The sequence below is a fragment of the Dermacentor silvarum genome, unplaced genomic scaffold, assembly GCF_013339745.2.
Source record: "Dermacentor silvarum isolate Dsil-2018 unplaced genomic scaffold, BIME_Dsil_1.4 Seq761, whole genome shotgun sequence".
Classification (NCBI taxonomy): domain Eukaryota; kingdom Metazoa; phylum Arthropoda; class Arachnida; order Ixodida; family Ixodidae; genus Dermacentor; species Dermacentor silvarum.
The window spans coordinates 1-60,001 of record NW_023606737.1 but is presented as its reverse complement, the minus strand read 5'-3'; the positions used below and the strand labels follow the sequence as shown (position 1 = coordinate 60,001).

Sequence of the window (60,001 nt, the reverse complement as noted above, 5' to 3'; positions counted from 1 at the left end):
TGATCGGCCGCAGTACGACACAGGCGTGTTCGTTTATTCGATATATGTCGGGAGCGGCCAACGACACCGTGCCGTCAAAATGACGTCACCTAAAGGGCGCGATTTATTTTCCGGTTTTGCTCAACCAGCCAATCAGCGCGCACCTGAAGGCGAAATTGTCACCTAGGTAAACTATCGCCAATGCGGAATGTTTCAGAATACGGCCCCTGGTGTTTTTCTGTGACCTTTTACATAACGGTTTACTTCTTTCCCAGTAATAGGCATGTTGTGCTGGTGTGTTTTACCTATGGCAAGTTGTTACTTTTACCTGAGGCACTGCGTAGTCATGGCGCCTAAATAAAACTAGCCAACGGTCACTGAGTTCATAAGACCTTAGCAATATGCACAAAAAGTAGAGGAGAATTTAGGAAGATTTAGAAGTAACCACGTTTGTGAGTTAAAACAGAATGTTCTAAAATAAATCTGACCTATATTTCTGACCTTTTCTATTTTAATGGAAAATTATGAAGCCTAACCATAAGTATTCTTCTTGTTCCAAAATTATATATCTCTAGCTCACATTATTTCATTGTGGTTAATATAGTCCATCCTTTCACTGCCTGAAAGCAAGCATTAGAGATAGTATGTATTGAGGGAAGGATTCTTGTCTAGAACATTTGAGCTGCATGCTCTGGACTGTGCGGTCAACATCTAGCGATAACACCTGGCTCAAGACCGACTGGATATGAGAATGCATGGCTATATTTTCGAGATTCCTCATCTTCTCTTGTCTTGCTGGTTGCTGCATGCTTTGACAGCTGCTTTTGCTATCAGGAGTGCTGTCTGCAGTGCCATTTTGTGCAGGAATCTTGCGGCTTGGTGCAAGTGATACACATGTAGAGCAATGCATGTAGATACGCATCCATATGCATGTAAGCACAATGATGCAACTATAGCTAATTTCCAAACCCTATGCACATGAAATATTCAGAGCATGCACTAAATTGTGTAATTTATGGTTTTGTTCAATGGCGCAACACCATAGACGCGGTGGCAAAAGCAGCTGCCAAAGCATGCAGCAGCCAACATTGCAAGAGAAGTTCAGGCATCCCATGAATGTAGGTGTGCATACTCGCATCCAGCCAGTCTCAAAAGAGGTTTCATCACTAGATGCACCAGGCATGCAGTTCAAGCATTCTAGACAAGCGTCTTGCCCTTTATTTCTGGTTCACATGCCTTTTTCATGGGTTTATCAGTACTTTCACTTCCTGAATGTAAATGTTGAACACACGGCGTGCAGTGTGTCCAAAAAATAGTGCTGGTACTAAGCAGTAAGGCAGGCCAGCAAGATTTTGTCAGTTCTTTCTCCAGAAGTAAAAATCACATGAAAATAAGGACATCATCGGCATGCTATGTTTATAATAATGAGGCACACATGCCTTTAAAAGGGAGGAGAAAAACGTTGAATTGCCAAACTTATTTGGCCATGCATGCTGCTATGAGGAAGGGCTACTGGTAGTCATGAATATACGCACGGATCTGTGGACCGTAAGAAGACATGCTCCATGGAGTGTGTTGCATCATTGGACGAGGTGCAGCCTCTGAAGAGTGCCAGCAGGAAGTAATTTCCATAGCCTTGGCCAAGCTTTCGAACCAATCGCTGGTGAAGCACTTGCTCCCGCAGGGATGTCTGCAGGCTTGTGTTGCGCCTGAAGCGGTACCACCCAACCACCTCCTAGGAAGGAAAACATCCACTAGGCATGTCACACACAGGTGCACTACGGGAACAAAATGGAACTAACAAAATAATGCATTCTCACATCTGTGGGCCTCACATACGTTCTTGATGCCATGACACTCTTAAATATCACACAGGTGTCCCTCCCCTCCACAACATTTAGTGTCACATGCGAATTTCAACAGGCAATAAAGGAAGGCTTCTCTAAATGCTGGTCAAAGGTTGTTGGATAAAGTACGGCATGCGTTCTGTGACAGGGTCAAGCGTCGTGAAGTTAGCTCTTTCAGGTCTTTAAAGACAGCAACGAAGGTCTGTGTGAAATTGGTGTTGGTGTGTATGCTCAAAGAGAAGCAAAAATATTAACACCTGCTTTGCAGCTACATTCCTCTCGACGCATATTCATAATAGTACGAAAAAGCTATAACTACCTCCCTAATAAAATGCCTATTGAATTAATTCACTAATAAGGGTCAGTATATCGTACCTTTTGCTTGTCTCGTAGCAGTGCCGATAATTTGTCCGCAACCAGATGACACTTTTTGTCGTAGAATTCGAATAGGTCACACGAAATAATAGAACATATTTCTGAAACGAAGAAAACCAAACCGTAATGCAATCGCCGTACCACATATGATACAGTGCTTCCAATAAACTGCAAGTGAAGTAATCAGCTTACTGAGGTTAGTCTCCTCTTTTTCGCCGTGCAGCTGCGCGTCACTGATCGTATCCGTTATACGGCTTGATATTTCTCCCAAGAGAAAACCCTCCTAAAAGATAACATGTAAATGAGTGATGTCCTGCATGCAACAATGCAGTGCCTACCTGGTCGCCAGGACTGTTGCAATGCTCATATATGAGCGTAGCCAGCAAGGGACCACTGATGGTAACCGTAACTGTAGCCATGAGCTAAGTTGCTGAAAAATATTACAGGAATTTCACATGAGTTTACCTGGTTAGAACGCTGACCCGTTAGCAAAATACGCAGCGACGCGAGTGTTTAGTGTATAGCTTTGTATCTGCACCAAGCACCAAGAAACCGTTCTCAGCGCGCGGTTAGATAATACGCTGGTACATTTACTTGATTGTATGATTGTACTATCGACCAAAAAAGTTTGCGGACCACGGGATCTCAGAAAACGCGAAATATCCGAGCAGCCTTTAAAAGAAGCCAGTAAAACCGTACATCACAATGTTCCAGTAGACGCTAGAAATGGGAATGCCAGCTGCAGGCTGCATTTTGAGGCTGCTGAGATATTCAGCCTTTTGTCAGATCCCTTGGTCCGTAAACTTTTTTGGTCGATAGTACATACAGACGGTACATGTGAGCTTGTTCGTTGGTTTAGAAGTATGATACAAGATTGCATACCTTTGCATGAATTCGGCCGTGAGTTTTATTTCACCCCACCGAGCTTCTAAGCGTCTTACGAATTGCCGATCATTAGTGGGGCGGAAACTTCGTCAGTTTCCAATCACAATACCTACAACGCCCCACACGGCTCCACACTCCACGATAGCTGCTGATCTGCGGCTACTCGCTCGTAGCCAGCAGCAGAACATAACGAAAAAATATTCAATGCCTGCTTGCGCGCTTCTTGGAAAACCGGAAAAACGTCACTTGAGGGCGTGCAAGCACTATCCAATAAGAGGCTACTAACGTGACGTAAAGGCGCACGCCCTCGGTCGTCATCATTCGCGTAGCCGAGGGAGCTAGTGAACCGGCCGTGCTCCTTGGGGTCGCAGTCTGAAAGGAAGGCTTCGTGCTCGGGCTGTCGCAAATTCGGCAAAAACAGCTAAAAGGCCTCCAGTTTCTTCAGTTTCTAGTGCGACCTACATCCAGTAGAGCCAGACAAGATGATGTCCGAAAAGAGAAAGAAGGTAAGCCTTTCCCGCTGGCGGTTGTACAGCTGTTTGATGGAATATAGCGCGTTCCAGGAGATGCTTAATTTGTCTGAGTGATTGCAAACGGCTGGTTTTTGTTTCGTGCTTTTGTATTCCTATATGATTTCACTCGTTGCCTTAAATATAATTTTCCTTTAACGCATCATGTTCTAATCGTAGGCCATGGCTGGATTCATTTTTGTATGTTTTACCATTCATTGGTGATGCCGTTGCAGAGATCGTGCCGTTCGTTATCGCTTTAACGTTGCTGGATCAGCATGTGTGCCATCTGAAAACACTCAGCGCTGTACTTTCGAGCAGCATGAAGTCTACTGGCAGCCACTTGCATTAGGGTCACCTTCAGAGTTCGTAGCCGCCGCGCGTTATTGACCTCCCTTGCGCGCTTGCTGTGTTTTGCAATCGTGTTACTTTCCGAAACTTCACAAGTTTCATTCTTTCGAGATGGAAGTCCAGGGCGACTGATATTGTCACTACCGTCAATGTTCCGCGCGTTAACTGTGCGGAGTTGCCTCATTTAGCTTTCTTGATGCATTGACAGTTAACTCTGGGGATCTGCATTGGCGCGTGATAAGCGGTGCTTCGCAGGTCGATTTTTCGTCGTAGCTTTCCGTGTATCACTGTTGTGTAAGCGTTTGTGTTCCTGTGTGATGCTGCTGAGACGGTCTTCGCTTATGTGTGATTATCAATCAACCCCGTAGCACGGCCTTGTCGTCAGTCGCCCTGTTCGAGGAAAACTAGTAGCAAGCGGTGTAGGCCAGGCAATGCATATTTATCGCTCTCGCGCCGCTGATTTCTGCGAATCTCTCGACTTGCAAGTTGCAACGCGCGCGCGTGTATGAACGGACATGTGACCGGCCGCATGAACGCACGTTTGCGCCTTTCTCGCCCTTTCAGCCCATGAAAAGGCGACTGGGGAAAAGGTATCGCGTGCACGTTTTTGCGGCCCGCAGCTCCTGGTTGGCGCAGCTGCTTAAGTCTGCAACTTTCCGTGTGAACATGAGTGTTGTTTCCCCTAAAGGTGCACCCATTTTTCTTTTGAAGTTACTGCCTGCGTCTGCGTCTTTGCACTGAGGCCATCGTAGGTGCGTGTGTGGTGATTGCTGGTGTGCAAACCGGTCCACCTTGAGATCACTAGCGCCTCCAGTCCCTCGCCCCCATTTGCGACTCTCTTCCTTCTGTTTCTTTCTTTTATTTTTTCCTCGCTGGAATGTGGCCTTGCCATTTTTACTCGGCGAACGTTTTCTTGTAGCAACCATTAGGCTCTTGCGCCTTTTACGCCGTGTTTACATGGTCCGTCGACAACCACTCAGGGACGCGACCATCGGAAAATTACGCCGACTACCCACACGGCAGGCGTAAACATAATTTAAGATTGATGTAAGTCATGTTTTTGTCCGATTTACCATGCTCCCCTTGGTAGCTTTTTTTCCAGCTGCGGTCACTTTTCTTCATACCGTGAACACAAGTTCTTTGCTCCCTAAATCATATGTAATGTTTCCCACTCTCATTCTGCCTACAAGTAGTTCTCAGTACTGCCGTGACAACAGCGTAGGTGGCAAGGGGCGACAATATTTACAAACACGGCAGTTAAAAAAAAGGGGGGGGGGAGCCGACAAAATTAATTATGGAACTCCGTTACCATTACTTGCATTTTAATAGATTACCAAGTGTAATATTGTCAACCGAATGCACTACCTAACTCCTCATGCAATCGACATTGATCCTGGTTGAGGGGATCGTACTTTAAAAAAAATGTCGCAGTTTCGCCCGAAAGCCGAAGCATCAATTGCGATAGCAAATTAGTAGAGAGATATTCGGCTGCATAAACTTGGACACATTCGCTTACTGACTGAATTAACAAGCGTGGTGTCAGCGCGCACAAGCAAACATGAATAGATAACACTCAATGACCGCAGACAACGACTGTCAAAACGCTGGCAGCAAGCGCAGCCGCCGCAGCGAGCGAAGGTTCGTAGGTCTATCGCTTCAACGGAAACTGCACAGCGCATACAAAGGTCAGAGCCGTGTGGAGACCGCTTTTAAGAGACGAGACGGTGCGGGCGACCGCCACAGCCGGGCAAAAGTACAAGCGCGGTTGTTGGCAGAGTAGAAGCTGCCCCCCCCCCCTCCCTCCCGTGCTGCCTTCCCGCTTTCTTGCTTTCGCGTGAGAGATTGAGTGGCCAGTTCAGTTCCCCTTGCGCGGTTGCAAGATACGCATTTGGTGCCGCAGCACAGCGTCACCCCGCCTCCCTCCCTCCCATACCCCCACGGCCTTTCGCGCGACGGATGTCGCGTTTGCTTTCCGCCGTGCGTTCGCTCACCGTGATAGCGCGCTTCCCCCGCGCGCTTTCACTCGCGCATACGGCGCGCGGCGACGAGTTTGTAGCCCTTGGACTTTATACGGAACCTCACGGCGACGCCGACAGCAGACATCCGGTTGAAGTGTCCATATAATTGCTATCGCAATAAAAAAAGTTAGTCTGAAGGGTTAAAAGGAAACGCTTATACGGCCCATTCAATAAACGTCCCGATCGCGTTCGTCTTACCCACACCTGCAAGGCGTGGCCGCCCAAAGTTTTCATTAAAGTTAGCCGAGCCGCGTGTGTGGTGTGTTTTCCTAATGATTGCCAAATGGCAGCGCAAAAGCGGACCAGTCTGTCAACAGGCATGCTGACATTTTCTTTATCATGACTGAGCATGGCCCAGCTAAATGAAATGCGTTCATGTTGCTGAAAGGCAGGCGTGCTAACACGAACACAAGCAGGGCTGTTGTTATTTTCGTTCCCATACTTCTGTCCGTGTTAGCACGCCTTTCACAACATGAATACCTACCAACTTGCTTAGTGGTTCTAAATGAAGGGCGCTTCATCCACTGCGTTTCAATGGCGAAGTATTGCAGCCATGCACTGGCATACCGCAACGGCCTCATGAGGTACATAGGTGTCCTTGAGGCGGGCGGTTTTTATTGCGATAGCAATTATATGGACACTCCAAGCGGATTTTTGCCGTCGCCGTGAGGTTCCGTGTAGAGTCCAGCGGCGATTCGTCGCCGCGCGCCGTGTGCTGTATGTGCGCGAGGGACGCGCGCTTTCACGGGGAGGGAACGCAGAGCGGAGAGCAAATGCGGCTTCTTCCGTCGCGCGAAAGGCCGTGAGGAGGAGACGGGAGGGAGGGAAGGCGACATTTAGCTGAGGCACCAAATGCGTATTTGTATAAAAACGTTGCGAGGCGAGAAGGTGGTAAAGACTTCCGACGCTGCTCGACGAGTGTCCCGTTCTGATCTCATCGAAAACCTCCTAGCCGCCCCCAGAGGCACCGGATGGATGGATGAGGCTGAACCCTTTAAATCGGGCTGTGGCACACGCCGCCTAGCCTTGACTATTAGCATATTTTGTACTTCGTGGAGGGTGAAATTTCACCCCTGCCTTGATTTTAGCCACCAATCAGATAACCTCCGTTTGGTTATTTCTACCCGCTGAAAGTCTATTTTGCCTTCACTGTCCCTAAACCCCAATGCTTTGAAAAAACCGGCCCCGTTGCTTTGCACTGTAGGGTTAAGCCCTTTACAGAAAAGTATGAGGTGTTCAGCCGTTTCCTCTTTTTCTCCACATGCACCGCACAACGTGTTTGGTACTTGGTACTTGGTACCTTGGTACTTGACTTGGTACATCTTAGTCAATACTCCCGTCCTGGCTTCAAACAGCAAAGAGCTTCCCCTAGAATTATCATAGTAGATATTTTCTTTGGCAATTTCTTGTTTGAAAGTGAAAGTTCTGTATCTTCCCAGTGCTGATTTCGTCTGCATCCCTGTTTTCCACAGACCCCTCTCTGTTTCTTTAACCTTTTTCTTAACCGCTGTTTCCTGGTTTGCACCCCTCCTGCAGTCCAAATATTTCATTGACAATTCTCTGGTCAGCTTCCTCCATTTTGTGTCAACATTCCTCATGTACAAATAACTGAAAACTCTCCTTGCCAACCGCTTTTCTGCCATTTCTCTCAATCGCTTCTCAAATTCTATCTTGCTGCTGGCTTCCCTGCTCTCAAATGATGTCCATCCCATGTCACCCTGTACCCCCTGATTTGGTGTATTTCCGTGTGCTCCCAGAGCCAGTCTACCTACCCCTCACTGCTTAACTTCCAACCTTGGTCGAACCTCTGATCCTCATGCACAGGACCGCATTACCGAAAGTCAAACTAGGGACCATCACCCCTTTCCAAATCCCTCTCACCACTTCGTACCTAATTGTAATTCCACAGTGCCCTATTTTTCATCACAGCTGCATTCCTGCTACCTTTAGTCGTTACATATTTTTCATGTTCCGTTAGGTACTCGGCCCCATTGTTTATCCACACTCCAAGATATTTGTACTTATCCACTACCACCGGCAACAGTCACCAACGCCGTGCACGTTCGGTGCGAACGCGGGCAAAACGCCAACGGCGTCGACAACAGTTCTGCGCGTTGCTGGTGCTGCTGCTTGTCCAAGTTTATACAGCTGATAAAACTGCTATATCCTTACTCTGTATAGATCTCAACTAATTTGCTATCGCAATTGGTGCTTCGCCTTTCGGGTGAAACTGCGACATTTTTATGAACACCTGACATTGACGATGTCATGGTACCTAAATCTAGCACCCCTGCCAGACTAAATGTCCAAGACTGTGTCAAATTCGCGCAGGCAGCTGCTAAGCGTGGATATTCTGGGAGAGCATTTTTTTTTTTTTTTTGGTCGGTGCTCGGTGATCGCTTTGGCTGAGGAAACTCTGCAAGCAAAGTTCCTTTGACAGAGAGCTGTTCAAACTGTATTACCTTGCCTAAATTTCAAGGGAGACGTGGTTTCGACTAACAGGCGTTAATCGAAACCACGCTATTTCGACACCGTAATATTTCGTTGTCATAATTAATATAAGAAGTGAAACCGATGCTCTTAATTCGGAGCATGCTTCTTATGATCCTAGTCCCAGGGAGCGGAGACGTTGAGCGTCGCTGTGAGTCGCAGTTGCATCGAACAAGAAGTGAAAGTGCGTAGAATTTTCTAACAGTTTCTCCTCACTGACATCTGGGGCTCCAGGTTTCGTGTTTAGTTTTATCACTGGCGGTCGGTCACTTCCGAGCGCTCTGCAGAGGCGGCTTGCCGATAAGCACGGAAAAACCCTACAACTGTCGCGAGGCTGGTGAAATGCAGCTGCCGTTGTATATTTTAAAAGCAGCGTAGAGTGGAAAACCGGTTGCTTTTCCCAGTACGTTCAGGCCCTGCGCGTGAATGTGGAGCGTGCAGCAGCGTTTTCAACGCTTGTTTTCCGTTTCTTGTTCTTCGCTCGTCGAATCCGCGGCGAGCCGTTCAATGTATCGTTGTGTGTTACTGGTAGTTGAGGTTTCCGTGAACGAGGTTGGGGGGGGGGGGGGGGGGGGGATAGTTCATGTCAATGTTATTTCTGCATTTCGCACATATTAAATCCAGGAACCAGGGGCTGAAAAGCTGCGTATGACAGATTGAAGGTTGTCCGTCTGAGCTTTCTTTTTTCCATATAAATTAACATAACCGTCCGCCATCTTTCTCGGTGACTGCGTTGTCGCACGATTTCTTTTGTCCATATGGCAAGAGTAATCACTGCTTATCTATTTAATTTTTAATTACTCGCCGCGGTGGCTGAGTAGCTATCGCGTTTGCTGCTGAGCACGAGGTCGCGGATTTGATTACAGGCCGCATTGATGGCGGCGTAACGCGCTCGTTTACTTAGGCCCGCATCAAAGGACCCTGGGTCGCCAAAATTGATCCGGGGCCCTCCGTTACGCCGTCTCTCATAGCCTCACTACTGACTTGGTATTGTAGGCCCCATGAACCAATTAAATTGTATGTATTTTAGGGCGCACGCAGCAGTTGCGGGAACTAGCAGCAGTATTATCGAGAGATTCTTCAGCCCAACTTGCGGGGAAATGCCATTGGCGTGCCACTGCCGCCTGCGATTTCTCCGGGCAGAAAGCCCTTCTCTGCTTTCACATCAATATGTGAAATATTTAAGTTACAAATACGATATTTGTAACTGGATACAAATCCTGGGTTTTGAGATATCCGTGGGTGACGAATATCTCAAAACTGGTGGGGATCTCGGGGTTCCTAAGGGGACTTTCTTTAAGAGCTGACCGGCTTGAATTCTGCGATTTAAAACTAAGTAACTAACTTAGAAACTTTGATTAGTGAAATTGGATTGTGATTGCCACATAATGTCAGATGTCAGTCGGCGCACATAACGGGCCATTGACAAAATATTTTTCATCTGGGGCGCCTGCCCGAAGCATTTTGCCCGTGGGTAAAATGTTCCCATGGTTAAATAGTTCCGAAAAAGCCACGGTAAGCTTCCGCGCAATAAATTGTTGAGCGACCGAGGTTTCGCGCTATACTGCGACTTTATTGTTACTCGACAACTTCCTGTGCGGTATATACCAACTCCCATTTGCGCCCAACTTTCTATAAACGCGGGTAATTTTAACCCATGGATGGGTAAAGCTCAAAACTGCAATGCCCTTGTTTTGACCAGTTTTGGGGCTCGCATGTAGTATTTTCTCTTAACGAATTGAATAAAATTCATTAGCCATTATAGCTCGCACTTGGACTGTTAAACCGCGGCGGCCGCATTTCGATGGGGGCGAAATGTACCATACATTTGGTGCACGTTAAAGAACCTCAGGTGGTCAAAATCAATCCGCAGCTCTCTTAATTCACTACGGCGTACCTCATAATCAGGTCGTGGTTCTGGCACGTAAAACCCTGGAATTTAATTAATTTAATTTGTACTGTCGTATCTCCCCTCCGTCTTCCGTTTGGCCCAGCACGGTATAGCGCCAAGCTCACCTCAAGAAAGGGCGTGTGCAGGGTGCGGCAGAACGTTTCCGGCACGCGCTATGAAAACGTCGGTTAATTTATCTTCCGTTTTTGTTTCGTCGAATGCGCTTGTGGGATGCATGTTGCGCGCGTGGTGGCGCTTTTTGTGAAAGACCTTGCAGCGTTTAAACACAGCGTTCCTGTCGTTCCGTGCGGCCGGGGTCAGCGCTACGAGAGTCGTTGAACCAGTGTGCGATCGAGGCTGGTGAAGCAATCTTTCAGAACTGTCATTTTCATTTCTTCGGCGCAGAGGTGTTGATTAGAGGAAATGAGTCCCAACTTCCATCTCTTGAATTTCGTGCCTAGGTTACAGTACCCTACGGTATACGTCGGTGCGACGTCGCAGATTTAATGCATGCTTTTTATTGCTGGGTCGTTCTAGCGCAAATTCTCCGAACTACCCAGGTGAAGTCTTTTTTTTTTAATTTAGCACGCAAAATAATCGTTCTTTATCGATAAACGATTAACTAAACCGAAGGAGAGGTCATTCTATGACGTCACATGAAGCTAGGGTGGGATCTTCAAGGGGGCTTGCGTACTGTGTGGCTTCAAAGGGCTTGTGTAGCCGGATAGTACGCAAAAGCGAGATGGTCACCGGCCATTCGCTTTTGCGTACTGTCTGACTTACCAAACCTCCGCTCGCAGTAAGAGTTAGCTTTTCGGCATTTTAAAAACGCAATAATTTACTGATACAGCTGAACTCAATATTCCTCTTTAGTGTCCCTTTAAAGCGGTTCGGTGAGACACATGTCGATGTATGTATGGGAGGAGGGCAGAATGGGTCTACGCGGGACAGTCAGGCGTTACCCGTTGAAGTATAGATTGCTTTTAGTTGAAACATCTGAATAATCGTTAACGCTTCAACGAGATACGGAACACAAGGATACTAGCAGTGTAAAGAATGTTTTTCTTTTTTTTTTTTTTCAGTCTGCAATGCGGACTGACGTAATACATTACAGCCTCGCGTGTGTGGCTATCGAACGCATGAATGAGGCAACGCAGTAATAGTCCACCGTCAGGCCGTTTCACTGAATCGTGCGCATGTGCAGACCTGTTCGCGCGGCGCCGTGCACCAAAACGAGTGACAAGTCAGAATCTCGACAGCGGTAGATGGAGGTAGCGGGGCACAAGTCTTCAGCACAGTGCCCGAAGAATCAACACCTTGACTACCGTGAAAAATTCCGCAAAAAAACTTTCACGCGCAAAAAAACAATTGGTGAAAGTAATTGTGTATTATTTTCTTGTCGAAATTACAAGAAACTGAACACATACGTGTACATGTGCAAAAATTGCCAGATATTCACGACGGGTTAGACGCGCTCGCGATGGCGAGTTATCTCGTCATCGGGTTCAGTGTCAGGAGCTGACTCCTCCTGTTTCGAGTGCTGTAAGCGGGCAACCGGATGGCAACACAGATACGAGCGTCCAGCGCCGTCTGCACATTCCTGCACTGCGATCCCAGCGGGGAGAAACTCTACGGTATACCCCCGGTGGGATCGCTTCCCTGTCTGGCTGCCTCGGATTGCACGAGGTGCGGACAGAGGCGGCCCTTTGCGCCGCTGAGCTGTCGCTTTCTCGTCTATGTGCCGCTTGTTGAAGGGCACGTCTTCCGCCGCTCCTGGTGAGACGTGGCCATAGGACTACAGCCGGTTTGAAAGTTTATTTAACATAAGCCATACAATTGCAAAGTACACACTTTTGGCACCCAACAAATTTGTTAAAGGGTCCCTACCCTTGAGAAACGTTTCGAGAACATAGTTGTGTTGTGTGCATTATTTCGCAAGTGTTAGTGTACGCGCACATCATCTATTTATAAAGTAGATGTTTGCGAAGATTAGTGACCTGCACGTACAAGAAAAAAAAAAAAAAAAAAAAAGGGACCGTGCTCCTCATGGTTGCAGTTGGTGGCACCGCTCTGTTAGCTCGCTATGTAACGGTGAAAGGCAGGTATTCGGTAGTTTGCATGGCGGTAGTTTGACAGTGTTGTAACTTTCACACCATTACTACTACTGCCAACTTTCTTGTCCTTCTTTGGCTGCTCGACAAGCGGCGCACGACTGCGCCAGTCCCCCAGCAACAAGCATGCAGTCTCAAGCGCGGTTGTGCTAGCGCACGTGCGATCATCTCGTGGTCCGACGAGCGCACGTCGCTTGTCGTACCCACTGCGAGCAACGAGCACGCTTGTTTGAATGGCATAACGCCTGCAGACATATCGTAGGGGACGTTAAATGCGGCAAGTCTTTAACTAGCGGCCTGGCGTTTGCGTCCGGCGGTGGCTGCTGCATGCCTGTCTAAACAGGGGCCTAGCGTTGGTGAAATTTGGCGATTGACGTTGCTGACTTCTGCCTGGCCACTCCTTAGACGGACAGTGTTGCTCTTTGATGCTCGTTGACGTCAGGACCACTGGCTGTTAATGTAAATTTGGCGTTATTTATTGATCGGGCACATTGTGGTGCGCGCTGCGCGCGTCAAACTCAAGCAATTGGATTATGGCTAGTTAGATTGCGGCAGAAATATCGACCTTGTTTGCTTCGCTCTAAGAAGCACATTAAATGGTCTGTTAATAGGGATAGTTATAAAACAAGTATCTGGTGCACTCGTCGGCGGCACGCATGACATCTGAAATCCACAATACGCCGGGCTGTCACTAGAGCGTGTGTCGGTGTGCATGAATTTCTCTAATGGTGCAGTCAGTGCTTCCGCGCCTTTGACTCGTGGGGATAGGCCAAGTCGTTGTGTATTCATTCACAATCATTGTGTCATCTGCATTTTGTATTGGCTTCGACGGAGTTTCCATGCAGAAGCCCCGCCGTGCGTGATATTGGTTTCAGCGGTCGTCTCGAGCTATCCTGGTCCATGCTCGTCGTTGGAAGGGAAAAATAGTAAACTATCAGCACTGCGGATGGCGTTCCTTTCGTCAGCCCTTGTCCACGGTATTCTTGGTTTGGACGGCGTCGTGGGGTCTGCACGCGTTTCGGGTACAGAAAGCGTTCTGTTGCGCACACTCATTTTATGACTAGTCTGAATAATGGCCTGAACGAGGCTCACGCTTCGCGCAACTGTCGTAACTTTTCTAAAAGTGACGTCACCTTGCGTGTTGGTCGATAGCGGCAGTAAGCCGGCGTTCATTGCGACAGTCGCGTTCGCTTTAAACATGCTGTGCGCCGTTGTCGTTTTACAACTTTTACGACCTGTGCAGCGCCTTTCACCTCCGTGCTTTTGTGCTTTTCGCCGTTTTAGGTTGGCGCTTGACGTCAGATTGCACGTTTTGTCACAACGTGGAAGTTCTTGGCAGTGGCGGCTATAGCACAGCGTTTCAAACGCTTGTCTGTGCACGCACTTAGCGTTTGAACCGTGTTAAAACTGGCAGCGCCGTTAGCGGTCGTTCGCCAATTACCGCCTTGAAGGCTGAGTTCAGTGTTGGCAAGGCTATTTCAAACTTCGCGTTCTTAACATTGTCTCCAGTCACGAGTATCTAAATAAAGAATCGGGAAGCAAGGCGACGCCCGAACGGAAGGGACTCATTATTGCCAACATTCGAATTCGCGCCCTTGAAACCGTGTACCGCAGCCTCGGTGCGCACTCTCGTACCACGTGTCCCGTACCCAGCTCTCGACAGGGCTTGCGCTTGCCAGAGCAGGTGTCCGTGGATCCGGGTTTCGCGCGTGGCTCGTTGAGAAAAACCCACCCGATGAGCGGGACGAATGAACGCAGAGGCCTGGGCGGCAGACCGCACCGTAATTTGTCAGCGAATACCTATATAACGCTTGCATGACGGCCATTCAGTACGTCTTTTAATGTCAAAATCTTTTTTTTTTTTTTCGATGCAATGATTTCGTTGCAGGCAAGCTGCACATGGTCATACAGCGGTAGCCTTTTGCTCGCTAGAAAATGGTGGTCTTGTGTGCATTTATGTAAGCATGCATATGTAACAAGAGGACAGGAAGAAAAAAAAAATAAACACGTAATGTTTCCACACTTTTATTCAAAGTTGTGTTCGTGAATTGTGAAAGGTGGAAACGGCAAAATATATGCGCAGATTGCGCGTACTGACGAGTGGCTTTCGTCATACACTTAGAAGCACGGCGTGCATTCCGTTCAGCGCGCATATGCTTGCCGATGTTCTTAACGATAATTTGCCGAATTTGGTCGGTGTGTCGTCATCTTCCACGATATTTCGCATTCGGTCTCTGTGACATAACTGTCTGCAACTACGTGGGCCTTGCGGCTTTTGTGTGGCACGGCGTCGCGTGACAATCCTTGAGAAAATCGTAAGTAGGTAGTGATCAAAACGACCTCCCATTTATCGGACTTTGCAGAATCTGACGTGAAACGTGACAGGCAGTTCTGGTGAACCTTGCGTATGCAGTGCAAGATTCCTAGGTTTCTTCTTAGTCCGTTTTACTGTTGTCTTGCATGCTGGCATGACACGTCGCCTTCGTTGTCACGCTTGCAGTTAACTATGGCTCTGTCATTGTTGTTAGTCATGTCTGAAATTAGTGTCGTGTGTGCTTTCAACGGCGTATCACCTTCAGCCCTGCATCGGAGGGTTGAAAAATCTACCCGAGCCTCGCATCTATACGGCAAGGCATCGTTGTAGTCCCTGTCAAAACTTTGTGGGGCCTTGCGCCACCACCTTCAGAGTACAGAACAGTCAACGTCTGAGCCAAGTTAGCGCTCTGTTCGGTGCGCACGCCGAGTGCTAAGAGATCGACAGTTGTCACTCAGCATCCCAAGAAGCGTGCGCCTCCCTCGCCATGTTTCGATCAGGCAATATGAGACGGGAATGCGAACGTAGGCCACCGCAGGCCGCACAATCCATGGTTGACGTTGGATCGACGAACGAAATATGGGGCTGTTTTGACTGCTTCACGAAACAAAATACCGAAAATAACTTCCTACGTAGTGCGTAATGTGGCTCTGCGAGTTGTGGCACCTGATTTCTTTGTGCGTATATCGATACAGGAGATTCAGAACTCACGGAGTGGCCTCAACACTTTTCACACAGGCAGTGTACTACGTGTAGAGCACACGCGATGCGGCGAAGTGCGTCTATTTTTTTCTAGTCTGGAGTCGTGGCTGGGACTGTGGGGAACTGCCGAGACGGAGTTCTGCATTTTGCTCTGCATTTTGTATCGTAGTCAAGATGGGGAAAGCGCACCGCCACTATCTCCGTTAGAGTTACTGCATATCAGTGGCTCTAATCTCCGCTTCTCTGTTTAACGGGATCGGATGGTGCGTCGCGCACTGGCGCCGTGTGGTCTTGTTTCGAGCCTGTCTGCCGTGCCCCTTTTTCGGTTCTGGCTGCTTGTGAGACCATCCTTTTCTGTCCTCACTTTACCGGTCATGTATGCGCGGGCCCAAGAGTGCCCAGGTCAAATAGAACCGCATAAGGATAACAAAAATAAAGTTTGAATTATGCCGTGCTCGTCTGCTCACCGTAGTGAAACAGGCTCGCTTCAGATGCTGAATGTCGCAGGCATTTCGGGTGCATAAATTGTCCTCATCACGATTGAGACGCGGGCAGTGAGCGGAAAAAAGACGGTTAGTTATTTTTACTCCCCCCCCCCCCTTTTTTTTTTGTTTTTGTTCAGTTTAATACTTCCTAGAAACTGCTCATTTGGCAATATTTGTAGTTCTCCCGCTGGTTTTGTTTTGTTCGATTCCGGCCCGGACCCCGTCAAGTTGGGCGCCGCTGGCGTTAAACGACCCCAACCGGTCTGCGGAGAGCGAGGCTATGCAAACCGTGCTGTCGGCAGCCCTCGGGGCCCAATTTCTTTTCTGGTCGGCAGGTCTGCCCGGTCGACATAACTGGGCACGCTTCCAGCGACCACCTGTGCTGGCCACTCGACAAGGCGCTGCCTCTGCCCCGCGCCCTTGAGCGCTGCTGCAGTGCACGGGAGGCGCCATCGCCTGGACGGCGCCATCGTCGCCTCTCGATCTCGCGTTTCCACGCACCGCCACACGTTTCCACGCTGCTGCTCCCAACGCTCCTTCGGTCTCGCGGGACACGTCGGCCTCTACTGATTCCGAGTCTGGACTGGGCGGCCGCTTTGCGTCTCTTCACGCCGGTCATGCTGCACCGTACGCGTAGCTGAGGCTCGACGTGTTGCGCCATCTAGATGACCACCAAAACTGGCATAATAATTAACTTAACGTGAAGACAGAAAGCGCGTGGCGACAGACCGGAGCCGTGGCGCACGACACCCATGGTCGCTTCGCTCCTTGGATGAGTCTGAAACCTGTGACGGCATTCTTCTCAGCGGCCATCTCGTAGTCACGACTTCCAAGCTGTCCCATTTGATATGATCGATATGGTCCCGGAACTTATAAAGCCTACAGTCATCTGTAACACTTTCTTGTTAGCGATGTTTGCCCGATGTTTGTCTATAGGTTACCACTAAAAAGAGGATATGCGTGTTTCTTTCGTTTATTGTATGCCATCAATCGCGACGTGTCGAAATCTGTCGTGCGACGTCCGTACGTGTTTCAGTTGTATTGTCCGAGAGAGCGGAGCACGCATTTGTCATCGTCTATTATTTGGAGAGCGTCTCAGCGCTTGAGGAGGGGCAGAGAAGTGATTAGTGACGTCGTTATAGCCTTGCCCATGGCATTTCCTTATGCACCCAAAAGGAAAGTAATATTGCCACGTAGTGGCGCCTCTTTGACGTCACGCTGTTGGGTTTTGTCTGCGTGCGCTAGAGCGACCTACGCGGATGGCGCGACCGCCGGCTTTGCTGCCTTTTCTCCGCGTCGCTGCTGGCACGGAGCATGGTGCGGTAGGGAGGCCGATAGCCGCCCTGTCTCGGCGGAGGATGTCCGACGGCGCAGCGATAAGCCGTGTTCGTTTCCTTGGGGGCTGGCGCAGTATCGGGGGGCTGCTTCTGCCCGAGCGCGTGGTGTCGCAACTGGGCGACGCTGTTGCATCAGCTCCCGTTTGCCGCTCCCTAACCATTCTGTCGACGAAGTAGCTCAAGGGTGACGGGCGCCGGCACATACGAGTACGTCACGAATGACGCGACGTTTCGGCTCTGCGTTGCTGAAAAGACATCTTGTGGTTGTCGCGCTGATCTGCCCGAGCCGCGCCGTTTTCTTGGACGACTGTGCGCGTGCACTGCTCATGTACATGTATTAGCGTTCCGCTCTACCGAAAGAGGGCGCGGGGAAAGGGGAAGAAAGAAAAAAAAAGGGGGGGGGGGAACGCCGTTGCGTCTCGCGTTCTTGGTCGCAGAGGAATCTTGGGCCCTGCTCAGGCAGCCTGCACGCGCAAGATCGATATGACGGCCAAGGCCGCGTTTAATCGGTCAAGAGCCGCGGCGTGCCATCGATCCTCGGAGCCGAGCCCCTCTGATGTCTGCCGCCTCGGGAAGCGCGCTGTCCGGCTTGGCTGCCCGTGCAGGTTAACGACACGCCATGCTGTCATTTGTCTCGCAGCGTGCGAACCAGTTTCTGGCTCGCCACTTGACAGGGGGTTGGCCGGCCCGGAACGAAACCCAGGAAGGAGCCGCTTCCCCAAATATATGAAAAACGATAGGCCTCCCCGCGATTCCAATTTGCGGGTCGTTGCGGCAAGGCGTCATTCAGCTCCAGTGCTCGTGCACTGTTGCGTTTCCTGCGTTGAAGGTGCGTCAGGACGGAATAGCGCTGCGCGAATGGCTTCGCACGGCGCTGTTATCGTGCTCAGCGGTACACTTCAGCCTCGGTAGGCTAATGATGGCTGCTCAACCGCTGGTCTTTCTTCGAGCCCATTAACCGAGCGCGTGCCTCGGCGTTGTGCTGTGCCGGCACGCACCGCATTGTGACCGTGAAAGCCAGCTTGCTGAAATGCGTACCGAGTTATTCCTCGGCTTGGCACGACCGAATGCTACAGCGTGATGACTGATCTCGTGGCCGCCGCCTGCGAGACCTTGTGTAGCCTTGTCAGTATTAGACAGGGCTGTCTGGTTTCAGCGATCGCGGCGTTATCTATGTGTATTTGGAGGCCTAAGCGTTGGTCACTGAGATGACTCAGTTTCCTATTTACAGACCGCCGCGGGGCAGGTAATTATATGGGCTGTTGCGACTGCAGCAAACTCTATCGGTGTCCTTCTTGCCCGTCTCGCCAAGTTAATCCTCGCTTCGTTTCCGGCTTGTTCGGGAGTTTCTTGCGGCCCCCAGAAAGCGCCCTGTGATCTGCGGACGTGTCGTTGTAAGCAGTGACACCACCAAACTTGGTTCAAGTCGAGCATGCTATATGGAAATGCGGACGTGCTTAGAACGATTGCAGAAACTGTTTTGTCTCTCTACCCAGCTCAGTACCGTAAGTGTTCCTTTCTCGTGATGTTAATTCCTGTGCACACGGTTTTCTTGTGACGCCGTGAGTGTCCGACCTGGAGAAAGTCTGCTACTGTTGTGTGTTTGCCATTTTTTCCGTTTTCTGAACTGTGCTTCCCCACTGAGGGCTGATCTTCCTGTTTTCATTTGTTGTATGGTGGCCAGAGGTTTAGGCATTTGGGAGCCGCTATTTTGCAAACAATGGGCTTTACGCACCGTGTTTTCTCAGAGAGCGTGCTTCCGGCTGCGCTGCTGCGGCTGTTCTGTACGCTGCTTTGCTTTCTCCACACATCGCGCGCGCGTGCCCGCAGGTGTTTCGGTCGGATATCTGCGCGACGAGTCAGGCATCGCAGCAGAACGATTGGGCCGCGCGCGGCAGATTCTGTCGACTCGCCGCGCCTGCCGCATTGTACACGTGCGGCGAGCTGTTTTGTTACGCCCATGATTGTCATACCTGACTGCGCTTCTTGCTTCTTCGGACACGCTGCGCGGTTGTGAAGCGTGCAGCGACAATAAGTGTAATAATATGGCCGTGAAGGTCGTTTTTCGGCTATTTTGGTGACACCTTCACGCGACAAGACCTGAATTGTAATTGCTGTCTGTCCGGCTGGCAGTCGCCTAATGAATGGATTTCGCCTGTGTTTGAACGCGCAGAACTGGTTTCAAGCCGCCATGGCTGCATCCTCGCCCACGCAGCATCGTTTGTGAAGCGAATCGTATACTACCTTTCTGGCCTCTTTGAACAGATTTGATAGCTCCAGGCGGGTTTGACAGATGCCGAGCGTTATTTTTGCCTGCGGGCCCCCGTCGCTCCGATCTCACCACTGTCAAAACAGCCTGCGTTCTCGCCGCCTCGTGTATGTCTTGTTTTGGTACGAGGTCGTGCTCGGGCACTTGCGGGACGATCGCAGCTGTTATGGGCGGCAAGGTTTCCTGGAAGTGCACCGTTGCAAAACCTGCGTTTTCTGTCGGTATGTGTATAATGGATAACCCTGCGATCCACAGTTTAAAAGTTGGCCTTGGCAAGTTTACCCACAATATCAGGTGTGGGCTTTGTACGATTGCGAGGTAGCTCGGGAACCTGACCACGTTCGTCTTGCTGATAGAGTGGAACTGCGGATTCTCGCATTAGGCGCAACGGCAGGGTTTGGTGCTGCGCCATTCAAGCAGGCTAACATGCAGGCAGGCCGGACCACCAAGCCCCCTCTCGGAGCGTGCGCGGCGCTGTTATCCGTCGCTGTTGCGACAGCTGCCGCCAAGCGTGCTTCGCGCCTTTTCAGGAGACGACACAGGTGGCTCGTTGCTGCTTTGACCTTCACTCGTCATTGCCGCCACTCCAGTGAGCGCGCGGGCAGACAGCGTCGTCTTGGCAGCTTTCTTTCTTTCTTCGCTCTTGCACTACTTGTCCACGACGTGACTTGGCAAGTGCGCCGTGAACGACTACAATGCGGGTGAGCGGCTGCTTCGACCGCTTGGCAGCACCCGTGGCCCGTCGAGAGAGCGCTGCACCCGGGTCGCCCCCTTTCTTACCCCTGCAGGCGCATCCCGCCCTGAGGTTGTGCCAGGCACGCACCCCTGACAGCGGTTCTCAGCGCTGGCAGCGGCCCGTGATTGTCGTATATAGTGCGGACCAAACAACGCTGCATAAACAACAAAAACAAAACAAGAAAAATCTTAAAGGTTGCCGTTCTCTTCTAGGGTGACGTCAAGGTTCGGGGATCATTGGCAGCAAGCCTGACTAATGTTCAGAACTTTAAAGGAGAAGCGATTCCTGTAGTAACATGTGATGTCGTTCACGATCTTGACGCACCTCGCTTGTTACGTGCAGTATATCGGATTGCACTTGCGGACATGTCATGAAGGAGGCAAGTAGATTCGATCGGCGTCTTGTTCTTGCTGTCTCTCGCTCACTTGTTTCATTTGAGAAATGTACATCTCGGAGTACAGGCGAGCTCTCGATCCGGTCTCAATATATACGATTGAGGCACTGCGTCGCTGGACCAGTACGTCGTCGCAATCTCGCTTGCCTTGTGCCCGGCAGGGCCTCTATATCCATCAGTGTCGGCTTGTATGGTCCAGGGTTGACCTTGTGTGGTTGGCCATTGATTCCGACTACTTTCTGTCTCGCATACACTGGCGTGCTTCATTGCGCGTCGAGCTTTGCTCGCGTGCGGCCAAGCAGTGAAGGTCGACAGCACGATGCGGACTCGTGCAGGTGCCGCGCCTGCAGTCGCGCGTTCACGAGTATACGTGCATTGGTTGCCTTCTCCCTCGTGACGTTGTACCGTGCCCTTTATCCAAGTGCGCGTTTGGGGAGTTGCTGACTCGTCGGTCAAAGGGCGCTATATACTAAGTCTTGCTCTCTTCGGTGCTGTGCCGTAGTCATAATCGCTCGCGCCCCGAAGCACGCAAGGCGCTCTGCCCCGGTGTCGGCATAGGAGACGTCTTGCGCTTTCATCGCGACCTTACGTCAGTCATATAGTTAAGTCGCACAATCAAAATGGGAAAGGCGGAATGGCGAAGCGTGTCTATCCGCTGAAATCGCTCGGAAACTCTAATGCGCCCCAACCGCCACCCGTGACGTCAAGGGAGACCCCGATGCGGTGCTGGCGCCGTGTCGACATTTCTCTATCGTCACGCCGTTGGGCTTTCTCGTTGCGCCAGCGAATAAACACCAATTGACCTGTCCGTCGCGCATTCTAGGCGCGCAAGTCTTGAAGGAAGCACTGCAGCCCCCTCGCTCCACAGCCGATCCCCCCCCCCCCCTTTCCCTCCCCGCTAATGTTTGTCAGCGCGCGTTTCGCAAGAGCAGCACGCGAGGCATCGAGGCCGTTTTGTTTCACCGCCCGATTTGCTTCCGCGACTGTGCAACGGCACGTGCGGCGCTTTCAGCCGCTCTTCGCCGCTCTTCGCCGCCCCCTGCTGCTGCTGGCTGGCGGACATCCGGCCTGCAGCTAAGCTCCGCTCTTCGCTAATCCTGCACCGCATATTACCTAGCGTCCTAGCGGTCACGAGCTTGCATCCCGATAATGGCAGGTTGTTGTATACGTTTGCCCGCGGAAAGCTACACCACGAAACGGCACGGCGCCCATATTCTGCAGCAATGACCTTGCCTGTCAGTTGTGGGGAGTGAATAGGCGCATGATCGTGGCCCGCTAAAAGGGGCTGGCGCTCAACCGCTTTTGTGTTGGGCGAGTAATATACTTGCGTTTGGCGGAGTGGTTGATTTTACATTGCATCAGTGATGAGTATGTGTTCCTCGTCGTCCCGTTTAGAACCAGACTGCGAATATTCAATGTACTGGTTCTGTTCAACTGTCGAAAGCAACGTATATTGTCGTTGAATATGCGCTGCATCTCTCGGATTGTAACGCGATCTTTTTCAGATTTGCCTGAGCTTGCTTTCTGTTGCATTATTGTGTAGTGAATACTTCACTGTGTAGTAATTAAATTGTACTTGTAATTGCAGCAGTGACATAACATTTTGAAAGGTAATGAAATCGCGTCTTTTTAAACATCTGGAAGAGCAGAAAAGAAAACAGCGCAATGGAGAGGACGTAAGAAATGGACAACGGGCGCTTCCCTGTCCGATGCGCTGTTTTATTCTCCTCAGGTCTTGAACCAATCAGCCACTCCTGTTGGCCGAAAGGTCCACGTTGTATAAACCGCCTGTCAGTGCGGCCGAGAGCTTTTCCTACATTAGCGAGCGAGAAGTGTCCCTTAGGTAGTGCAGGATGCCATCCGATGTGAAGCCAGACGCAATATGGCAGGACACGCCCCACTTAACACTCGGAATGTCGTAGTGGCTCAACGTAGAACGTATGCGTGTCCCATGAAACAAGATGTTCAGCGGGACTCGATCGCCGCGGTGACTCAGTGGCAATGGCGTTCTACTGCCAGGTCGCGGCGGCCGCATCCGATGGAGCGGAATGCAAGAACGCTCATGTAATGGCTTAAAGTTGGATCCACGCTAGAGAACCCCAGCCCTCCACTACGGCCTTTCATAGCTCTAAGCCCCAGTGTTGCTTTGGGACGTTAAACTTCGTGAATCAGTGTTCAGCGTGGAGATACTATACTCAATCTCACAAGTCGTTTGCGGCCATAGAGTTTCTCACTATAGCACGTGGCTACACAAATAATGTCTTAAAATGAAATCTATATAAAAGGCTTTCATTCATCCATATTATTTACATGTCTGAATAGAGTTTACTCTCCTACAATGCAGAATCAAGCGAATAAAAGCAAGAACAGACAAGTTGTTCTAAAGCGAGCAAGAATCTTGTCGTCTGTCCTCCAACTTTAGCGGTCAGCTGATACTTTTTATGTTTTATATAATTGTACATCCAATAAGTACTCAAAATTAAACAAAATATGTTTTTGTGTAATAATAAAGCTAAAACAGATTTTTACGTGCTGTTTTAGCAGAAAGTGAATCATTGTGACAGACTGAACGGTGCTAGCCAGGCGCGTCTTCAAGGCGTCCTGGCTCTTCGAGAACGATGCCAATCCGAAGTCACAATATACCGGCATTCCCAAACCATAGCCTCCTATATATTCTATGCCTGCCGGATTATCGGCGATCCCATGGATAGCGGCCATCGTCGGAAGTATAGCGGTGGCGCCACTTACGTAGGGTTGTCGCGTGCGAGCTTTTTACGTTTTTGGTGGTCATAAGTGACAAAAATACGTAAAAGTGAATAGAAATTGTGTAAATACATATATATGTTAGTGTTGTAATAATATAGCAATATAAAGTGGTCGTCGTCAAAACTTGTGATGGGGGCGGCACTTACGTATGGGTCTAAGGCGGGCTTTTTGAAAGCTTTTGACAGTAAACTTTGCATTTTCGACGATATCGCTGCAAGGAAAAACTTAGGGAAAGCAGCGAAACATTCACAGCGACGTTTCCAATTCTGCGGCTTCCAAAAAAATGTCACAGTTTCGCCCTAAGGGCGTAGCAATGAATGCGATAGCAACACAGCAATGTCATACGAAGTACGGTGAGCGGCTTTGGTAGCAATATGAATTGTAGTAAACATGAGCTGATTAAGTAAGCAGGTGTGCTGCGGCGTAAGTAGACCGACATGAAGAGAGACTCGATGACCACGAGAAGGCGCGTGTGAAACGGTGGTGTTGATGAGAAGCGCTTCCCGTGGGCAGCGCGTGCGAAGGGACGTAAGTAGGCGCTGCACTGCCGATCCGGGCAGCATTGCATGTGTAGCGTGCGTTGGAAAATGTGGCCCGACTATTACTAACTGAATGAACAAGCGTGGTGTGAGCGCGTACAAACAAACTTGAATAGATCACACTGAAAGACTGCAGACGACTGTCAAAACGCTGGCAGCAAGCGCATACGCCGCAGCGGGCGAAGGTACGTGCGGTCTATCGCTTCAACGGAAACTGAGCGGCGAGTGCACAGCGCATACAAAGGTCAGAGCCGTGTGGAGATAAGAGACGGTGCGGTCGAGCGACGAGAGCGGTTGTTGGCAGAGCAGAAGTGCCCCCCCCCCCCCCCCCCCCCCGCTCCCTCCGGCGCTGGCTTCCCGCTTCCTTGCTTGAGCGTGGGAGATTGAGTGCGTTCGCTCTCCGTGATAGCGCGCGTCCCCGCACGCTTCCGCTCGGGCATACGGCGCGCGGCGAAGATTTTATCTATGCGGAACCTCACGGCGACGCCGACGGCAGAAATCCGGTTGAAGTGTCCATATAATTGCTATCGCAATAAAAAGAAATCGTCTGCTACCACCGCAACCTCCGATTCAAACCTTTATTATGACAAGAGTGTGAAGAACTTTTGTCGTCCGCTACTGCTATTATGCGGCAGGTGCGACATCTCCGTGACGAGGTTTGCCGCTCCCTTCAATATGCTTACTCTTACCTTACGTAGGTGGCGCCGCCATAGACGGCGGCCTTTTCGCGCTCATCCGGCAGGCATAGTTATATAGGAGGCTGTGCCCAAACATACCACACCGCAGTAGCGCCAGATTTCCTCTAGGTAATATAGTGAGAAACTTTATGGTTTGCGGCACTGTGGAAGCCGCAGGACTCCTTAGCCAAGAGGAAGGCGGAATATCCCTCGAGATGTGTTCATCCACGCCGCCTCGTCTGCTCACTGCTACAGTAGTAAATCGTGGTACACGACGTATACTTGCGCAAAGGTCCCAACATGTCACGTATCGCATAATCGTAAGCGATGATAACTCTCTAATCTCGCCAATATTCAGACTGTTACGTCCGGAACTGTATTCCGCTAAGGACACCTGTACGTGCACCTGTACGTGTACGCCTCGGTACCTTCGACAGGGCTGCAAACGGCTTGTGAGATTTAGTATGCGTATTTATATTCAGGTTCGGTGTTTATTCTCATAGTGTACTTTTTTTAGATTGTGCCGCGCTGAGCAGTCCCCGTTCTCGAGATCGACTGACTGGCAACCGAGGTCCTGTTGGCGCTATGCAGTTCTCTCGTAGTGGCATCCCACGGGCAGAAATGCTACGTTATCTTTAGTTATAATTTTTTAGCCGCCGAAAAAATGCGCATTCTGTTTCAAGTGAACTTTTCTTCAGTTGCTGTCCACATCTGTGCTTGACCTTGCGAGTCCAGAGTCTGTAGACCGTAGCTTGGCGTTTTGTTTGTGGGCAGTCTCAACCTTTAAAATGTTCACAATAGATTACCTAGTGTAGCTTGTGCGAGAGCGCGCGCGTCCCGCATACGGGCATCATACGGAACGCTCATCTCTCGCTTCCTTTGCCAGTCTGTGCCTATTGCCCTTTGCTGCTTTCTTCCTGTTTTACAAAAATCTATAGTAATACAATTGCCCACTTGACGCTTTCAGTGCAGCTGAATTCCGACCTTTTCAGGTTGGAATATGCCATCAAAGTGACGTACTAGGGCCAAGCCTTAATTAAGCGGGATATTGAATTAAGCGATGTCAAATTAAGGGAAGTACTGCGTAGTGGTTTCATTAGCACGAAAAGCATGGCTTTACAGACAGAATTCTCTGCATGTGCGGTGAAGCCTCAACTTTGCGACGTCATAGTGCAACGACGCCATAGTGCAGAGGCGTCGTAAATGTATTTTCGGGTCAAAGCACCGTGGGCCGGGCGAATGGCCGTTTGCCTACTATTGTACTGCGAGGGCCAGAATGTCTGCCAGATACTGATTCTACAGTCGGACTAGGGTGCCCATCTCGATTTCTATTCAGGATGAGGGGGGAAAGGAGGGGCTAACTCGATGGGCCTGCCAGCCCCTTTACTGTTTCTGATGCCGCTGACGGTGTGCACGTTTTGCTTACGTATTAATAGACAGTTTTAGTTTAGCGTTAGCGTAATAGCGGGGTTACGGGAAATAGCGTTACCGTTCCGCAAACGAACTTTGCAGGAGAGTTTTAGTATAGCGTGATAGCGTAGTACGTGCGGGACGCTATTCCATTACGCTTTGAATTTCGCATACATAGGGCACCTAAGCTATGTGTGTGTGCGTCCGGAAAGTGCGATAAGCAGCGCAATGGAAGCCAGGAGCGCGTTGTATTTTTACTTCACATGTCCGTCGATCTGCAACGAAACAGACAAGCAGTACAAGCTGTCTACCATAGCCTCCGAAATCCTCCCATCTCAGAGGCCATATGCCGTCGTCGCGCCTATCTCCCGACTTTATCCCGACTTTATCGACAGGTGGCGCTCACATCCCGGAGAAAATTTTCTTAAAATCATAGGCACCGGCACAAGGTAAATTTTTTAAAAAGAAAAATAATAATGAGAGGTATACAAAAATGCTAGATAAAGAACATGTATAGTATACCTGATTAAATCAAGCAGGCTAGGTGACTATTTGTCGCCGCCCCGTTTCAAAGGGGATGCCAATAAATCATCATCATCATCAAATTTCTTTCGTTAGGCTTAGGCGCGTTCGAAACGAGAAGCGATCTCGAAAACTCCGCTAAATTATCCATAAAAACATATTGTCGATCCTGGCTGAAGGTAAGCGAAAGCCATTTACGCAGTCATTTCCTACTAACGAAGTGAATTATTCAACAGCAACTCCAAATTCAGTTCGAAGCGGGCGGCCGGGACCGCCGCCATGTTTTACGTACACTACGTAAACACGCCAACACGGTAACGTTAACTCTGAGAAATATCGTGTGCACGTTAAACGGTATGGCTCGTTTAGCGTTCTGCGCTTGCGCATTTCGATCCCGCTATTCCGGTACGCCCGCTATTCCGGTAACCACGCTAAACTAAAACTGTCTAATGTCAAATATCGGTATGCGTAAGTGCAAGTCGCTGTCAAAACATTCTCGCTTGTAAGCTTTTTTTTTCTTTACTTTCTTCTTTTTTGTTCTTTCTGCTTGTATTTATTACGAACATTGTACGTGCTAAGTAACCGCGCGGAGCATAGTATATTGTGGGATGGTACTTAAACACTGCATGCAATTCTTTTCTCCTCTATCACAGATCGAAGCCATGACCCGTGACCTGGAGCTCCCCAATGATGTATTGCAAAAAGTATCGGCCAAGCTTCTTGATGAATTCAACAAAGGTCTCGGAAAAGAAACTCACAAATCGGCTGAAGTCAAAATGTTCATGACCTATGTGAGGGACGTTCCCAACGGATCAGGTGAGCCTGATTGGGCTGTTACTTATTAATGAACATGGCGCTTATGAATGTGAAACGTTACTGAGACAAGCCTTTTACCGCATTTCAGAAAGTGGAACATTCTTAGCCTTGGATTTGGGGGGCACGAACTTCCGAGTTCTGCTCATTGATATCGATGGTGATCGATTCAGCATGCAGAACGAAATTTACGCTATTCCTCAAGAAATCATGCTGGGAACTGGTGCTGAGGTCAGTGCATTGAACATTTTCAATATTCAACAATTTCAAATCGTCCGTGGTTGCGGATCGCAATGTTCGACGTTCTCGCTCTATTTTCGTAGAGCTTTAGTATAGCGTAAAATGCTTACGCTATAGCGAGTGACGCAACGCTAGTGCTATCGTTAAGTTTCGGAGCAAACTAGTATTTAAATAGTGAAACTGAACGGAACGCAAGCAGCTGCGACGCCATCTAGAGTAAAAGTTTATAGAACATGGCAAATCAGTTCTGCGGAATCCCGCAAGGTGGAGGAAGTATCATGGTTGGACTAAAGCCCCTATATTTATAAAAGTAGCGCCATTCTTAGATCTTGCCGCCACCGCGCTCACCCCGGCGCTTCCTCCTCGCCCTCTCTTAGCCGCCTCCTGTCGCCCCAGCCTCCTCCGCTCCTCCATTGGCCAATCCGTGTCACGTGGAAGTTCGCGTCGCGCTTTAGTATATTTTTTTCTTTCCAGCGCGCTCCGACTGCCATTCTCGGGCCTGTGCGACGAAAGTGCTGTACGCACAAACGGATCAAACGTGTTAGGGCCAAGAACTTCGTTGTGATGGCATGCTGCTGCGCCTTAAGTTGCCGCAACCGACAAGGCGAGGGCAAAATGCTTTTTTATTGCGATAGCAATTATATGGACACTCAAAAGCAGATTTCTGCCGTCGGCGTCGCCGTCGCCGTCGGCGTCGCCGTCGCCGTCGGCGTCGCCGTCGCCGTCGCCGTGAGATCCGTATGACGTCAATGGAGATGAAATCATCGCCGCGCGCCGCCGAACGCTGTATGTGCGAGTGAAAGAGCGCGAGAGACGCGCGCTTTCACGGGGAGTGAACGCACGGCGGAGAACAAACGCGCGTTCTGCGCCGTGCTTCCTTAAGGGCTGCAGAAGTAGGCGTCTCTTTCCTCCTTTACAATCACCATATATGTAGAGCAAACGCGCCTTCTTCCGATGCGCGAGAGGCCGTGGGGGAGGGGGGGAAGGGGGAGGGAAGGGAGGCGACGTTTAGCTGCGGCACCAAGTGCCTATTTATATCAGAGGCTCCGGCAACAGTCACCAACGCCGCACGCATTTTGAGCGAACGCGGGCAAAATGCCGACGGCGTCGACAACAGTTCGGCGCGTTGCCGGTGCTGCTGCATGTCCAAGTTTATACAGCTGATAAAGCTAATATCATTACTCCGTATATCTCTCTACAAATTTGCTATCGCAATTGATGCTTCACCTTTCAGGTGAAACTGCGACAACTTTTTTTGTTTACCATCCGGCGTGCGCAAACGCTTGCTGCACACTTGATATTTGCGCCGTCTCGCATCGTCGCGTTGCTACTTCCAAAACGGCGATCGAAGTTTTCCTCAGATTTCCTCTGGTAGCGCGTTAGCTGTCGTCTGCCACGGCAGGCCCGACGCAGGCGGCGCCACTGCCGATATCGCGCCTCGATCGCGCTGGTCGCGCCGAGTGCGATAGTGGAACGGAGGAGAAGGGAACTGGATGGCGCTACTTTTTATATATAGGGTTTTAGGTTGGACTAAAGTCCCTGTATAAGAAAAGTACCGCCATCCTTTGATCAACGCCGCTTCGCTCTCTCCTGTATCTCCGATTGGACGATGATAGCGTGCGCTTTGACTTCTTGAGCGATATCTTTTGAGCGGTATCTGTTTTTAAAGCAGATTTAAGATTTCTAAGCTTTGTCCAGTTTTTTCTTTAGCGCGCTCTCTTTCGTGGGTTTCTGTAAAGAGTGCAGTGTCTGAAATCATAATTCTGCTGCACACAGTTGCTTTAATTCGGCATTCTCTCTTAAATGCAACAAATTTCGCCGTCATTATTAGATGCGAACTGGCGCCGTTTCATCAGTGACTGTGGTGCCGGTGTGTTATTGCATGGTTAGATATGAATGCACATTCGGCAAAATAGTCGGCACCGCGTCAGGTCGAAGAATTATTTTCCCTTTTGGCACTCGAACCTTCTGTTCCATTATGTGCACGTAGTTGGTCACGATGAAGTGAGGCTCAAAGTGAAGCTCGCACACAGTGATTATCAGTGCCGACGAGCTTATTAAGTTTGCGCCCATTTCCTCCCGCACAAGTCGTCGCTCTTCATCTCTGGGAGCTCTGAAAAGCGATACCTTGCGGCCTTCGTCCGTGCGAGCGTACCCAGTCTTGCACCCGGGTGCATAGCAGGATTTAAACGCTGTTTTCTTTCCCCACTTTTTTTCCCGTTTTTTTTTTCTTTTCTTTTTTAGTCACAAATGGGCGGCAGAGCTCGCACGCGCGCACGCACACCCATTACAGGCCGGAGCGCGCCAACTTGCTTCAAGTGTGTGCGACGCCGGCTTCGGTCGCGCCACTCAATAGTTCTAGTACACTTTATCCGAAGCGGGCGGCTCTCGCCTTGAATGCGCCGCCATGTTTGCTCGCTAAACCGTCTTTGCGAGTGTTAGCGTCTCACGCTAAAATCCAAAAATAGTGCGAGGCACGCAAAGCTACGGTAGCGTCTGGCACATGCGCAGTTTTGTGTGTGCTCATTTCTTCGCAGGCACGCGTTCCATCCCGCGCATGCGTGTTTGTATTCTTTCTGAGATACCCAAGAAGTCTGCATTCGTACAATGCTTAGTCGCTTGGTGGTTGAGCTCATCGTATATTAAAGCGCGTCATTTGTAAAGGGAAATAAATATCACGTTACATTCGGGGCACGGTTCCGACCGAGTGTGATATGGGTGTCACACGGCGCACATCGAGCTCGATCGGGATCGAAAGTGCGCCGTGTGACGCCGGCATAACGCCAGGTGCTTCCTGATGTATCGGCAGTTGTGCAGATACGACATATTAACGTTGATAACAAATAAGAAAATTGCACGTGAGCTCGTTCTACGCACGGCCGTGCATTAAACGAATTATGGGCCGCAGAGGTGTCCTGTGAAGGGGCTTTGCAGGCAAGGTACAAAGCGCGGGGGCGTAATGCGAGACTCTCGTGGCGCGCGACTGGATGGAGTGTCTTCTTCATATACGCATGTACAGCGTTGCTTCGCTTATCTAACGTTTTATAGAGCGAACCGGGCTCGCTCGCGATTTTTGATTCGCGATTCTTCACCCACTGGGCTCCGTGTGGACGAAACAGGGAGGGGGGTGCGCGTGTGCGCAGGTGTACCTGGGGGTTTCATGGGCTGCCATTTTTACTCGCCTAGTCTCTCCCTCGCGATATGGGACTCCAGTTCATTGATAAGTGTTTACTCTTGCTTTTATTATCAATTTTTCTTTTTTTTTTACGTTTTCGCATTTTTAACGAAGTCTGCAAACGAAATAATCAGTTCCCCAATGTGTATCAAGAGGAAAACCTGTTGAATAGAAAGAGCGTCTCTCAGAACAAGCCTGCCACGGATGAATTAAGTTCATTCTGTGAAACACCTCTTTATCTGTATGGTCATTGTTTGATTTCCACAGATTACTTTCTCAAGGTGGTAATTCCTCAAGAAAATCACTTTACATTCGTGCAAACACACTTGCTAAATAGCCCTGGTTTCTGGAAAGGAAGATTTGCACCTTCTTTTCTTGCACAAATCAACCTTCGTGAATGTGCCTTAGCATGTGCACCAAGAAAACAAGGTTCCCTATATGCAAGTGTGGTGGAAGAGCAGTAGGAACTTGTATTAGTATTATGGTAGCGTGCTTTGCGTACGCACACTGGGATTGTAACGAGGTTGTTCTAGCTTCTGAAGTTACCTGTGCGCAAAATTGAATTCACTAGCTTGTCTACCTCATGCTTGCTTGTGTGCAGAAAGTTGTGCATGGTTGAGTAGCCATTGAAGGGGCATGAGTACAAATTTATATGGGGTCATTGCACTGTTGTCAGAAGTCTTACTTTTTCTCTGTGGTGAACTTGCAGTTCTAATTGGTGCTAATTTTTGCACAATTCTCTTGCAGTTGTTTGAACACATAGCTGACTGCCTGTCCAAATTTATGGACAAGTACAAAGTCAAGGACAAGAAGCTTCCCTTGGGCTTTACATTCAGCTTTCCCTGTCGGCAAGAGGGCCTCACAAAAGCCAGACTGGTTCAGTGGACCAAGGGCTTCAAATGCAGTGGTGTTGAGAATGAGGATGTAGTGCTTCTGCTGAGAGAAGCAATCAAGAAGCGGAGGGTAGGTGGAACTTTTTTTTCATCAGTTATTGACATGGCAGCTTTGTCGCACTGCTCGCATGCTGAACATGAAGGCTGGCCTCAAAAAGCACTGTTGCGCTGTGTTTGAGTGCTCTGTGACATGTCTTTGTTTTGAGTCAAATAAGCAAGTTATTATAACTTCAAAAAACAAACAAAACTACCAAGCTCTGTTCAGAATGTACGTTCCTAACATTTACAACATGGCAAGCCTTGTCTTTGTTATACTTTTTTACTGTATGCCTTCATTATGACGATGTAGCAATGAGTTTTCATTTTTTCTTCAGGACATCAATATTGATGTTATGGCAGTCGTCAATGACACAACGGGAACTCTTATGTCATGTGCTCACAAAAACAAGCAATGCAGACTTGGGCTCATTGTTGGTAAGCTGTACTGCACTGTATTCCTTAGTATTTCTATTGGGAGCGTGCAGTACGATGGTGGCACCACAGTGCAGAGAAGAAAGAAGGCATCCATCATGAATGTTGTTGCAGCCGATGTACAGTGAAGCACAGACCATGCCTTGGTCGCTGCTTCATAATGTCATGCACTAGCTGTTGCATTGTTGCTGCTCGAACAATTATTTTAATTTTCCACTAGGAAAGGAATTATATTCCTTTCTTGACTCTACCATGTATCCGTAATGAGCTAGAGTGGTAGATACAGTGTGCACTGTGAGAAGTGCAAGTTTGTTGACATCTTAGTGCCTGCATGCATGCACCCCTGACGGGATTACAACTTGCCTGTGGTTCAATTTGTGTCCCTTAGGTTCTTTTTGTTATTGCGATAGCAATTATATGGACACTCCAGGTGCATTTCCATCATCAGCGCCGCTGCCGCCGTGATGTTCCATGTAAAGTCCAAATGCGATAACATCACGGCTGTGCGCCGTATGCTGTGGATGCGAGTGAAAGTGTGCAAGGGAGATCCTAGAAGGGATGACGGTCGATCTCGTGCGCGCAAGGGAGAAAGGCGGGGAAGAAGCGCAAGGGTGGCAGGGGGGCGTTCTACTTCGGCGGTGGCGGCTGCATATGGCACGGTCGCGCAGGCCCCATCTATAGTAGAAAGCCATCTGTGGGGGGTACAGAGTCTAGGCGCGCTGAGGGTTGATGGCTTCGTCTGTGCTGTGTTCTCGCTGCTTAGTTAGTTTTGAAGCGAGAGGCAGTACGACGGGCAGTTTGCTTGTCTCTGCTGCCGCTCTTCCTCACGCCAGTATTTTGACAGTAAGTGTCCGCAATCATCGAATGAGATGTGTTCACGTTTGCCTGTGCGCGCGTGGCACTGCTTGTTCATTTAATTTGTAAACGAATGCTTACAAGTTTATACGGCCGATAAAAATGCTATCCTTACTTCATATAGGTGCCTAATATTTTGCTATCACAATTGATGCTTCCCTTTGCAGGTGAAACTGCAACATTCTTTATTAGACTGTTTCCACTGCCTGGCTCCTGTCATAATCGATTCTTCACTTGACTTTTGCCTTGTTTACCTCTCTGTGCCTCGTTTAACGTTTATGGTGTTTGCTATTTGCATATCGTTTGTAAGGCTATGCATGTGTCTCCGTGAAAAGCATTTTCGATGCACTTGAAGAAAAACCAAAAGAAAGCGACTCTTGTAATGTTGGGACCAAATGCAGCGTGAGGCGTTGGTGTAACTATACACATTTTCCCCCTACCCTTTCGAAGTTTTCCGGTTTAGGCAAGCCGGTGTGTGTTGTACTTTATCAAGAAATGGCATTTATGATGCATGTCCGCAACTTATGCCTGTTGCATAAACATTCATTAGAGTGGAAAAACTGTGTGTGCATTAGTTCATTCGGGCATGTGTGTATCGAAGTCAGTTTAATTTATGGGATCATCGTTCCAAATGACACTGAGAAGTCAATGCTATTGACAGTGTACTAGAGTTCACTTTCAAGTAGATGGGACTAAGGTCCTTAGAACTTGGCATCCACTTCCACATTGTGACATTAATATGTCACATGTGCGCCACTGCTGGCTCTTGCATTGCTCTTGCACATTGAAAGCACAATGCTTTGCTGCAGTTTTTGGATATTTGTCGACATTTGGGCTCCTGAACAACTCTTCAATGCACACATGCCCTAATCTGGCTTTTCTTGTGACTGCTAACGACTTTGAAAGTGGGCTGATGTGGCACGCTGGAAAGGCTGCACAACTGGTAATGCCGATGTGTCTGATGGTGGCTGCAGTTTGTTGCGCCCCCTTTAGGAGTCGCACGCTCCCCATACTCTGCACCATGATTGATCGTAGGTACCTATACTCTGTTCACGATAACTTGGCAAACGGGGAAGGCTGCGGGTGCTGTGGGCCAACAGTATGGCGGTAGAAAGGTACGCGACTACTCCCAGTGTACAGTGGGAGCTGTTGTCTGCTCAAAAAAAATAAGCCATAGTGCAAAAATTCCAGACATACGTGTGGCAGTGGCACGGCAGGCCAAAGCGGGAGGTGTTGTCTGCTAAAAAAAATTATAGTGCAGACATTCCAGACACACATTTGGTGCCCCTACCCCTTCTTCGTCAGCCCAACTTTTTTGTTTCTGAATTGAAAAGCCAGACAGTACCACACATGTCACAAAAAAAAAAAAAGGTTAAAGTGAATTTATATTTAAAAGAATGCCGGATGATAAATAATGAGAATGCAGAACTTGTTTCGAAGACTCGCATTAAAAAAAAAAAAGTGAACTGTGTTCTATGAACTATGTTAAGAAGCGGATGGCTCTCCAGTGTGGAGTGCGGAGGTCCCGCAGGCTTCGCCGTTTGCCAAGTTACGGGGAAACAAGTGATGGTGAAATGAGCCTGAGCGTACATGTTGTCTCTGGAATATGAGCATGGACAGCTGAGCATTTGAATATTGTGTTCAAGATCAGCTTCTTGTTGAGATTTATCACTTTAATTATCATTTAATTTTAATTGATTTATCATTTTAATTTTAATGCTGTCCTTGTTGCATAGTACGGGTTGCTTGACTGACACTCTCATTCTGTGTTAGGAACTGGAACAAACGCATGTTACATGGAGAAACTAGAAAATGTGGAACTTTGGGATGGAGATCAAGAAGAACCTCGACAAGTCATTATCAACACAGAGTGGGGAGCGTTTGGTGACCATGGCTCTTTGGAGTTTGTACGAACACGTTATGACAGAGAAATTGATTCGGCTTCACTCAACCCTGGAAAGCAGTTGTAAGTAACATTGGCCAGTATGTAAGCGGGGTTTTTAAACATGTTTCTCAAGTTGCTCATTTCCCTCTCGTTTGTTTTTTCTTTGCTCTATCTAGGTTTGAGAAAATGATTTCTGGCATGTACATGGGGGAGCTTGTTCGTCGTGTCTTGGTACACCTTGCTGAGGAAAATTTGATGTTCAGCTCGAAGCTTTCTGAGAAAATGAAGACCCCCTATCTCTTCAAGACAAAGTACATTTCTCAGATTGAAAGGTAAATCCTTTTTTTCCTTCAGAAACCAAGGTTAAATTACGAACAAGTCGATGTCATTTTGAAAGTAGCAAAACATTGCACACGTAATGATGGCTGTATCTGACCTTAAGTTCATTTTTTATCAGTCAAGATTGTGTGAATGACATCAGCATGCTGCTTTTGGGGTTTGGTTTATTGTAGAGGCTTTGAATGTAAACTGGCTTAGTGGAATAGTTGCTCACATGTTGTACTTAGAATTCGCCCAGTCTCTTACCGGCACACTTGTGTTCTGTGGCAACAGATTTTGACTCCATGATTGCTTCTGCCTCTCATGCCTGAAAGGACGTTTCTTAGCAATCTGCTTCTGCCGTTGAGATTTGCTGCAACACAACGTGGGCTGTTGATATGCATGCCTAAGTATCTCTTGTGTCTGCAGTGACCCCCGAGGTGTCTATGAAGAAGCCCACAGTGTAATGGTGAAGATGGATATGGTTGGCACGGATGAAGACTGTGAGAGCCTTAAGCTCATCTGTGCCCGTGTGTCATCACGTGCTGCCCACCTGGTGTCTGCCGCTGTGGCCACCATCCTAAACAAGATGAAGCGGCCTCACACCACTGTGGGTGTTGATGGCTCAGTGTACCGGTTCCACCCGAGATTCCATGCACTTATGGAGGCAAAAATTGCCGAACTTGCCAATCCTCAGTATAAGGTAAGATTGAAAGAAATTTGGTAATATCTTTAGGGTTCTGCATTTTAAGAGTTTATCTAGGGAGCAAAACTGTTTTTTCCCCTGAAACAAACAAAAACACAGTTTACTGGAGCTTCCTTTCACAGTGCTATGAAATTTCGAGTTTTTAGCATTTATAGTAGTGTTAACCTTTTAGTTTTGTCCATACCCCCAAAACAGCATTGTCTGAAAAGAGGAATGGAGGGCAGTGTAGGCCGCAGGAATACTTTTTTTTATGTCAACGTGTAGAATAGACTGGTTAATTGCTGTTGGATTTACTATAATATATACATGTGTATTTACCAGTGTTAAAATCATTGTGGCGCACTTTTTGTAATTTACTGTATGCAACATTGAGAATGCCCTTTCAACGTTTGCACTGGATATAGTAAAAGCTAGTAGATCGAGCACAGTACTTGAAAGTACAGGCCACTCTCCGGCATGCATCTCTCGGAAAACAAGTGTCTGAAAGATTCGTTGGTATGCCTGATTTTGAGAGCTCCTTTGCCAGCAAAGTAATGTAATGCCTCAGTGACAAAATGGTAGAAAACACCTGTTCATACATATGGAATGCTGCTGGTAGTTCTGTCTTCATGTTTGAGTCATGACCTGAGCACGATACCAGAATCACTTTCTTGCGCAGTGCAAGTTGTGAAAATTTTTCACTGCACAGCATGGCTCTACACGTAGCAGAAATGTAGTAATCTTGGCAGCTGTTAATGGCTTCACAGTACTACTCCTTATCTACAGTGTCAAGCATGCAGTCGACATCCTCGTAGAGATTGTTGCAAATGTGTCATTCCATAGACTTAGCAGCGCCTGTAGACACTCTGCAAGGAGACGGTGCATGTCAGGCAATATAGTACTCTGCTTCTAGTTCCCGAATTATTGAGAGCAGTTCGTTTCTGTAAGGACCTCAGCTTGGTGAGCAAGTTGTGTGAGGAGCTTGTTGTCACTACAATAGTATTGTAGCTTCTGGCATTCTTTCTCGTGAATGTAGTCACAGCAATGCCTCATCATCACAACTGAAGGCCCTGAAGTTCAGAATTTTTTGGTTGATTTAATTGTATATTTTTTTACCTGCAACTACGTTTTGGATTTTGTCGGAATAATTTGAGAACACAGAACCCTAACTGTATATTCTGGTAACCCAGCCCCTCTCTCTACTAGTCTTTCTTCTTGGAAGCATGCTTTTGAAGGGAAATACAGTACCATTCTTGGAGCATTTTGACATACCAAAATCATCTATCGCAATACACCACTCCCGAGAGGTCACATGCTATATGACCTCTTGCATAGGCAGCTGTACTGGGAGAACTGGTTTTCCATAAATGAATATTGCATAATTCATTCTAAAACGCTATTCTGTGTTGATCTGTTTAACTTTCCTGTAAGCAATTTGCCCATTCTAGCATTGAAACTGAAATAACACACCTTACTTATTGGTGCATTATATATGCTTGGCCACTTCAGATGCCAGGGTGAATTGCTTATTTGTTGAAGTGGCGTCCTGCATCTCATTAACTGTTTTTGACCAACAGGGACACTATAAAAAGATCACCAAGTCATTTCAAACTAGTATCTTTTCGAAACTCTATTTGCATTTCATTATCATAAATCATGTATTAGTGTAGAAAATTATGGCCAGACTTCCGTTTTTAAAATTTTGTGCCTAAATTGCAGCATCTTGTAAGTCGATGTGATAATTCACATCATTGCTGTGCCAATGAATTATTTTGAAAAAAAGTGTGACTTGTACACCACAAAATATAGCAATTGATTGAATGATTCATGTAAATATAAATCTATTGTTTCATGCATTATAAAGCAATGCTAGCACTACAGTTTCAGTGCTCAGCAATTCAAATAGTTTTGTCACATGCAATGCTGGACCCTGGTTTCCCAACCAGGGTCCAGCATTGCAATGTGACAAACTATTTGCAGCCTTAACAGCATATGCTGTGTGCAGTCCTAGCATGGTCCTGGCATTTCAGTTTTGTGAAGGCAGTAGTTTTTTTTCCTTTGGGAAGAGAAACATCTGCTTATGCTGTAGGTTGGTGTATGCTGGCCATGTTGTCATAGCCTTCAACCTACATGGAAAGTGCAAAAGCTCACTCTTGCTAGGAATAGTGATGATACATTGTAGTATCTACTTCTGCAAACTTGAATATGTGCTGTCTGGAGCAGTGGCATTATTATTAGTTTGCCTTATTATTTACAGTGGTAGTTGCCTACTCAGATGGAGTGCCAGTCATGTGTAGTGCTGTATTAACAATGCGGTTTCACCTTTATTTCAGTTTGACCTGATGCTTTCTGAAGATGGAAGTGGTCGTGGTGCTGCCCTGGTTGCAGCTGTTGCTGTACGCACAAAGAAAGAGAAATCTACCAAAAGCCCTTGAGACAACAACACTGAGCCTTCATTGTGCTGCAGAGTCTGTTTGTTGTGAGACGCTATTTATTGGACACCGCATTAAAATTTGCCAAACTCTTCAGTCTTGCTGCAGGGCTTGAGGCTTTTCTTGCAATCAGAAATGACAGAGCAGGAATTACAGCTAGAGGTACTCGTTTAAGCCTCTTGGCCTTCTTACGCACTTAAACTGTTTAGCATGAGGGGGAGAAAACAGGAGCATGCAATGTATGTGATACATGTAGAGATTGGTTGCGAAAAATATGCATGTTAGTGCCATGTGTTGTATGTGGTACTATAAGCAGAGAAATCAACAATAAGCAATCACAGGTGCCTTGTTTGGCTTAGGTGCTGGTTGCATCCAAGAGTCCCTGTCCAATTCTGCCAGTAATATTGCAGCTACTCTCATGGATGATTACTGCCCTGTCAGCCCTGCACTTGGAAACAAATATTACTATGGCACATCTCATGTTGACACCCATGTCATCACATTCAAATGCAATCTCATTGTCTGTTAGTGTAAATTTTGCTGATGGCACTTTGTGCCACAATTTCTGGTGGTAGCTTATGTTTTAGGACCATCATGGCACTACAGTTCTTAGCAGCAAATCATTTTTGAGTTCACTGGTGCATTCTTCCGGTGCATTTGAAATGTCAGCGCATTCTTCCATGGGTATGGGGGGATGACTAGTCAAAGAAGCATTTTACAAGCTGTATTGTTTGTCTTAACTGTGGCACATTGGTTTAAAAGGTGCTATCAACTGCAGGATGCCATTTTTAAGCACTTGGTCTTTAATGTTTAATTTTAGTTCATTTTAAGTACTTTGCCACTGGATGTCTTGTCACTTGTACAGTTGATTTTAAAGACTGCTGTCGTCATGTGGTAATCTCCTTGCAGTGTCCTGCACTTTGATCTTCTTGTGATATTTTTTTTATTGTGTGTATGTATGTGCATGTGTGTGTGCTTCATGTGTAGCTGTAGGGCTTCCAGTTGGCCCCTGGTTAGAAACGTTGGAATTTGCATATTGCAGGACATTCCAAGAACAGGTGTAAAGTAAACCAGTTTCGATTTCAGATACAACATGTTCATGTAACGCAGATCCGTTAATTTTATGCAGTTGAACTGCCTGTGTTAAGGTATGAGGAAGATGATGCTCCCCAGTCCTGTTATGCACTTAAATTACCTGTGTTGAAGTTTATACAAAATTTCACTCCCAATATTCATTTTGCCATTTCATTTTGTTACAGTAAGTTTTATTTTTTGCATGAGATCAGTAGTCTATTATGCGTGTTTTATTGACTTGTGCCAAACTCAACGATTATGTGCATCCAGTCTGTTTTTGATGTTATGGGTGCTGTTTAGTACTGCATTTGTTTTGCACCACTTGTAAGGAGTATATAGTTCCAGGCACATCATAGCATTTGTTTCTTTGTTTTAAGGCAACCTCTATTAAGTGGTATTACTGTTGCATGATGTTGACACACTATTTCGTGAAATCTTGCCATTGTGGTGAGGGCCCTGGATTTGCTCGTAGTTTGGCTTGTAAATAGCATTGTAGGTGAAATCTGGTAGCCTGCTTATTTAGTAATTTTTAGGTTGAGATCCCTTCTGCCTGTGCTTGCCTTTTCTTTGTAAAAAGTGGCTTTGCAAAAGGGTACTACTCTTAAAACGTGTGCAGAGAAACCACGTTTTGTTCTTGAGATTTCAGGTTGCATTATGGATACAATTTTTTTATTTGTTCTGTGAAAAATATTGATTAGAGTGACCAGAATCTTTCAATAAATAGAGTACAAAGAGTTTGCATTGTGGTGTGCTGTTTATCTGAATTTATTTAGTTGGCTTCCTCAGCAGGAGTCGTATGAAACTACTCATTTTGCTGGCTGTCATCTGTGCGCACTTTCATGACCGTTGTCTCCAGCTGGCGACAAATAAACCAGCACTACTTCGTCAAACGTAGTTCGGTGAAGCGCAGTGCATACGGTTCAGTAAAGTTCTCTAGGCTTCGGGAATTGTTTTAGTGGTAATGAGCTGTAATAGGAATGAAAGAGGTGCTGCAGAGGACTCCAGTCCCACCTGTTACTGTGAGCTAAGCGAGGACGAAAGAGAGCAGGTGGAGAGAGTGAGAGATGAACACTTTATTTAAAGTCGATAATGGAACTTGCGGAGGCCCTTGGTCCAAGGTTGTCGGCCACGTAGCCGATTGGGTAGAGGGGTGGAGGAACAAGGAAGGAGAGGGAGGAGAAACAGGTGGGGGACAGTGCCACAGAATGTGTTGGGAATTGGGGTAACCTCCACAAAGGCAGACGGGTGGCGGTTCATATGCAAAAGCACGGAGACGGTGGAGGCGGATTGGAGAGACCAAAATGTTGGACTGTGCCTGCCGCAATAGAACGCCATACGCATGTAGGAGTGCTGGATGGGGACGGGGAAAGACTCTTCTGAGGAGACTATAGGGTTCTAGGCTGTACTGTGTGAAGCGTGTGGAGTGTGAAGCGTGTGAAATGTCGGGAGCCTGGCGTAAAGCTTCACAGGCGAGCTAGTTAGCCCGTCCATTCCCCGACAATCCCTCATGACCAGGAATCCACACAATCTCCACCGGTGTGCGTAAAGAATGTGCTATGAGAGTGGCAAGTGGGGCCGGAAGAGTTCCTTGCAAAAGTCCCATGTAATCGGTAAATATGATCGGAGGTTGTACAGAATTCGGGGCTAGATAACGAAAAGCTGCAGTCTGGGCCTGCAACTCTGCTAGCGCGTATGATCACTAGTAGGAAGCAGTTCGCGATGAACTACAGCTGGGGATTGTGAAAGTACGACTGCAGCGGAACCGCGGGGGATGCGCTGTCGTCCGTGAAGAAACAGGAATACGAGGCAATAGTGCGGAGGTAGCGCTGGTAATATAAAATGCAGGCTGCACGTTGTGGGAATCCTCGGGTCCCATAACCGCCGCACGGGCAGCGAACGTCGCGTCAAGCGCATGCGTGCCAGGGAGAGTTGGGAGAGGGGAAACTTTCCTTCCGCGGGCGGCGCGCGGGAATCGCAAGCGCTATCAGTGCCACCGGGTGGGTCACGTGACATCCCGCTTGGTCTCGCGTGCGTCTAAATGTCGTACAAAAATCCCTCACGTGACCAGATCCTAGGCACCTAGGGACACGATCATTTAGGGACTTTTGAGAAGGCGCGATGGTGGCGCCAAGTGACGACGGCATGGGATGGCGTGTTCGTTCTCGGCGTGATCGTTCTCTGGCCCGCGCCCACCGCGCGTTGTTCAACATTGCGTGTGTGATTGTGCTTGCGTTGCTTGTGTATTGGTTGTAGGTTCTGTGTTACTTGGCGGAAAGCCGTGAGTAGTGCTTGTGTGGCACTGCGGCTTTGGCCTCGGTGAGCTCTGGCAATACAGAACCTGCGTTGTGTGATCCGTGTTCCTTCACAATGCGGAGGTGGTGACGATTGAAATGTCGAAGTGGCGTAGCGCCTCGGCAGTGCAGTTCAGCGAACCGCGTCCGCCTTTGCATAACGGACGTCGAGAGATATGCTGCTCTCTACAAGTCATAAAAATGTGACTGCGTCGACCGCCCACGGTTCAGCGCTGAATGTGTGGTTCAAGTACTGTGCTTGAAACGAATGGCGCAGCTGTGGTGGCAGAACGCCATGAGGCCTCAGTTCGTGCTGTATGCTTGAAACGAGTGGTGCAGCTGTGGTGGCACACCGCCGTGAAATCCGTGCTGTGCAGACGCTCGAAATATCCAATTCACGTCGGCGTCTTGGCAACGGCCAGTTCGCGAACCGGCGAGCGGCGCCTCTGTGCCCGCCCTATTCGGTAGCATCGACGCAATAATATTTACGTAACCAGTCCTTGCTTGACAGACGCCGATGGCGAAGGTGCTGCGATATGCTGCCGGCCAGCTTTGCAGTTTTTCTCACATTAAAAACATGTAGCATATATACATGCCTAGCATGTGTTATAAGACAATGTCTACCATGAGACGATTGTCAGGAGTGCCCCAGTACTGCTCCCAATCTGGCATTCCACGCTTTGCATGCCCTCAGTAATCATGATGACAATGTGGGCCCATTTTCTTCAAAGTGAGTTGCTATTCTGTTTGCAAAATGGGGAGGCTAGCTAAGCTGGTCTGTTCTTTGTGTTTTGTCAATTTGATGACAAATTATTGGCAATGTTATTTTAAGGTGCTTTTAAAAGATGTTAAGCCTACCAAAAAATTCCACCAGTGGCAGTGTTCTTTGGTGGTGACAGAAAAGTGAAACTGCAGACGACCAAGTTGGCCATGCCCGCATTCTTGCAAAATTTAAGAGCAATGTCGGCACCCACAACCTTACAACTGTGATTGAGCCATGGATGGCCACATGCTTTCTGCACCAATTATAGGCCCTTACGCAACATCAGTGAAGAGCCAACAGACCAACGTACTGTGTTCCCTTCAACCTAGGCAGTCTACAGTTCATTGTTGTCGCAACAGCTGATCGCCCCGCAAATTCACAGCCTGTGCCTTCTGCTGCTACTACGGTCAACTCGTCACCCGTGCACAACACACTTCTAGTTGCCCTAGTGGTAGTGCCGTTGCTTCTAAATATTGAGTAACCACACATTGTAGGCTACAAGGGCATTGTTGCACTGCATCTCATCTCCATGTGTGTTGTGTTGCTGTTTGCATATATGTCCTTGTTTGATAAGTGCTCTGAATTTTTTTCACTGCTGCAATGTCTTGACTGCACTGTGGCAGTGTTGTATGTACTATCGATTAACCTCCATATACACAAGTGCTTTGATCATCAATCTTCAAAAATGCAACCTTCATGCTGCTCCTTCCTTCACAAGAAAGCGTGCATATTAAACATTATTCTTGCCCCAACTAGAATTGGTAGGTTCAATTTGGTCACCTCACCAGACATATCTAATCCGCATTCTTGAGTATAGCCAAAACTGTGCTGCACGTTTAATCGCCAGGGATTGCAACCAATATTTGAGCGTATCTAACATTATGTTGTCATTGTCACTACCATCCTTGGAATCATGCCAGAATGTAGTGTCGTTTTGTCTGCTACATAAAATCATTAATAGTGAGCAGTCGTCCACCTTGCCTCTTGTTTGTCCATCCCACACATCTAGGTGCTTGCACAATCGCCTTAGCGTCCAGCACATTTTTGGTCGAACTAATGCCTTTGACTTGTGTGCTTTGCCACGTGCCATTAGGCATTGGAATGGTCTTCTCGATAACATTGCTGACATTAACAATACTGTAACCTTCAGACAAAAAATCAGTATGTTTGGGTAGTGTTCAAGTGGTTTCTATTTCTGGTGTATGTAACTTTTTTTATGTAATTATGCAATCGTACTATTCACTGTATAACCCAGCTTTCTAATGGTAGAATTTTACTTCACGATTTTATAATTTGTTATCTTTAATTTATTGCGTTGATCTTGTGTCGCTGTTTATATTTCTAACGTTGTATAACTTTTTCGCTCCTTTGTTATGCGATGCCCTCCCCCCTCCACGCAATACTCCTTCTGGAGCCTGTGACGTAGATGAATACATAAACCAGATAGCACTACTGTTTCTTGTGAAATCAAAATTGTGTATATTGTTGTGGTTTTACCAATAGAAGCTCTAAATCGTAAATTGTTCTCCTGCAATGCCAGCAACGTATCCATAACAGGCCAGTTGTGTATATTGCCTAGAATTATCGTTCTTAGACCCTGAAAAGTGTGGAATATCCTATCTTCCTGTCTGTCCGGGTCTTTATCCATTTTTCCGTAAACTTGGGTCACTGGGTAATCCATGGTATAAGGGGTAGAGCACTGGGGCTGTTGTGCTGAGGACACCCAGTTTGAAACAAAAATAGGTCACGAGGTATGGGCCGGGCCGCTCATCAATGACAAAAAAAAAATTTCTTAGGTGCTGGGCAGATTCGAATCGAATGTCAAGCACCGACTTAGCGGCAACCCTGCTAACAGGCGTAGCATGTCCAGAGGGACTCGTGAGAGAGGAGCCCGACTCATACATGACTGATCTCTGTGGTGGCAATACAATGTCTTTACATTGTTTCAATGCTATCGTATTAGCATCGGCATCATTGTGAAATGGGTTGTGCCAGAATTTTTCTTTCTAAATTTATTCGCCTGTACCTATGTGCCACAGCTGAGCTTCTATCTCAACATTAGTCGATCTCAACTGAAGTAATGTATATATAGCCTTAGCTATAATTTCTAATGCGCATGAATGATTCTCACCAAGAGTAACAACCGCATCAATTCCATCACAATCTGCACCTGCATTATCAAATATGTTATAGTGAAGTGAGTCTGCTACAACTGAGGATCGAACATGTTTTCAGTTTCAAGCAAACCATGCCAGTCAATTTCATGAAAGTGGCATTACAGAATTCACAGGCATTCAATTGCACAATGCATGCTTATAGGCAATTTTATATTCAGTTCATGGCAGTTGCCATCTTGGGCTGTCGTAATCTAAATTTTGTGCATAGTGACGTCAAGTTTACTTAATCGTGGAACGTTAAAAACACCTGTGCACTGACTCTAGGTTGTTACAGCCAGAAAAATGGGCATGTGAGCAACCATGGTAAGAGCGCCCCAAAGCTCCAGTATAAGGGTGCCTGCATGCGCTCCCCCCCCTCCCCCCCTTTCACCATTCAGTGCAGAGTAGGGAAAACTGCGTCATTTGCAACTGAACAGAAGTTACAAAAAAAGAGTTCCATAGAACAATTTACTTTATTTTTCATTAATTGTACATAATGACGGAAGTCTGCAGTCAGGCATTCCGCTCACTAAGGCACATGGAAACAAAACAGGAAAACAAAAATGAGTAGCTCATGAAAAATTAAGCCCTCGAACATGCAATATACATCCATCACCTGTGCACCATCAGCCCGATTACAACTTTTCTATTACTGTGCAAATATAGCTGTAGCCATTTGCCTTTGCACACTCAACTTCTTTCAGTGGTTTATGGGTTCAATTTATTAGATATCTTTAGTGGCACACCTAATTTCCTTTTTTTTTTTTTTGAGAAGCTCAATCACCACATACCTGTGATGCTTTGTTTCCCAAGCACCAAATAATGCCAGCAACCTCATCACATTATCATGGCAATCTCTTAAAAGTCACAATTTTATTTGGTCGTTTTGACAAGATTGCCAAGCTGATTAAACATGAATTGCACTGAATCCTTCTATATAATCTCAACTCTTTCCTTGATTGGCACCAGTATATCAAGCTTTAAGTTGACAACTTGAAGCATCACTTTCATATTCTTCAGGATAGGTAGGTTATCTTTATGTTTGCTTGGATTGTTACACATTATTGATGGCAAGCGCCATGAACACTTCCAGATTTTGCGAGAACTTTCATTTTTCAACTTCTATTTCATCAGTGACTCCACCACACCTACCGGTGTGATAGTTTTCTTTGCATGCAAGGAGTATGTTATACTTTCACAAGCATCATCCAAATGTGGTTCACGTTCAAGGCATTCACCAGACATGGTAAAGCAACATTTGGCGGCAGTTGCAGCAAATAGAGCAATGTAACAGTCGAAAAAGCAACCAATCTGCGATTGTACAGCAAAATCCCATTTTTGCAGCTACTCTGACGCCACTGCTGTAATATAATATGTAGAAAACAGACAGCCTAAGCTAATGATCAAAGAACTGCTCAGTGACAACAGAAATTCAGACATGTGATCAAACAACCGCTCAGTGATCCACAGATCCAGACGTGATGCTGCAGCAACTGTGGAATTCCTTTAACGTGTTTTCACAGTACACCCATGTGCACAAGAAATCTAACACTATAGGGTATACCATTTGGGCAGCTGCTTTGGTGCTGCTACCACTGCCAAAGTCCTGCACCCCTCAGTCAGTCAATAGGCACTGAAAGTACTGGATTTGCATGCAAGTAACACGACCACAAATATGATGCAACGAGCGGCTTTTGGTCTCTCCTAAATAAAAATTTAATGTGATTATATGTGTCACGAACCCGAATATAATGCGAGGCGCGTCCTGAGGCTGGAAATTTCAAGGAAAAAAAGGCAATATCCGTGAAAGTGAGCCATCAAGTATAGGGTGTGTCCTTCTACATTGAGCTTATTCCAATGACAAAATTCAGTGAGGCACCTGACACAGCCACCAACTCCACACCCCCTCACCACACATTCGTGCTGAGCCCCAACCCACACGATGGACTCCCATGTCTCATGTGAGCAGTGAGTGATAATCCTAACATACAGCTTGTTTGAAAGCAGAACCAAACAGAGTTCTGCAAACGCCACATTCGAGTTGAGGCTATATTCACAGCATAGCTGCAGTGCACGCTTGCTTGCTGTAGAGACTACCATCATAATAAACATGCACGGCATTGTTGACATTGTAGCATCGCCTCAGCGGGTTAAGATACGATTTGTTGCCCTTTTTGCACATAAGCACGCGTCTATATTGTGCGAAATTAGGGCACCACAGCTGCACCACTCGTTTCAAGCACAGTACTCAAACCACACATTCAGCGCTGAACCGTGGGCGGTCGACGCAGTCACATTTTTGTGACTTGTAGAGAGCAGCACATCCCTCGACGTCCGTTATGCTAAGGCGGACACGGCGACGCCACATCGCGGTTCGCTGAACTGCGCTGCCGAGGCGCTACGCCACTTCGACATTTCAATCGTCACCACCTCCGCATTGTCAAGGAACACGGATCACAAAACGCAGGTTCTGTATTGCCAGAGCTCACCGAGGCCAAAGCCGCAGTGCCACACAAGCACTACTCACGGCTTTCCGCCAAGTAACACAGAACCTACAACAAATACACAAGCAACGCAAGCACAATCACACACGCAATGTTGAACAACGCGCGGTCGGCGCGGGCCAGAGAACGATCACGCCGAGAACGAACGCGCCATCCCATGCCGTCGTCACTTTTAGCGCCACCATCGCGCCTTCTCAAAAGTCCCTAAATGATCGTGTCCCTAGGTGCCTAGTATCTGGTCACGTGAGGGATTTTTGTACGACATTTAGACGCACGCCTCTAGGCCACTCATTGTATCGTTTGTTTGTCATCTGTAAGAGCAAAAGAAAATTCTTAGAAGTACCGTTTTGATAACTTGGATTGCTTTCCATCCCTGATATTCTTTCACTGGGAGCTACTCTCTTGAACACATTCATAAGGATGCTTGCTCAGCCGCTGAGAAACTTCAGCTTGCTTCAAGGTGATTTTTGTACGTGTGTACTCAGTTCGCAGTACATCATGGTACTTTATATTCATTTGATTATTCCCCAAATGTTTCCCTTCCTTTTTGGCAAAAACTAAATGTACTTAACAAATTCCAGCCAACTTTTGGCCAGTTCCACATAGTGTCTATGCGCTGTCACTAGGGGGAAACCAAAACAAACCAAACCAAGGCCACGGCTGAGGCCTGTTGGCTGGGACTTCGAGGCCGCGACGTCCATACAGTGGCTACTGCCTTTGACACCGCCATTGTCGTTCGGGCCACGCATTGGTCGCAACGGGTTAAAGAAGATTGTAAAGTCTACATCTGTATCTCACTATAACTATATCTCTTGACGGCTGTTAGTCCGAGTCGTCGCTGTTGAAGTCCAGCCGAGTCCCCAGTCTTGGTGGGGGCGTCTAATGCCTGGACCTATCGATAAAGATACTTCTATTCAGAGTACTGTTGCACCGCTCCTATCCCAGATCAAGCACGTTAATGGTCTAAGGAGAAATATCTTTGCAAAATATGGGCCCCAGCTCCCCGCGTCGGACATCCTCATAAGTGAACTTTTTTCTTTATTACATGAGACTCGCCGCCAGGGGGCCGAGGAGAGCAGACGTGTCTCACATGGGCTCCCGCTTTTCGTGCTTCTCACCCCAGAACAAGGCCAGTGACGAATCTAAGTTTTGCACCGGTGCAACCGGCAAGACGAGAGAAATCGCCGGACAATAGCCTATTTCGGGTAAGTGCACCTTACTTCAAGATATCAAGTCGACCGCATACCAACCCGGTTAAGCCTAACGCCAAAGCAGCTCCCGCAATCCCATCGGAGGAAACGCCGTCGCGGCGCACGCCACGTGAGCACGAGCGCACGAGCGCTCGCCCACGCCGCGGCGAAGAGCCCCTACGATGAGCCGAGAGGCAGCTGCAGCAAGCGAAATGTCAAAGGCGCAGAAAGAAGAGGAAGCAAATACAATATGCAAACTGACACTACGATGAGCCGAGAGGATGCTGCAGCAAGCGAAATGTCAGAGAACCAGAAAGAAGAGGAAACAAATGCAATGCAAACGGACCGGAGAGAAGAAAACACCGGGGAATATATGTGGAACTATGATGCAGAAAGCGGCAGAACAATCGAAGCGGAAAGCACCTGGCTCACGAGGAGCAAAAAGGGCAAGAAGGACACCACGAATATAAAGACGCCGGCAACAAAACCAACTAATGAGCAGACGTCCAATCCAGCACCGCCACAGCAACAACGCAAACCTAGGATGCCGCCCCTGCCACTAGAAGACTTTAAGATCGTCTACCGCCCGCAAGCAGGTCTCGACCTCGCCAAATGGAACACCGTTGCAGTTATGCAGGCTATCGGCCGAGCGAGTGGACTATCGCAGCAAGACTTCAATGACAAAGTACGCGTGCAAGTACAGAGAATCGAAAACTTAATCATCGCAAGCACGGCCGACAAGGAAGACGCCAAGATGCTGGTCAGCATCAACAAAATACAGCTTGGAGGCACTTATCACAACGTCAAAGGCAACATACGAACCCCTGATGACGTCTCCAGAGGCGTCATCAATGGCCTCATACCTGGAACGAGCACCGCAGAACTCATGACAGGAATCCGAGCACCGGCAAGATACACCGTTCTTCACGCCAGAATGCTGGGTCAGTCGTATTCCTCGAAGGACCGCACGTTCCCTATTACATCATCTTCCAGAGCGTTGATTTCCGCTGCAGACCCTATCGAAAGTCAGTGCAGTACTGCCGCACCTGTGGCACCACGGGACACCGTCAAGACGTCTGTCCAAGACCGGTGCCGGATTTCTGCTACAAATGCGGCAGCACCGGAGAACCACAAAACCAGGATTGCAAACCAACCTGCAAGCTCTGCGGAGAAGGGCACGAAACTGCAAGTACAGAGTGCAAGAAGAGACTGAAGCCAAGCCCACCACCCTACAATATACGGCAACAGCGCCTCAGCAGGCTCCAAGAAAGAGACAACCGCTGGAGCTCCAGCAGTGAAGAGCTCCCGGAGCTGAGCACCTCGGCCACCAGCTCGAGCAGTATCAGTGCGGGCAGCTCCCCAAGGCGCAATAGGTCCAAGTCAATACTGCGAAATGCCTTGCGCTCCCGCTCCCGCTCTCGCTCGCGCTCCCACTCGGTCAAGCACGCGAGCTACGCCGACGTGGCAAGTGGCTCGAGCGCCTCGAGTGGTACGAGCAGCTTGGACTCCTCGTCGACCGAAGCCACAGCCATACGGGTCCTCGAAAACAAACAGCAGAACCAGCAGAGCAAACTGCAGAATCAGCACAGTCAATTGCGAAGCCAGCAAAACCTCATCGACAAACTACTCCGCAGTCAACAGAGACAGCAAGAGCTCACCGACAAACTGCTCCAAAAATGCAAGGAACAGCAAGAACTCAGAGACAAGCTGCATCAAAAATGCCAGGAGCTCGAAAACATTAACAGACAGTCGGGAACGACGTTGACCAAGGCGGATGTCGAAGCCATAGTAGATGCAAGGTGCCTGATAATTCAAGAAGTATTTATGAACAACACTCACGCCACGATGGAAAAAATCGTCCAATCAGCAGTCGAAAAAACAGCCGCAACCTTAGAAAACAAGATTGCCATGCTAAACGCCAAGATCGATGGGATCGCGCCACAGCTAAACAATTTTATCGCGCATGTAAAGAAAAACTACGTCACCAATGCACAGCTCGACAATTCGCGCCAGAAAGCGCGGGCGAACAGCCACAGCGACTCTCGCTCCATCTCGCCCACTCGCGATCGCCGACGCGAATTCGAATCCATCGACGATGGCGACCACTAACCACAAGGCGAAGAACCAGCATTCAACTATACGCATATGGCAATGGAACTGTCGTTCGTACCGCCCTCGACAAGGAAGCCTGCAAAAATTCATCAAGCTGAATCAACGCGACGTCATAGCACTACAGGAAACCAACACCCAGAATGTCCGACTGCAAGGATACACCACTTATGCACACACCCAACGCACTGCCATGCTGGTCAAGAAAACTCTCACGGCGCAAGAACACGACATAGAGAACACCCAGACAGAACATACCCTAATCGAGGTTTTACCGGAACGAAAGACGCAGAAAAGCCTATTCGTGGCCAGCGTGTACAGCCCCCCTCGGGATCTGTTACCGGACTTCGATCATTTTTTACGAAAAATCAAGAAGTCCACGAATGGCCACCAAGTCGTAATAGTGGGGGACTTCAACGCCTCGCACACGGCATGGGGCTATCATACCACCACGAGGAAGGGTGCTAGAGTGCACGATGCCGCCCAACAACACAGACTCACCCTCTGGAATGATCCTCTCCAGACCACGAGAATTGGAAACAGCGTCTCCAGGGACACAAACCCCGATCTTACTTTTACGGCGGACGTCCCCTGGGCAGAGTGGAGTCGACTTCCGGAAACCCTATAGGGAGCCATCACCATATCCTCCAATTAGATGTAGCACAGACCCGTAGACAGACCAAGACCGGAATTGCACGACTAACTGAATGGAAATCCTTTAGGGACAACCTAGATTCCGGAGCAACTATAACAGACATTGACGAGTGGCTCAAAAAGTTGTCGCAGTTTCACCTGAAAGGCGAAGCATCAATTGCGATAGCAAATTTGTAGCATACGGAGTAATGATAGTAGCTTTATCAGCTGTATAAACTTGGACATGCAGCAGCGACGGCAACACGCAGAACTGTGGTCGACGCCGTCGGCGTTTTGCCCACGTTCGCACAAAATGCGTGCGGCGTTGCTGACTGTTGCCGGAGCCTCTGATATAAATAGGTACTTGGTGCCGCAGCTAAACGTCCCCTCCCTTCCCTCCCCCCCCCCCCCCCCCCCCACGGCCTTTCGTGCGTCAGAAGAAGGCGCGTTTGCTCTACATATATGGTGATTGTAAAGGAGGAAAGAGACGCCTACTTCTGCAGCCCTTAAGGGAGCACTGGCACAGAACGCGCGTTTGTTCTCCGCTGTGCGTTCACTCCCCGTGAAAGCGCGCGTCCCTCGCGCCCTTTCACTCGCACATACAGCGTTCGGCGGCGCGCGGCGACCATTTCATCTCCATTGACGTCATACGGAACCTCACGGCGACGGCGACGGCGACGCCGACGGCAGAAATCTGCTTTGGAGTGTCCATATAATTGCTATCGCAATAAAATGTGCTAGATATAGCAGAACGCCACACCAAAGTCATACAACTCGATGCCGATACGCCCGCGGTCGACGCGCATCTTCTCCACCTCTGGGAAGCCAGAAGTGCCCTCCTCAAGAGATGGAAGCGACAAAAGCTCAACAGAAAGCTAAAGACACGCGTCGCTCTCCTTACCAAGCAGGCTCAAGAACATGCAGACCAACTCGCCAGGCAGAACTGGCACGCTTTCTGTGACAAGCTACAAGGGACTCTGAACACCAAAAGGACATGGCACCTCCTAGGCGCACTCTTAGCCACGGAACCTACCAAAGCGGAACAAAAGCAACATCTCCACAGACTTATCCACAACCACGACGGATCAGAAGAACACCTCCTCCGAGAAATACAAAAGAAGCTCTGCGGAGATGCACCTTCTCGCGCGTCAATTAGCAACAAAGTATACGCTGGAAAACCGAATCTAGAACTCGACCGACGCTTCACACAGGCCGAACTCCACGTAGCCCTATCCAAGATGACTAGAAATACCAGCCCCGGCAAAGACCGGATTGCCAACAAGCATCTACGCAACCTACCGCAACAGGCCACTGCGGCTCTCCTCCGGTACTACAACGAGTGCTGGGAGAAAGGAGAACTGCCTGCTGTATGGAAGCACCCGGAGATCACTATGATACCCAAGCCCAACAAACATCTCAGCTTGGAGAACCTACGCCCGATCTCCCTCACCTCGTGCGTGGGAAAGCTCTTCGAACATATGGTGCACGACCGCATTACTCAGTACCTCGAAGATAACGGCCACCTACCGGACACCATGTTCGGCTTCAGGCAGCACCTTTCAACGCAGGACGTACTCTTACAACTGAAAGAAGGCCTCCTCGATCACCTTAACAATCGAAGCAAGTACTGCATACTGGCAGTAGACGTCAAGGGAGCCTTTGATAACGTCAGTCACGACGCGATCCTCAGCAACCTCGAAGGCACCGGCCTCGGCACTAGGACCTACGCGTACGTCAAAAACTTTCTAACAGACCGCACGGCAACCGTCGGGATCTGTAACATCCGCAGCGAAAGCTTTCAACTTCCAAACAGAGGCACCCCGCAAGGGTCGGTCATCTCACCGCTACTCTTCAACGTGGCTATGATCAAGTTACCCAAACTCCTCGAGACCATACCAGATCTGCATCACGCGATGTACGCTGATGACATCACGCTCTGGACCAGAGCTGAGAACATTGGAAGGCAAGAAAGCGCCCTACAAGAAGCCGCAAACACCATCGAAAGCTATCTCCAAAACTGTGGCCTCCGCTGCGCCCCCGAGAAATCTGAGCATCTCGTCCTGAAAGCAAGGACGAGAGGCAGGCTACCCAGCTACGAAGAGCCCGACCCCTGCGTCACCCTCAATGGGACGCCAATCCCGAAAGTCGACACGTTACGAATACTGGGACTCCTTATTCACAAGGACGGATCCGGAGCGGCCAGCCTACCAAGACTACAACGCACCCTTTCGCAACTCACGCACCTCGTCAAGAGGATCTCAAGCCAAAGAAGCGGCCTCAAGGAGCTAGACACGCTCAGAATAACACAAGCGCTGCTCACCAACCGCATCACATACGGCATGCCGTACCTGGCTTTAAAGAACGCAGAGATCGAAAAGATCAACGTCATGTTAAGGAAGGCAATCAAAGTCGCCCCCATGGCGTCTACTACACGTCTCCTTAAGATTTGCGTCCACAACACGTGGCAAGAGCTCGCTGAAGCGCACAAGAACAGCCAACTGGAACGACTCAAGCTTACACCCACCGGGAGATCAGTACTCCGACACCTGAACTACAGTGAGACGTACGTCGCAGACACGGACAAGAAAGAACGAATCCCATCGGACGTTCGAGAGTCCCTCTGCATTGCACCCATCCCGCGCAACATGCATACCATATACCACAAGACTAGAGGGCAAGCTAGAGCCAACGCCATCGAACGAAGATTCAAGCAAGACCCAGACGCCCGCTACACCGACGCGGCCAAGTATCCGCATCGAAACGCGTACGCTCTCAGCGTCGTAGACTCCCGAGGTCGCGAGTTAGCATCGGCAACCGTCAAGGCACGCAACCCAGAAACGGCGGAAGAAGCGGCAATCGCTCTCGCCACCACCACATGCACAGACGCAGCAGTCATTTTCACCGACTCTCAGGCCGCCTGTAGAAATTTCTCGAGGGGCAGCATCTCGGCTGATGCACTCAAGGTCGTAGCACTCCGCTCCCGTACACCTGCGTAACGTGGGTACCCGGACACGAGGGACTAGAGGGGAACGAAGCGGCCCACACCGCTGCCCGCGAGCACGTCAGCCGGGCTCCCCTCGCCCCACACGCCCTCCGACCCGCGGCAGAAGAGGTGGAAGCCGTACCCAACAACTATTCGGCGATATTGCAACACTACAGGCTCGAGCGCCACGTGTACCCTCCACCACACCCAAACCTCGGCAAAGAAGAAAGCGTGGTCCTCAGACGCCTACAAAGTAATACTTATACTCACGGAACTATAATGCACCGCCTCCACCCGACGCTCCACTGCCCACTCTGCAACGTTCCCGACACCCTGGCACACTTGCTCTTGGAATGCCCGTGGCATGAAGACAGCGAAATGCAGCCGGAAATGGACGCTAACCAAGCACCACAAACAAACGAAGACCACCTATTCGAAACGTGGGAGGTTAAGCTCGCCCTCGGGGACCTGGAAGACCAACGACAACTCGTCGCCAGGGCCAAGAGGGCAGCCGAAGCCAGAGGGTTCCTGGACTAAGGAACCTTCCCACCTCAGAGTGATACCGGGCCTCGCTCGGGACACTGTTTCAAGAATAAACGTTTCTCTCTCTCTCTCTCATGACTATATATCCAGACATAGTAGGTGGGAAAGTTCGCGAAACAATTGACAATCGTCAGCAGTTCCATTTAGTGATCAACAGCACTAGACAGCCGCAAGTAGACAGCAGCTGCAGATCATAAGGTCATAAGTCACAGATGACCATGACGAAGGATATCGTCGATAAATGAATGTCGATAGATAATAATCGAATCATGGGATCCAATAATGCAATCGCATTGCAGTCACTCGAGTGAAGAGTGAGGAGCTGTTCAGTTTTGCTTTTCTTTGTGTGTATATCCATGGGCAAACTACAGGCTGTTCGCCTCTGCAGAGGAACTACCATTTGCAGAAACGCGCACGCACGCACGCACACATACGCACAGAGAGAGAGAGAGAGATAGCAGGAAAGACAATTGCACGGCCGGTCATACGAAGAAGGACTTCTACTGTAGCTAGAGACAAACGTGACTTGCGAAAAAAATAAGTGCACTATCAGAAAGTGACCTATCTCGGGCTAATTCGTAAGAAATTAACTTCCCAGACCCCGAGAACTCCGTTCTTTGTTTTACCAACAACCACACAAACGAGCTTAATTAAGCTCATTTAATTACCGTGACGACGCCACAGTGGGCGAGGTCAAAGCGGTTACCCAGCGTTTCCAAATGTGGACAGATTTCTAATGGCACAGACAAAAAAAAAGAACAAGTAGATCTGCTTTAACGAGCCAGTTCTGCGTGCATGTACTCAACTGTTCTTCCCAAGAGACAAAAAAAATGAAAAAGAAAGAAAGAAAATCAGCAAACTGCTCCCGACCATTTCTGACCGCCTCGGCTTCTTTAATGAGCCCGCCAGCGTCTCTTTTATCGTACCTGCGACCTCTTGCCTGGCAGCAGAACGCCAGTGCACTTCATCCCGAGAACCTTATTGAGACGACATAAATAATGGTGCACACGGAATATGTTACGATTGAGCGTCAAGGCGAACTTCTATCTAAAACGTTTTATTTAAACGGTGCAGAGGCCACACGAAAATGCATATCCCTAGGTTAAATATACAAAAAAGAAAAGCTCCAAAAGCTAATATGCATTTTACTCGCCGTGCTGGCTTCGCCCTTACCAAAATCATTGTAGGACTTTGGTTGCGTTTCTATTGAGTTTTTGTTTACCTCAGTAGACTCTCTATTGAGATGCAATTGCATGTTGTCGATTGTTTTTGTAAGGGTGTGGCAATGGATTTGTGCTGCTAAGCACGAGGTCGCGGTGGCGACTTCGTGCTAAGCGGCACAACGCCATTGGCACTTTTCATAGCCATAGCCAGATTTCGATGGCGGCGAAATGACAAACAATTCCGGAAGAACCCGTCTCATGACGGTTGTCGACGGCAATGCGATCAGCATTGAAGCAATGCAGCCACACGCCGTCGTACGACCGCCGAAACACGCACTGTATGAGGCTTGTGTTCGTCCTGTCATCTAGCGGCACCGCCAAGAAGTCCGCGTGTGGCGCGTGTGTGAAGATGTATTCAGAGATGATTGTCTGAATATATACGAAGCGGGCACGGTTCCGCTCAACACCGCAGAAGCTTTAGGGGTTTTTATTGTCGACGACGAACGGCACATACCAAATGGCACATACCCAGGGACCCAGGTCGGCGGCAAAGAAGTTCGTTAAGGAGCGGCACTACCCTACTGCGCAAAACCAGCGACACAAGTTCACGTCAAAGAGGCTTATTCTAGTTGGGCACATACCCAGTTCGTCATTGTTTCCAGTCACCAAGTTGGCATGAAAGAGGTTAATTGAACGTTGGAACATACCCAGTGCCACATATCCGGTGACCCAAGTTGTTTCCGACGGTTGGTTTCGAACCCCTGTTGCCTCAGCACAGCAGCCCAGCGCGATGGATCCATTTAACCAGATATAGCGACAGAGACATGGATAGATAAGCCGTGCGTGAAGTGCCTTAAGAATGCCGGTCGCATTAAAGCGCTCGTGTACTCGGGTTTAGCTGCACGGTGAAGAAACCCAGGTGGTCAAACTTGATCCAGGGTCTTTGGACGTTGAATCCAACGAATGAATGAATGAATGAATGATGTGAAGATGAATGAATGAATGAATGAATGAATGAATGAATGAATGAATGAATCGAGTAAGTATTTAACCAGCGCAACTTAGCCACAGCGACGGGTGCGGTATTGACCCTGTTCGCGGAGCAGTTTGCTCTCGAGAAACAAGATGGCGCTTTCGGCGGCGCGCCATACGTTGCCTCAGGGGAAGCGCACGAATACGAAACCATTACCCCTTCAGCCCTGTTTCCGTGCGATCAGCTGTCGCAAATGCACCTGGGTTTTCGCTCACGCACTGTGCTCCATTTATGCTGCAAAATGTGTAGCGGTGGATTGACGACGTCTGCAGTAGTTGGCTGCAAAAATAGTGACTGGCATATTAAGGAATGGAATGAATATGTGGGACCAAGTTCATGGGCCGTTTCTACATACGGACAGCATGTGTTGCCGGCCCTTCTCGATGCACGACTTTGCCCATGCATAAAAAAAGAGTATTTTTCACAAAAATGCATGTCAGCGTAGTGTCGCTAACCTCCAAAAAAATGTCTTCAACCCCGGAACACTGGCAAGAGTGGGTACCGCTCGTTAAACAATGACAAAGAGCGTAATGCCGCTTCCTGGCATAGTAAGTTTCCCGCACGTTATCTACACACATCTACCCCAACTTGCACGCAAACATACGCACACTCCATCGCCAATGTATTAAGAATATGTGAATGGGCGCACACTTGAATCAATGCGCCAAAGCACGGGTAACAGCGACTACACCGACAGCACACGAATCGTCGAAGTTGAATGTTCCATGACGGTCCACAGGAGTAAGCGAGTTACTAGCGATACTACGTATTTGCTACAAGCTATTACAAAGAACAGAGCAGCTACGTTCTAAGTCTTGTGTGCAGCAAAAACAAATCTATTGCAACTGAGCGCACCCACGAGCGATTAGGCAGGAAATACACAGAAGTGACCGCACCGACGAACTTCACTGAGTCAGAAACGCTACAAGCCGCTGCTTCTAAGTATTTGCCAAATAAAGAACGAAGGGCAAAACACACTGATCCTGACTCAATTCGTAAGCGAAAAGCTTGGAATTAATCTTTAGCCTCGTTTTTAGAGCAAGCACCATATGCGCTGCTCGCGCCGTTTGGACAAAGCTTAATGAGCTTCGACAGTGCTTTTACATGACCTCTGAAGCTGCGGCCAAAGCTTTGTGTCGACCACACAGTCAGAGCCTACGAAAACTCCCGAAACAGAGGTTTCCTGAGCCCCACCGGGCGTCATGTGCATCCATTGTAAACTCGGAGGCAACAGAGGCAGCTGAGGCAAGCAATGGACGCGTCACCACGTGATCAAACATGGCAGCGCCCACGGGATCACCGCGAAAAGGGTCAGTACTCAACTAAGTACGCTTTTTGATAACCGGAAACACGCCTCCGTACGTGCGACTGTACGTCCGTGTTCAACAACCACTGGAACCTGCATCTGCGACACCGATATTACGCGTGCCGTCGAAAGACAGGTCCGCGGGGGTGACGAAACAGACAAGGAAGCAGGGTAAGTGGGGAAGGGACCAGAACATGGAAGAGAGAGGGTTTGCCGGTGAAGGATGCCTCTGAGAGACGCGGGAGGGTAACACGTCTTCGTCGCTCTTAATGATGCCCCGTTCCCGGCGATCGTTCAACCGTGAGGCGCCGACAGGCGACAACTGTGACAGGTCATATAGCCTCGCCCCCCCCCCCCCCCCCCCTCCCTGCGACGTCACCCAAGGAAATTACAAGAAATCAACCGAACGTTCGATATTGCTGCCGTGGCGAAGACACCTTCGCAATACACGCGTGTACTGCGGTGCAGCTGCTGTGCAGTACACACGAGGGATACCAGGGGCAGTGCAGCGCGCACAGAACTGGAACGCACGCACACACACGCTGCGGCCGTTTGTAAGTAAAGATGAAAGATCGTTGCCCGGTCGCGACACCTCGCCTCACCGCGTCTTCGCCAGCTGCTAGTCCCGGATATATTAACGCATGTACTACAGTCTGCCCGGTGCCGATATTGGGCCACCGGTCGTATAGGCGACTGATTGAAAACGGGTCGCAAAAACATGGAGAAGTGAAAGAGCACTGTCCTTGTAAAAAAGAAAAAGAGAAAACAATAAGCACATTAAGCTGGTCTATAGTCGACAAGTCCGTAACTGACTTGACATAGAGTCTATTAGAAATGTCTGTAGATGGCCTGTGGACCTGCGGCCGTTACCCGAACTCCTTCTTTTTTTTTTTTTTTTGGGGGGGGGGGGCAAATAATGTGTCCGGTCATTTCGTTAAAAATACGAAAAGAAAAGAAAACAGATTAGGAGTCGGTGCAATACACACAGGACCTAAGAAATTGACTTGATGGCATTGTTGCTGCGACTCTGTAAACGTTATACGGTCTCTAAAAAAGTGGAAGCAGTTTAATTAAAATATAAACATTACAAACGGCGCAATGTCTACATTCATCAATCCGTTCAGATTGATTTCACAACTCTATATTCATTAATTTCGCTGAAAGAGGTTGATGTAGGTTAGCAGAGAAAGTGAAGACCAAACCTTCCATTTCTTCAATATCGCGGCGAAACCACGGCACCGGTAGGTCAGTGTGAGGTCACGAATTTTGAGGTATTTTTTCGTAGTTGAGCGTTTGTGGCGCGGTGAAAGTTCTCGAAACTTATGAAGTTCAGCCTCTGGCTTTTTTTCTTTTTTTGTAGGAATACATCGTAGTTCAACTTCACCGAAAAAGAATGAACTAGATCTGTTCATGCATGATGTTCATGCATCGCACCAGTTGGCGATGCACTAATTGGCCCGCGACTGGCCGCTCGAGGCACTTCGCGTGTATTCGAGGGCATCTTTCACACCCCGGGAAAACACTTTTACGTAGCACGTATTGAGCAACAGAAAGTGTATCGGATGTTTCTCACGAAGCTCTACACTTATCTCATCGACTCTTTTCATCTAATTATAATAATTGACAAGTTGAATAATTAATTAGGACTAATTATGTAATTAGGCGGAATGCAAAAAATAATCTGAGTTATCTCTAAGCGACGGCTAACAACATTACCTTGGTTCTCTCCAGCTACGTAGCATTTGCATATTTTTAAAGTTTGACCCAAGTTAATTGAAACACCCTGTACGTACGTATAGAGGAGGCACGTGAGGCCTGCGATTTTCGAGCATGGCCTGACCTGTCATTGGTGAGACATGGGCGAAATCCTCGCTCGTCG

General features: G+C 48.4%; 2 protein-coding genes across 5 annotated transcripts; one reads left to right on the top strand and one right to left on the bottom strand.

The window, feature by feature from the left end:
* Positions 1–1,483: 1,483 nt before the first annotated feature.
* On the bottom strand, positions 1,484–19,080 carry LOC119435499 (BRISC complex subunit Abraxas 2-like). 2 transcript variants are annotated; one of them, XM_049659857.1, is made up of 5 exons: positions 19,030–19,080; positions 2,540–2,631; positions 2,394–2,484; positions 2,202–2,302; positions 1,484–1,714 (listed from the first exon to the last, which is right to left on the bottom strand). In XM_049659857.1, the coding sequence occupies exons 2-5, from the start codon at positions 2,618–2,620 to the stop codon at positions 1,499–1,501; spliced, it is 489 nt and encodes a 162-aa protein (XP_049515814.1). In that variant the 5' UTR covers positions 2,621–2,631; positions 19,030–19,080; the 3' UTR covers positions 1,484–1,498. The 2 variants fall into 2 exon arrangements, with proteins under 2 accessions (XP_049515814.1, XP_037558268.1); XM_037702340.2 differs by lacking the exon at positions 19,030–19,080 and adding an exon at positions 3,084–3,293.
* Positions 3,420–40,185, top strand: LOC119435498 (hexokinase-2-like). Of its 3 annotated transcripts, none has more exons than XM_037702338.2 (9): positions 3,420–3,592; positions 27,261–27,423; positions 27,512–27,651; positions 31,583–31,798; positions 32,103–32,202; positions 34,828–35,020; positions 35,116–35,271; positions 35,687–35,960; positions 38,276–40,185. In XM_037702338.2, the coding sequence occupies exons 1-9, from the start codon at positions 3,569–3,571 to the stop codon at positions 38,375–38,377; spliced, it is 1,368 nt and encodes a 455-aa protein (XP_037558266.1). In that variant the 5' UTR covers positions 3,420–3,568; the 3' UTR covers positions 38,378–40,185. The 3 variants fall into 3 exon arrangements, with proteins under 3 accessions (XP_037558266.1, XP_049515811.1, XP_049515813.1); XM_049659854.1 differs by lacking the exon at positions 3,420–3,592 and adding an exon at positions 18,656–18,799; XM_049659856.1 differs by lacking the exon at positions 3,420–3,592 and adding an exon at positions 20,531–20,678.
* Positions 40,186–60,001: the final 19,816 nt, after the last annotated feature.

Coding starts and splice junctions, on each gene's coding strand:
- LOC119435499 (XM_049659857.1), bottom strand. CDS start 2,620: ATGGCTACAGTTACGGTTACCATCAGTGGTCCCTTGCTGGCTACGCTC. Junction 2,485..2,539: donor GCAACAGTCCTGGCGACCAG/GTAGGCACTGCA, acceptor GTTATCTTTTAG/GAGGGTTTTCTCTTGGGAGA. Junction 1,715..2,201: donor TGCTACGAGACAAGCAAAAG/GTACGATATACT, acceptor TTTCCTTCCTAG/GAGGTGGTTGGGTGGTACCG.
- LOC119435498 (XM_049659854.1), top strand. CDS start 18,734: ATGGAAATGCGGACGTGCTTAGAACGATTGCAGAAACTGTTTTGTCTC. Junction 35,272..35,686: donor TACATTTCTCAGATTGAAAG/GTAAATCCTTTT, acceptor TTGTGTCTGCAG/TGACCCCCGAGGTGTCTATG. Junction 35,961..38,275: donor TTGCCAATCCTCAGTATAAG/GTAAGATTGAAA, acceptor CCTTTATTTCAG/TTTGACCTGATGCTTTCTGA.